Below are 67,467 nucleotides of genomic sequence, written 5' to 3' on the forward strand. Positions count from 1 at the left end.
GCATGCACAGTATGCCTGATGACTCGAACTTCTTGCAGCTGCAGCTCACCGTGGTGTTTGCTGGGTTGAACTCCACAATGCCGGAGCACTGTTTCTGAGGAATAGGGGAGACTCTGAACTTGTGTGTGGCATCATCAGTTGGAACTCGTTCGCAGATGCAGGCAAGGTGGCTTATGTACTCGTGCTCAAAATCTACATAGATTGTTCTTGTGTATGTCTTGGCAGCTTCAGCAAGCAAAGGTATGTCAACAAGTAGAATGGGTCTGTCTTGTCATGATTCATGATCTTGAGCAAGCTCCTCCTGACGAAGATTGGTAATCACATTGAAATACTGAACAATGAACTTAGAGAGTGGCAGCTTCCTGTAGAATCGAAATTTGAAAAGATTTTCCATGATCTCGCTCCATTTTTTGGTGCCTGTGAGGCCACAGAATGCATTACCACAGTGGACCAGTGACCATCTTTCCCGTGCAGCGAACAATTCAGAAAACCATGGAACATCGGCAAGTCCATGCTTACTCAAGCTATCCCATTCCCTGTGGAAGTCGTCTTCTGGATAGATACCATATATCAAATTTTCAAAATCTTCATGGAAATTCAGCTCCTGAGCAACTCCCTGGACAAGTTTGGATGCAATAGTAAGTATATGCCACAGACATAGCCGGTGGCATGAGCCAGGCATTACTGTAGAAACTGCTTTGGATATTGCAGCAGAGAGATCTGAAGATTGTTTTTGGTTGTCGGCCAGACATGGCAGCTAGAAATGTTCTCAATAACCAGGTGAAAGACTCCACACTCTCATCCAGCAGTAATGCCGTGCCAAATATAATAACCTGTTTATGATGGTTCACACCAAGGAATGCAACAAAAAGCAAGTCAAATCCACTAGATCTGCAGGTTGTCTCTAAGGTGACTGCATCGCCAAGACTTTGTGCTGTATGGTACGGTTTGGACCGAGCATGCAGTACGGCGGGCTGTATGGTACGGCCCAACTAAGTCAGGGTACAGATGGGCACGATCTGGTTCGATATATCTGGATCTGGCTATTTTGTATTTTTTATATATATATTTAATTTTGCAGTTATTTTTAATCTATTTTCTACATTTTTTAAAAATTTGTAGCTATTTTTATTTTTATTTTTTTGTCGCCCGTGACATCGTGCCCGTTATATACACCGAGCTGGCCGTATCGTCGGGTCACAATCGTGCTCGGACCAGCTCAGCACGGCACGATGCATGACAAGTCGTACCATGGACTGAGGGCGCAGCACGCGGGCTAGCACGACACGACCCGTTACACTAGCCGGGCCTATCGGTCCATACCTAACCGGGCCAGTGCCGGGCTGACCCGACTGGCACATTTGACCATTTCTACTTTTACATACATATCTAATCTTATTTATTTATTTTTCTCATCCAATATTTATTAATCTATTAATTCTTTTATCTATTTAAGATTTTTTTTATCAATCTAACACAAATGAACGGTAATACTAAACCACGCGTGAAACGCTTGGCATGGGCGTGGGCCAACGTCCACATAGGGTTCACCAATTATACAGATGATAAGTTAGTTTTCCTTTGTTTTCCGGTCGTACCCAAGTTTAGGAAAAGAAAAACTCTAATACTTATTTCCCTTATCATTTCTCCATCGAAATACTACACGAACATTTTAATACGTATGACACTTACAACCATGAAGTTAGGCACCACGATTCATGTGCGAGAACTCCCATTCAAGTGCTTTTGAGCTCTCCTATCCTCAAACTCCCATTTTCAAGCTGCATTTGGCAATAGACAATGTTCTGACCCTAGGCTGTCGAGCTGCAATTGGCAGCTGAAAAAGCTCTGATCCTAGACCGTCGAGCTGCATTTGGCAGTTGAATATGTTCGAGGGCACGCACGACTGGTAAAGTTTGTACTAGGGCCATTGCAGAACATGTTCATAGTCCACTTACAGCGGTTGCAGACTCGATGCTTTCACGTCGCTACATCTCCTGAGGCATCTCCAGCGGAGGAGGCATTTTTGCAGATTCGGCTGGTACAGTGATTTGCGGCGAAACTGTTCACGTACTGTTGCTACAGCACTGCGGAGAGAGAAAACGAACATAGCAACACTGCTCATAGAGACTGACAGGGGCCTAGCAATACTGCTCATAGAGACTGACAGGGGCCAAAGGTAGAAAACAATGTCTGCTACGGTAGTAGTACTGTAGCAAACATTGTAGTTGTACTGTTTACAGAGGCTGACAGCGGGCCCGGAGAGAGAGAAAAAGGAGTAGAAGGTAGAAAATAAGATAGCTGCTGGAGATGAAAAAATAAGGGATGTGTAATAGTATTTTTGAGGATAAAAATTTAAGTTAGCTGCTGGAGATGGCCTGATGATGCATCGCGGCATCTTGAACGACTAAACAAATCCGTTTGATTAGCATCTCCAAGTGTGGCACATGTGGTCATAAGAAATCGAGTTAAAATATGTTTTGATTTTCTTGTGATGAGTAATTGGTATTAGCTTAGATGTGATTTGAATTGATTTGAGATTTTATTTGAGCATAATAACTATGGATTAATTGGAATTGGAGTTATAGATATGTGTTTGTTTATCTCATGGTGTGCAGGTGATGGATATAACTTAGCGGTCGATGGCGGGATGAACGGGGCCAAGCGGAGTGCTTGGTGCCAGACGATCAATGAGATCGGGCTGAGTCAAAGGTAATCCTAGCTGAACACGTGGAGGTCAAGCAAAACATTGAAGGCGGATGGAGACGGTGTGTTGACAAAGTCAAGTAAAGGGGATGTCGGTGCAAGTAACAAGGCGGCCCGAGTGATCTTGAGTGGGAGAGACTTGCCAGCGGTCAGGATCACATGACGGAGTACACGCGTCGACATCTAAGGTGTAAGAAAGGCGGCGAGTCACGCTTTGAGAAGCGTGCAGACGATTTCGCGGTTTGGTCTCAAAACCGTGGGAGGATTGGAGGAGTATGTGGCACCATCGCGAAGCTTGCGTCGAGGCGAAGCTAAGTCGTGAAGGCGCCGCGGTCGTCCAATGAATTGAGAAGAAAATAGACCAAAATACCCTCGGTGGTAGGTAGGAGTGTACTACAAGAGAGGAGTATTTTGGGGAAAAACTAGAAAACTTAAGTGCCAAGTTTTCTAGACCTATAAACAGAGGAGTAGGACTAGAGAGAGCTTTGAACTAACCACTTAAACCCCCTTGTGCCACTCATTTGAGAGTCTTAGAACTAGATTTTTAGAGAAGAGAAGAATGAGTGCTTAGCCTATGTAATATGTGAGAGTTTTGAGAGAAATCTTTGTAATCCGTTTAAAATAGGGCTGATCTCTTTGAGTAATTAAGTTTATATTTTTTTATATGCTTGAATTCCACTCTTTCTAGTTTCCCTATATTGTTTCCCTTGCAAGTTTGCAAGTTTTTTGATTTTTGGTTTTGATTTTCGTTTTGGTTTTTGGACTGAAATTTTAGCACCTTGTGAGATTATTTTTCTTGTTACTAGAGGCATAAAAACTCACATACGAGTGTATGCTCATGGGTCTTGAGTACCCTTGCCTCTAGATCATCAACTTGGAGAGGTTTTTTGCCCGATGATCTTTTTCTTTGAGTTGCAATATTTCACCTTTGCAGGGTTGTTTTTCTTGATGCTAGTGGTTTAAATACTCACATACTCATGTATTTGAGCAGGTCTTGAGTCCCATTACCACTAGACTATCATCTTGGAGGATAACCTTGTCCGATATACATCTTATCTAGTTTCTTTGGAAGTTGTGAGTTTTTATGCACAAAGACACATGGAATAGTTCTGAATGTAATATATGGTTCATATTCCATCTGTAGAGTCATGTTGCCATAAAAGTAATCTTCTTGCTTTGTCTATCTAATTCTTTTACTTTCATTTAAACATTTTGAAGTACGTTGAGTGAGAAATAAGAAAATACCACATATTTCAAAAAAAATTTATTAAAATATCTATTCACCTTCTCTAATCGTCATTCTCGTTCCTATAAATCCTAAGTCATCTACACGCATCCCTACCTCCAACCAGCGGAATCGAGAAACTCTTGATCAAATACTCTTTTGAGTCATCCGTGCAGCACAGCGGTGCTGCAAATAGCATTAGGCCCCAGAGTGTGAGTGACTTTTGAGTCATGTTGACGCCAAGATGAAGATAAGCTTAATTGCTTTTTGTTTAGAACGTGTGGCTTCAGCACCAGCTGCAAAAATAGGTCCCATGTGAAATAAAATATAGTAGTCTTTATCTCAACCACCGCTCATTTCGCGAGAGAAAAAATTCCCACTCTTATTCTCTCCATCAACTTGTGTTACAGTTAAAAAATACTATTTTAATCAATTAGAGCTGACACACCACTCCACAATTTTTTGGTATCAGCTAGCTGTGACGGATCGGGATCCTCTGCAGTTGCTACTAGCAACTGCAGAGAGGCTACTGTAGCTACAGTGAAGTGCATTTAGGTCTGTTCTGATCCGTTGATTTCATGGTGGATGCATCAGATTCGTATGCTACAGTGCCTCTACAGTAGCGTGCTACAGTACCGAAACGACTGTACGTAGAGCCAGATTACTCTTGCTACAGTAATGTATGATTGACTAATGCACATCACTGTAGCACCAGACTCATTTTACTGTATAAACAGTGATCCTCTGCATTAATGATGTATTAATGCAGAGAATCCGGGTCCAGCTGTGACATGGATGCTTGAGATTTCAAGCACACACTGTGAAGGGCCTTACTCACCTCCTTAGCTACAACCAGAAAGAGTCGCAACGATCAACAAATAAAAAAGATGACAGAAAAATGCTTCTATTGATTGCTTCTCATGCTGCACTTTCCATTGATTTCTGAATTATGATCACAGCAAGTAACGGACACAAGTAATTACAAAGTCAATGTACATGCCACTTGAACTCGCGGTGCGTCATCTGAAGAACTTCAGCAACCCAGAAAAGAAAATTATCATATCAGAATAGCCATTACACTACAAACGAATCATCATGAGGGTGCAGCTAAGCTTCAGTAACTTCTAACAAGCTGTCGGGAATCTCTAACGACTGCTGCCGCAGGATATACAATGCAGCATCAGAGTTCAGACAAATAACTACAGAAGGGCCTGGTAACCTAGCAGAGAACTCAGAACGCGTTGTTTGGTTCCACTGTGTTCAGTCTCACACCACGCGCAGAGCCACCGGCGTCACCTGCTGGTCCAGGGATGGAGGGGTTATGATGCAACAGGCCCTCCATTTGCTCGATGAAACTGTCGAACCTCCTCTCGAGGTATCCAAGCGAGTCCTTCAACAGCATGACTTTAGCTGCGAGGCCGACCGCCTTGTGGCACATACGGCTGTACCTTGTGGACAGGGTTTCAGTGCCCGAAACAGGCTGATGCGTGCCACCAGGGGGTACACACGGCAGTTCATCCTTTGCGCACTTTGTCCATCTCCTCAGGATGTACTGTGAGGAGAGGTGGAGGATGTTGTTGTAGTTGAGGACATTCAGCGCGTGCATGCACAGTATGCCTGATGACTCGAACTTCTTGCAGCTGCAGCTCACCGTGGTGTTTGCTGGGTTGAACTCCACAATGCCGGAGCACTGTTTCTGAGGAATAGGGGAGACTCTGAACTTGTGTGTGGCATCATCAGTTGGAACTCGTTCGCAGATGCAGGCAAGGTGGCTTATGTACTCGTGCTCAAAATCTACATAGATTGTTCTTGTGTATGTCTTGGCAGCTTCAGCAAGCAAAGGTATGTCAACAAGTAGAATGGGTCTGTCTTGTCATGATTCATGATCTTGAGCAAGCTCCTCCTGACGAAGATTGGTAATCACATTGAAATACTGAACAATGAACTTACAGAGTGGCAGCTTCCTGTAGAATCGAAATTTGAAAAGATTTTCCATGATCTCGCTCCATTTTTTGGTGCCTGTGAGGCCACAGAATGCATTACCACAGTGGACCAGTGACCATCTTTCCCGTGCAGCGAACAATTCAGAAAACCATGGAACATCGGCAAGTCCATGCTTACTCAAGCTATCCCATTCCCTGTGGAAGTCATCTTCTGGATAGATACCATATATCAAATTTTCAAAATCTTCATGGAAATTCAGCTCCTGAGCAACTCCCTGGACAAGTTTGGATGCAATAGTAAGTATATGCCACAGACATAGCTGGTGGCATGAGCCAGGCATTACTGTAGAAACTGCTTTGGATATTGCAGCAGAGAGATCTGAAGATTGTTTTTGGTTGTCGTCCAGACATGGCAGCTAGAAATGTTCTCAATAACCAGGTGAAAGACTCCACACTCTCATCCAGCAGTAATGCCGCGCCAAATATAATAACCTGTTTATGATGGTTCACACCAAGGAATGCAACAAAAAGCAAGTCAAATCCACTAGATCTGTAGGTTGTCTCTAAGGTGACTGCATAGCCAAAATAGGAATAATCCACAACAGATCTAGCATCAGTACAAAAGCAGTTAGTCAGTCTCTCCTTCTCATCTAATTGTATGGCATAAACAAAAGATGGATCCTCAGACTGCTTAACTGTAAGAGCATCCAGCAGGATCTGTGTGTTTCCCTTGTCAAATTCTTTTGATCGCAGAGTACTTAGGCAGCTAACTTGATCCTTCGCAACGACAGGAGCATCTCTAACACGAGCTGGCTCTTCTGACCACAATTGCTGAACAGGGGCAGGCTTCACTCCGTAGTAAAAGTCAGATTCCGTAAGTACATCTGGAGCAGACTTTTTCCTGTTAGACCTTAACATAAATGTTTTGTTCGGGCTAGCGAGTGGGTGATTATGCTCATCATTAAATCGCTTAATAATCCATCTCTTATCAGCAGGATTTTCCATCAATTCAAGACGAGCCAAACAGTTTGATTTCTGAACAGAGCGATGCTTCCTAATCATATGTGTGTGATGCGGCGGTGGTTTACCTTCAAAGCTACACACGAAATGCCTATCACATACAGTTCCACATTTCCTTCGAGAAAGGTGACCTTTTCTGACACTGAAACCCTTCCACCTTGCACAAGCGTTGTAGAAATTGAATGCTTCGTCCTCTGTTGGAAAAGTCATTCCAACTGTAGGATCCTTCTGCGATTTCTCAGCATCCTGTGCAGCACCAGCTCCACTCTCATTTTCTCCTGACCCATCCGCCTCCAGACTCCCGTCAACACTCTGCTGAAACATGGACAATGCTACCTCCATTGTTTCGACTATCCGTCGAATTAGGATTGTCAGTGGACTTGCCCAACTCATTGTTAACTTTTAAAGCAACACAACTGTTCAGATCATCCGTCGAATTGGGATTGCCAGAGGACTTGCCTAAGTCATTAGCATCTTTTGAAGCGACACAATTGTTCAGATCATCCGTCGAATTGGGATAGCCAATGGACTTGCCCGACTCATTGTCATCTTTTGAAGCGGCACTGTTGTTCAGATTGTCCGTTGAATTGGGATTACCAGTGGACCTGCCCGACTCATTGCCAGCAAACTTGCCCAACTCATTGGCATCTTTTGAAGCGACACTGTTGTTCAGATTATCTGTCGAATTTGGATTATCAGTGGACTTGCCCGACTCATCAGCATCTTTTGAGGCGGCAGGTGCTGAATCAGATATGCATTTACTCAGGGATGCAGATGCACTCTGATTACCAGCTTCTTCAGGTGCTTGCTCCGTAAGAATGGACGGACATCTTTCTGGCCCGCTCATCGGTACAGAAACATCTATGGCAATCCCAGATGCAACTTGGGCTAAAATCTTGGAACTGAATAAGCCTCCAGCCCGTGAAATTGATTTTATCCACTGGTTTACTTGTCTAGCCCTGCAATATGGCCAAACCAAATCATGCAAGCAGTGTTAGCAACAAAATCATGGCTACCCTACTCTTCAAGTTACAAGCTTCAGATATTTTATAGTAGGACAGGCAAGAAATGCACAGAGATTACAGAACGCGGAAATGGATTGCCACAGAAAGAGACAACAAGACCAAGGTACACATGGGTTTAAGGATAAAAAAAGTCACAACTAACTGAATGGAGATGGAGAGGGAGAAATATTTGGATTGATTGCTCAGTGACAGCAAAGACTGTCATCTACAACAAAACGAACTCCTAGAACAATCCGAGCTAGGGTTACTCACTAACAAATGTAGAAATTGATCCAAGTCCGGATGGATCGATCTCCACTCGCGTCAGTGCAGTGAGGCACCAGTAGAGGGCGGGCAGGCGGAGTCGACGAGAGAAGTCCCCGGTGAATGAGTTCCCGTTTGTTGTGTCCCGTCGGCCGTCGCCGGCGGTGAGTTGCAACAAATTGGCGGCGGTAGGATAGGGTGGGAGAGAGTCGAGTGTCATGTACAGGGAGATGTGGGCCAATAGGCTGAGGGCTCTGGGCTACTACAACGTTCAGTGAGGGAGCACTACAAGAGAAACGCAGGCAACAGAAGAAGGGGATTCTGAACAGACCAGAACAGACACGACTCCCCGTTCTTCTTCCCGAACCCTTCCTCCTCTTCTTCTTCTGGAACCTTCTAGTCTCTTCTAGATTTGTATTCCAAGATTGAGTACTTTCCATTTGTGAGGTTAATTCCACCCGGTGCTAAGTGATTGAGTGATTAGAGACGGAGGTTTGTAACATCGAGTCTCCTCCCCTCGTCAGTTCTGAAGCTTTTCAGTTTTGCCCCTGTATCACCGGCAGCTTACAAGAGCCCTTGGATTGTCAGTGGATGGCTCGATCTCATCAGTTCTGTAGTGTCGGCCAGTCGATTCGATCATCTGTTTGTTTTGAAATTCACGCATGCTGAATTTCATATGTTTGAAATTTAAGAGCCTGATCAGACGATGGGATTGGTGGTGGCCGCTTACTTGCGAACGACATGTATAGAGGGAGGTAGAGAGAAGGTAGGCAGGTCTGGAGGAGGATGTGTGCATAGGGGAGGAGCGCGCCAGGCACCGGCGGTCGCGAGCTAGGGAGGACCGTTGGTTGGGTTGATGTTGAGACGGAAGAGCTTTAAAACGGAGATGTTAGTGCGCAAGAGCGGTGGGCGCAGATCCGACAGTGGGAACGTCGTTAAAAATAATTAAAAATGGGTGGGAGGCGAGGGAGCGAACTGGCATAGAGAGGAAGAAGAAGGCAGCGTTTCTGTTGGGCAAAAGAAGAAAGAGATGGTTTGTCTAATGATTCGATACCTTGATGGTTGAGATTGTCAACTGATGAGTAATTACTTTTTTACCACCCTCCCAGATGACACGTTCTGAAACACCATCTTACTGGATGTTCTCCCCTGTTTACTATCTGGACTCACACGAATACACCGTTAGCGTTATAAACAGTACATGAGAGCTAAAAATATGTAAAAAAAAATGTGTCGATTTTTGTACATGCTCTATAATTCATAAATAACCTATTTTAATTGGATTCACTAAAAATCTTGTGTATAATTTAAACTAAAATTTTCTAAACAACCCATTTTAACTCGATGTTTCAGAGTGTGAGGGTGGTAAAAAAGTAATTGCACCGTCAATCGAGATTTATTTCGTTTTCAGACACTCCATATATAGCAACAGGTTTCAAATTTGCCGTTGTAATAAGATCGTATTTCGAAGCACGCCAGATGGGATTGGTGGGATGCCGGAGTCCTAACTGCCGTCGCTGCAGGTAGCAAAGATGTAACCTGGGCCTGGACTCCGCCCCCTCAAGAACCGGATTCGAGTTCGTTTTCTTATTGCGATATGTCCAGGAACTCCCAAAAAAATAAATCTTAGCGCTTTCCTGGAGGCACACACTGAGCCGCAGAGGAATTAGCAACACGACGGCCATGCTGCATTGCCGCCGGTTTGTGAATTTGGTGGTGGACACCGTTGTCGGTGCCCGCCCAGCCTACGCGCAGGAGCAGGAGCAGGAGCACCAGATGCAGAGGAGGAGGAGGAGGACGCTCGGCTGCCTCCTCCTGCAATGACCTTCTACCCCACTGCATCGATCGCGCTTGGTAACGTGGATTTCTTTCCCCTCGGCGGCAGCAAGGACGACGACGTGGTGGCCCTCGACCACGACGGCAGCGCCCTGCTCGGCTGCTCTACCGCGCCACCTTTCCGCGCTGTCCGCATCCTGCCCGCGCTGGAGCCTCACAGGCCCAAGGGGAGGATCAGCCCCATGTCCCTCACCGCCGGCGACAGCCTCTACATCGTCGAGATGCACCCCTTCTACACCAAGCCAGGCTGCTTCGAGGTTCTCACCCAGTCACCCACGGGATCCGTCGACGATATTCCGCGTCAGGGGGGCCGGAGCCCGTGCTGGTACTGGCGCTCTCTCCTGCCGCCTCCCTTCGCGTACGCTTGCTACCACGACTGCGTCACCACCTGCGGCCCAGACCGAGCCAGAGACTACGGCATCGCCGCCTGCGCGGTGGTCGGCAGCGACTCCAAGCTCTGGATGACGGCGGCGGGACGTACTCGTTCGACACGGTGAGCGGCGCGTCGAGCAAGGTCGGCGACCGGCAGGGGCGGATCCAGCCCAATGCCAAGGGGGGTGCTGGCCTCTTGTTATTGGACCAAATTCATAGTTTATGGGCTAAAATGATGTATTTTTTCTGGATTTTTCATTTCTTTCTCTGGGCTTGTGGGCTAAAATGATGCATTTTTTTCTGAATTTTCCTCTACTTCCTCTGGGCTTCCTGGGCTGGGCCCGTGCTGCAGCCCCCCCCCCCCAGCACGGGCCCTGGATCCGCCCCTGGCGACCGGGCGCTGCCGTTCCATGGCCGTGCCAAGTACGTTCCCGAGCACGGGCTCTGGTTCGGCCTCGGCTCGTCCGGCTGGGACAACAGGGTGCACTGCCTCTGCGCGTCCGACCTCGCCGCCGCCGGCGCGTGCAGCGTGTGGAAGTGGTACGGCATGGAACCTCCTTCGGATCAGTGGTCCCCGGCGCAGGAATCCTGCCTCGTGCCCCTGGGATCCGGCAAGTTTTGCGTCGCCAGGTTCTTCGAAGAAGACTTAGAGGTATTTCAAAGGAGGCTACAGCTACCACAGTTGCGCCGTGTTCACCGGCGTGGAGGTGGTCAGCAAGGAGGATGGCAGATCTGGCCTACGCATGCTCAAACACCGATCCAAACGCTGCACCTTCCTCGACAACGTTTTTCTTAAAAGTTACTCTGGTATTTTAGACAATCAATAACCAATCTTAAATTTTAACCGCTTTAGAGCATGTACAATAGGATGTGCTTATCGGATGTATAGAGAACCTTTACAGTACAATATGATACTAAATGATAGAAAGTATTATTGTTATGATCTAATTGTCTATTTTAGTAAGTATTATTGTAATTATTTTGATATACTTAAAGGTAATTACATTATTGACTAATCGGACTTCAGACTTTCGCCACCCATCATCGACCGACCGACGGATGATGGAAACCCTAATAAATGAAATGAACAGAATAAGTGAAAGCTTATCCAAAGAATAAACTAACATTTTGATTTTCTCTAATTAAACATATAATTTACAAGTTTATCATAATTTTTTTCAAATCCTACCCTTATAATACCCATAATACTCTTTAATGATACTCATGATACTGATAGGTGATAGAGTATAATTAGACCAATCTAAACCACCAGATGAAGAAAATGGACAGTATACACTCATTTAGATATACTGTAAAAGTCCTCGATGTATATGCAAAAAACCCCGAAATTTTTTCAACTACACTAGCATATATGCTTAAACAGAAAACAATAGGCTTAACTAAACACCACTGCTTATATTAATGTTAACTAAATAGTTAACTATCTTTAAGCACATATAGTCTTTGTTTGTATTGAAAATTATATTTTTTATATAGATATTTAACACTCTTTTCTTAAACACCTAAGCATAAGCACTAGCATTATTAACGCCTTTAAGGTTAGAGAACTTTTCAGAAGAGAACACCGGAGCAAACCCCAAGCTTATAAACTATGATCTGTTTTCTCGAGGAGCTTACAAAGCATTGCTGATGCACCTGAAACTAAACTATGAAAAAATATACAGTAACTTCGCCGCATGAACCTTTTCTTTCTCGACTACTAAAGAAACTCATTCGCATTTTTGGGCTCTTGTGATCTCCCAGACAGGAGCTTCATCATTCGCAGCACATGCATCGACCCGCTTACTGGTATTTGCGATAGCGACCATGAAACTGTCATTCTGGAGAGTGTAGAGATACATTGCCCGTTCATCCTGATTATTTATATCAAAAAACTTGAGTCAGAATGGAGTAAAGCACTTGCTTTATGCAACTGTACCCATGCTACATGATGTACAAAATAGAAGCTTGTGTGCAATGGCAAGTTCAAAAGCGATATTTTTTGTGATGTGGTGTGAAGGGCGCATTTTCGTAGTTCATACCTCAGGGAGTTCCAGATATTCATCAGGAGATATCTGAAGGAACTCCACAGCCGTTTGGCCAACGCACCAAGCAAAGGCCTTTTCACTGTCGTCTGCAATGGTCAAGTGCAACTGAAAGCCATGTGCACATCCACTCTGACAGGCACACTTACAAAAGGAACACTGGAGTCCATCTGACTGTTCATTCACAACACAGCCACAAATACTGTGGAATAATAACACCTTTAAACTGCCGCAATCAATGTGGTCTAGTCGAACATGGCATATCTGTACATGAAGACATCAAACAAATACAGGATGTTAGAAATTCAAAAGAATTTGGTCACAATTGAAGAATGCAATGGAGTTCTTAGAAATATAATTAAAAACAGTGTCCAATACTGTTTTTAGCCTTTTACTGTACTTCTGACATATCAGAGCATGTTAAATGTGATCTGGTAGTCATTTTCTAAAATGTTACAGTTTTATATAAATGTCAACTCAATAACTTGAAATGTTTTAGGAGACGCTTCACAACAGTAATGAAGAAGGCTTACATGTGTTCTGTTTGTCGAATGGGGAAGATCTGACAAGAGTGACAAATTATGCAGGCATGTTGAATTCAGCAGCGCTGGCAGCAAGCTTAAATTAACAAACAGAGACCCTGGCTCCTTTTCACACCATGAGACTTCAAGGCTGTTAACCAAAGGTTAGACACCAACCAGAACTTTGCGCACATCATGGCTACAGATAATAGATGTAATATAAAGGAGGATGCTGCTTACATGTTTGTTGAACTCGAAGTGCAAGTCAAACCAGAGATGTACACCATATGACCTACTCCCACTCTACCTAATGACCTGCAGAGATATTTATACAATGTATTGAATTCAAGTGTGTGGTGCATATAAACAATTCAACTGGCATAGGAAACAACAATATGTCGAAATAACATATATTTGAAGAATGGTGAACAGGAATGATGGAATCTAGAATACGGATGACACGATACAATGCTTACTGATGTACAAAGCCTAAAATTTCACTAAAAGAACGACAGCAACAGCCTGTCAGGCCGATCTAGCAAAATATGGCATCAGATATCAAGTTATCAGCTGCTAATTATTTCAAAAACACATATTTACGGAAGATCTTAGAAGTACCAGAGTTCAGACTTTAGGTATCACATGAAATTTCTAATCAGAGCAATCAGCTCCAACAACAGCTCCAGTGAGAAACAATTTAGTGTGTTATGCCTTCGAAATATCAGTGGCAACACAGAAAGGAATCACTTGATTTATTGTAATGTGTCATGAATATCAAAATTGATTTGACATGGAAAACCCTTAAACAATCAATTTCCAGATGGGAAAGACCAGTAAGTTCCTTTTCAATCATGATATCATACTGATGCATAAGCAGTTTTGATACTGTCAGTATTCCTAAGTGTATTGAATTCGATATGTTGACCAGCTTTGAACCTCAGTCAATGAAAAGGTGGGGACCCCCACCCCTACAATAATTTTTTTTTTAAAAAAAAACATTGACCAGCCTCAAGACTCTAAGACATCGCATTTATACTCATCCGAACTGCTAAGCATGTTTGGCTAACCATAGAGAAAAACATCATTCTCTTGCAGATATGGCAATATGTACTACCATGAGAAACATAAATAAGGATACAGTTGATATTATCAGTCAAATAGGCATACAATATCAGAGATAAAAGGATGGACGGGAAAAAAATAGGCCATTGCTTATGTATAGAAAGTGGTACCAGGGTCCAATAAAGATAACCTTCATCAGAACAACTCCTGTTATGTCTTCTAACTCCAAATAAAATGTAGTCCCTGATGCGCTTGCTTTACAAACACTTGTTACGGTGCCAACCAGACTAACTCCCATCATTTTATCATGGAGGTCACTTACATATGCCTAAAAATTAGGAAAGTTATACAACAACATGAAGAAAGAAGCTTACTACATGCAAAATATCAACCAGTGCTGCCCACTAGATGATCATGAAAAGGTTCGTAAAAAAGCAATGACAGAAAGTATGAAAGATCAGGTATTGTTCTCTGGAAGTATGTTTCTACTTTCTACCAAGGACATAAAAAACCACACCTATATTAATGGTAGTGAAAATATTGCATGTGCATTCTGAAGAGCTCATGGAATCAATGTTCTAAAAAGCGGTAAGCAGTGAGAGCGGACACCCACCGCGTAATGCTTAAGCGGTGAGCGAGTGACTACCCTGCCACTTAGGGAGTGCTTAAGCAGATAGTGACTCCATGGTGGAATAAAAGTAAGAGATATATTTAGAAAGAACTATCCCAAACTATTCATATTGTGAGATGTAATAGCTAATAAGAGATTAAATGCTTTTTGCTTTTACGGTGGTAAACTCAACAGTACATTAAGCTAAACATGATAGTATCACAAGTGGACCAATATAAATCAGTAATCAATACAGATTCAAGCATCAGAATAATCAGTTGTTGGAAGCTAAATTGGTGAGCCTTCAGGTTCCGAGCAACATAATGATTGGCAAAATCTATCTTCTAAAACTAACTCAAATAAATGAAGGTCAAGTTACATACTCGAAATGGATATTTACTGAAGTCAAGTGAACCATGCAAATCACGTGGTAATGTCACTTGTGAAGCCACATTATCAGTCGGAAGACATGACAGCCGAGGTCCTTGGCTCCTTACTTGAGTAGGTGTAAGAAGCACCTAGCACACACTTTATGTATTGGTCAACTGGAGTAATGCAGAAAGAACTATCAAGACATTCCTACCAACCTGTTCCTCTTGTTGAGCAATTGGCACCATGTAGACCTGTGTTGCACTACCATATTCAAGGCACAGTTCCTGAGACTCCTCATGGCTATTGTCTACAAAATTTGCAATAAAAGGTCTATCCAGTGCAAGCATGCTCCCTACACTGAAATAAAATGCTTAGCTTACTGTAGTCTGAATGAAACATTTGGTACTTCTTATGCGGAGTGAAATGAACCTGAAAAGATTTGCAAGCAAAACCTGTTCTCCCCATAGAATAAATTTCATTTTTGCATCATCATTGTCTACAAGTATAGTCTGTTTTCTTTCTGTACATCTAAAAGGTTCCAAGGACTCAATCTTCTCAATCCTGCAAGACAAAGAGAGTGGGGTGTTCTGAAACTTTATCTGACAAAGTAGTTGTTTATACAGTTTATAGACTAGTAAACCCCAAATCCCCACATGTTTTCATCAGCAAATCATTAGCATTTGATGTGTGAGTGATCGTATATTTTACCACAACCAAATATTTGGGGAAAAAAACAAAAAAAAAAATGATTGTGTACATCTTAAAGGTTCCAAGGACTCAATCTATAAACTGGAATATCACAATCCATAAATATCACTTTACCTGGCATAAAATGAGTATGGAACATCGATTCTATTTTCCTCAAGAATCATAGATGAGAATGAATAGGTGCAAAACTGTGCAGCAAGTAACATGGCATCTTCATCTTGGTCCTGCAGAAATACTTATGTACGTGAGCGAAAACAAAGTTTACTGACCAGTACAGATGCCAAAATTGATTTCTAACAGTGAAAGCTGAAATTACTTGTCTAGAGACAAGTACAATATTGCAAGCCTGAATTCTTTTTATAACAAGAGTTTTACAATTTACAGTGATAGTATGAATAGACATGAAGTGGTTTTGACATTTATATTAAATTATTAAGGTTCGCAGTCAGTTATCATTGTATAAAGAGTCATTGTGGCCTTGCGGGGGTTGAAAATGCAATTAAGACAAAGGAGCTTTACCTAAGAAGTAATAAATTGCAAGTAAATAATGTGTTCTGGGCAGCGCTGCCTTATACACCTAAATGCATTGAAAGTATACCTCATCGAGTAATATCACCATGTATTCTGTTGGCAAAATGCGAGCATGGCCAGATCCCTCCATAGCTGTACGAAGACAACATCCTGTGAGCATAACTTCTCGACCCTTCTTCAATATACCATGTTGTCCTATGTAGTCGTAGTACCTGACACAAAATTTATGTCAGTACAAGAACTTGTATAAGTATTCCAAGTACCAAGAGTGGCATAAAAAATAAAATAAACACAATGTCCTATCCATGAATTGTACTCCAAAAGATACATTACAGAAATTACTGATTGATCATTCAGAGGGGGGTTATAACAATCAAACATTATTTGGGGTGAAGAATCAATAATCTAGCTTTAGTAGATCACAAAGATCCTTACTATCCTATAACTGGAAAAGTTACATCTTACACTCATTTGAGGGCAATGAACAATTCGCAGAATGCTCGAAGTTCAAAAGAGAATTCTAATAGCAGTGTTGCAGACTTCCTTGCCTGAATATTCCATCCAAAGTGCTGACACATTCACTTCTAACATGATAGCAAACAAACAAATATGAACTTTAACTAAGCGATATGTAGTCAGATCTACCTTCGGTGTAAATATAGGTCGATAGTGGATGCACTCCACATGTCTCCCAAGGTAAGCATGTATATGTTTGTACCTAGAAGAATGACACAGAACTAAGGATGCAGTCAACAAAATGCAAGTTGCTAGTCATGTACCAAAAGCAATTTAAAATTGTAAGCAAGTTTAATCCAGAATTCTGTTGGACAGATTGATGATACCAATGAATTGAAATTTGGAAGAAAAGAGCCCTGCAATGCTTCATAGTTCATAGTCAACTAACCAATAGAGCTACTAATAACTATAGCTTGTGCATAGCATAGAAGTATAGTATAAGCGTATAAGCATACCAGGAAGGACAAACACATCGATGATGACAGCTTCAAGGACACTCTTGGGAGAAAGGAAATTCTTCTCATGGATAGAATCGATTGTAACAGTATTAGGAAGCCTCCTCCTCTTATTCCGCGTGTTTAGAAGTTTGGTCAGCTCGACCTTCCTCTTTGAGGTCAGAGATTTACGCTGTTCTGTCCAAGACTACCAAGAGAAGCCAAAATTTAACCCCTATAGCATCTTTCTATTACAGGAAAACACAAAAGTAGCATGGCAAAAGACTCAAGATAGGTGTAAAAGAGTTCTATACTTGTTGAACTGCAAACGAGCACTTTTGATTAGAAGTTCAGAACCAAAGCTAATTGTTTCAGCAGTACCAAACGCTATCGAACTGAACAAATAGTTTAGCTTTGTCCTTGTAGGGTTCTATGCAGAAACCACATTGGTTCAAAAGTCCATCCTTGAATTGCCATTTGCTTTGAAAATCAAGCTGAGCACAAAGCATAAACAAATAACGCAACAGCTTACGGGTAGAGTTGTGCTGTTGTGCACTGAAACTGTGGCCCGAATTAGGTAGAACAAAGTGCAATCCAGCGATTCAGACATTCAGTTAACAATCGTTCAGTAGAACAAGTAGCCTGACTAAGCAGACTTGAGCGACGAACTTATAGAATGGCTAGTTCGCGCAGCGCAGCGCCGCGCCGCAGCGAATCTGATCGAACTAACCTGGAAGAGGTCTGAGAGGAGGATGGCCGCTGTGACGCCGCTGGAGTAGGCGCAGCACGACTTGAGCACCTGCGCCACCACCCACCCCCAGGGTGGCCGAGCCGGCGCCGGCTCGTTCCCTGGGGACTCGTAGCCGTCGCCGTCGCCGCCGGAGGAGGAGAGGACGGAGATGGCGTGGTCGACGAACTCGAGGAAGGCGCCCCCGTCGGCGGAGGCGGAGGCGCCGGCGGCCGCCGGGTCCATGGAACCCTAGGGCGGGAGGAGAGGAGAAGGGAGGGGGAGTGGAGACGATCAGACGAGCGCGGCGTATGAGCGGGAATGGTTTTTGCTTCGCGCGCGGTGGCCACCTGATATTGGTAGGCGTCGTCGCTCGCAGACCCGACTTTCCAAGCCAAATTCACACGAGCGTGACTCGCGTGACACACGCACACACACAACCTGAGCATGGCTCGCACGATTACACCATGTCAAGAGAATTCTTTAGAGCTTCTCCCGAACAAGCTCGTACCAGCGGTCTAAAATCTAAATTTTTACTATATAAAACACGAATTAGTTTTTACATCACCTCCTATTCTATTTTTCTCTCATTTAATAAAAATCTAAAACTTAAATAATTTATTTACTCTCATCATCCACACTTGTCATCCAACATTTTCATCTCATTACCGACTACTCTTTTTACTAATAAAAATAAATTAAAAAATAAAAAATTAATAGATAATCTCCTCTGTCTTTTTAACGATTCCACATCTCTATAATTTGAATTTATTTTTTATATTACCGTATCTAATATTTGTTTTCGTTGTAATGTACGGATACTTACCTAGTTAAATTCTAATTGCCAGTTTAGAACATGGGAATTTCAGGGTTTTCAAGCGTAAAGATTATCAGATAAACCATAATTCATACATAATATCTGGTGAATCATCGACCTGGCAACTACTGGAGGCCCAGATCACAGATTAGTTGAAGGGATTGTGCATATAAGCTTTGCACTTGTACCAACTCCGAAGCATGGGTCAAACAATTTCTGCACATGATGGCTGTGGAGTACTAAAATGGGGTCTCAGTCAGAACCGTCAGAAGCTGTGGTTACACAGGCTGATAATTCTTACGTACAAAATGAACTAGCTTGTAAGCAAGGAAATGAATCAATCAGATGTTACAGAATCCTTATTGACCTTCCCTCAAACTCGAGGCATATATCTCCAAAACTGAAGAATTCCCACATTTATCCGACACCATTTCAGTAGGGAAAACTGGCAATTTAGCGAGTTGTCAATTTTATGTGCAAAACAAAAAACGAAAAGCGAAAGAAAGCTGCTGCCGGAGGTTGTGCACTTTTCACAACCGGTTGATCATGTCATCTGAGTGGAGATTGCTGCTGATAGGAGCTGAACACCAGTGGATGAACTAGCTCACTGTCAATAATCTAGGGCGCATCTGATGGAGAGGGGTTGTACTTGCGCAGCACCTTTCACTAAGAGGTCATAATTTATAAATAAGACGATGACTGTAATGTCATCGTGGAAATGCCTGCGGACCTTCTTGTCGATCTTTGTAAGGTCTGAGTAACGCATCTCACGCTTCCGTGCCGCTTCTTGGAGAGCTGCTTTTATGAGTCTTCTTGCACTTCCCTGAATAAGAAAATAGTGTCAAACATAATAATAGCAACTCTAGTTCAAGAAAATAATAAAAGCAGTTCGCTGTATATTTAAGCAGATTTGAACTGTTTAACCAACAGCCAAGAAAGCCAACTCAATCCTTGCATCTATGACAAGTGAACCAAAATTCTAGGATGCAAATTACGACTAGCACAGTAAACTAGCATGTCAAAATTGTCAACTGTATGCTACAGATTTACTTAATAGTTTGGTATATGCAGCAATAACATGTCCAGCCATGGCAGCAAATTGAAATCATGCGAGTCATCAAGAGTAAGCAGACTAAACATTTACACACAACAAATAACATGAGAAAGTGACCAAATGGACCTCAGTCATGCTGCCACATCCCCAGTACTTGAAATTAGCTGATATTCCTTCCATGCAAGCTACTGTAGACCTAAATAACCCAATACACCATTTGCATCATCATACACTAAATGTCATGACCTCAATTCTCCTTACAGCTACTGGAGGGCAGTACGCCGTTGACACAGCTAACCTCCCCCCCCCCCCCTCCCGAAGGAGATACCAAATGACTAATTTATATAAGTGGGAAAAAATACGCTTGAGATGCTTCAAGCTCTTTACAGTAATAGGATGATCCTAACTGCAAAGCAATCAAGGGTATAATGTTGCCAGCATGTGACCCTATGGGGATCATAACAGGTGCAGAACTGTGGGCACCGGAGACAGGTTACGTGCCAGCAACATGTCCAGAATGAATTAATTGCTAGTCTTGTAGCAACAATGCTGGCCAAAGTGAACTATTCATGCTGATGCTGACAAAATAGTGCAGTCTGGATTTCGATAGAGCAAAGTTGTATTCTCCTTTGCTTATAAGTGAATGCAATGCTATAAGAGTTGTCAATCACAAACATATGAAATTATTATTGCATACCGAATCGATAACATCAGCTGATAATCTTAATCCACAGTTAGTCCCATGGGTAGAATAAATAGGTTAGGCAGGGGTTTAACAACAATTCCCTGGTACTACTGAACTGCAAACCAACAATCTTGGTACAAATAAAGTAGTATTACCGTGTGAAAAAGGTTGCGTAGAGAGGTTGAAGGATTTTAGTGTTAACATACATATGTGATGTTAGATGTTCTGGCCATTAATATTTTTGCGAACTGTTTGTTTTAAATCATCATACTAGACAGCAGAAAGCCAAATAAAACGAGAATTACAAAAACACGTTGAACGAGGGAAAGTTAAAGATGTGGAAGCTTACAGCTCGTTGATGGTTGTGAACAATCTCAACAGCTTCCTGATTACTCAGGTGTTCCCATAAACCATCTGACGCGAAAATGACGAAACAATCATTTGGTTGAAGATTGTGGGAGATGATAGATGGGTTGGCACTCAATATAGGTTTGCTGAATGATTCAGAGACTCTGAACTTCGGTTTGATCCTCTCTGTGTTATACCGCGCATGTTTCAGGTATACATCACCTATTGATCTCGACACCTGCACCACCCGTTATATAAGCACTGGACAGTCAAGTCTCCAATTTCAGCAACATGAAACCAGGGATTCAGATAAGACCAACCTGTATGATGCCCTTCACTCTCCAGACCCCATGCTTGACCGCAACAATCTGCGGATCATTGGGGTGCTGAACCATGAGCTCATTCCTGACAGCCTCCTCACTGGCATTGTGCTCACTGGACAACTGCTCCGCGGCAATCTGCCCTGTGCGACCCACCTTCCTCCCGAGAACAGCCCGGGAATCACCAAGATTGGCGACGAACAAGGTCCTGTGGTGCACGACGCCGACGAGGCAGCACGTCCCGACCGTGGCAATGTCCGGCTGGGCCTCCCACAGGTGCGACACGAGCGCAACAAAGCCTTCCTCCGTGGCCAGGAACGCCTCCCTGATGGCCTCCGCCGTCACGCCCTGCGGGCCGGAGGACGCCTCTGCGCGCAGATCAAAGCCTCAACCCGCATCACGCCATCCGCTACTTGCGGCTACCGAAGATAAAGACATGAATCGCATTCGGGTTTTGATTACCTCGGAGGTTGGGGAAGAGGTGGTCGCAGGCGAAGCGGGCGGCGTCGGGGCCGGCGTGGCCGTCGAATACGCCGACGACGGTGCCGAGGGGAGGGGCGGACTCGAGGCGGCACTGGTCCTCGAGCACCTGGTTGGCCTGGGCGACGGCGACGGAGACGTCGCCCGCGTGGCAGCGCGCGAGGTCGCGCCACCAGAGGAGGCCGTCACGGCCCTCAGAGTTGGAGGAGGCGTCCCCCGAGACGGCGGTGCCGCCGGGGGCCGGCGAGGTGGGCCAGACCCCGCCGCACGCCGAGAGGAGTCTGAGGAGCGGGCCCAGCATGCTCCCGCCACATCGCCGACCGGGGCGTCCCCGAGGCGGTGCAGGAAGGACGAACGGGCGCAGGGGGCGGGGGCAGGGGGGCGCGCCGGGTTCGGTGGACAGGAGGTCGCAATCGGCCGCGTACGAGAAGAATAGGAGCGGAATGGAACGGGGAAGGCGAGGCCGTGTCGGGTTCGGTGCGCTCCTGCCCCCGACCTGCTCGGTGGAGTGACGTTTTTTTAATTCACACGTCCTAAATCCCATGTGCCTGAATTTTAGAAGCTACGACAGTGTGAACGCGCGACGGCGATCGTTAAGAGTTTTAGGGTTGGCGACGATAGCTTTCTGACGGCGATTTATCAGCTGCCGGTTTAAAAGGAGGTCACCGGGTGGCTCAGGGAGGAGGTGGGTGTAGGGACATCGTTGGCCACAGAAGATGGAGGATGATTGAATAGATAGGATAAATCAAGACAATTTGATTGAGTTGGATTAATGTGATGGCGGATAGCGTCGGCGGATTCGGTAATGAGAGTGTTGTGTAGAGACGAGTGGAGAAGGACAGGAGGGAGATATGATGAGAGTAGGCGCGCAAGAGAGAAGTAGTACGAAGAAAAGCATAACTCCATCAAATGCCCATCACATGGCTGAGGAAGTCGTAAAAAAACATACACTTAAAAATATAGTATCGGACTATTTTTTTTTTAATTTTTTTCGTGCTTTAAATAAGTCGCCTCGCTGCCGAGGCATATCGTGCGGTCAACTAGGCGTGCCATTGATGCACATACGGTCTCACAGGTGTCCCCATTGCATGTGTTTGCACTCTACAAATACGCTCGAAGCCTGCTGTTGAACACTTCCTCGGTTTTCACTTTTCTCTGTTAGCGATGAGTGCTATCCAGATACTTTTGATTTCTAAATACTTCATTTTGTAGGAACGAGATTAGCAAATAGATAAGGTGAATAGGTGTCTCAATAAATTTCTTGTGAAATTGATGAGCTTCTCCTATTTGGATCACTCAACGCACCTCAAAACTCAAGAAAAATAAAAATAGAGAAAAGTTTTAATAAAAAAAAATCGATACAACACGACTTCACGAATGATATATAAACCATATGTTACATTTAAGATCAATTCATGTATCTTAGCACTCGAAAGATCATAACTTGTAAATAAGCCAGAAAAGATAAACTTCAAGCAACAAAACTCTTCAAATTGATTATCTAAAGGCAAGAGAATTTAAGATCTCATCATATAAATATATGATGCCTTTAGTAACAGGAAGAATGACCTCACAATGTGCTAAAATTTTAGCCCAAAAATCAAAACAAAAATCAAATTTAAAAACCGAAAAACTTATAAGGAAACCAATAAAGTAAAACTAAAAGAATGTGAGTATAATAACATGAAGAAAATAAACTTTATTGCAGCAGAGATTGTCACTATTTTAGGCAAATTAAAAGATTTTTTTTCACAAAACTCTCACATAATACATAGGCTAAGCATTCATCTTAATCTCATCTTAAAACCCTAGCACAAAGCTCTCACATGGATGGCACAAAGAGGCTCAAATTAGCTGGTTCATCTTCTCTCATAGTCATACCTCTCTATTTATAAGTTTCCTAACATTTTTCCAAAATACTACTCTTTTGTAGTGTACTACTACCTACTATTTAAGGTATTTTGGTGCATTTTCTTTTTAATTCATTGGACGGTCACGACGCCTTCACGACTTAACTTCGTCTCGACGCAAGCTTCACGGTGGTACCACGTATTCCTTCAATTCTCCTACGATTTTGAGACCAAACCGTAAATTAATAGCACGCTTCTCAAAGCGTGACTCTTCACTTACTTACACCTTAAGCAAGCGCTTTGATGTCGATGTGTATACTCCGTCTTGCGATCATGAACGTCGGCAAGTCTCTCACACTTCTGATCCTTTGGGTCGCCTTGTCACTTGCACCGGCATCCCCTTCGCTTGACTTTGTCAACATGCTGTATTCATCCATCTCTCATATTTTGCTTGACCTCCACGTGTTCAACTAGGATCACTCTTGACTTCGTTTGATCTCCTTACTCATTCGACACCAAGTATTCCATTTGGCCCCGATCATCCCACCATCAATCACCAAATTGCATCCATCACATACACATCATAAAACAAATAAACATATATCTCTAAATATAATTCCAGTTAGTCCATAATCAATATGCTCAGATGAAATCCCAAATCAATTCAAATCACATCAAAACTCATGCAAAATCAAAGATTATCAAACCAAAGAAATACCAATATCAATCACTCATCACAAATAAACCAATGCACATTTCAACTTGGTTTCTCAATCTTTCCTTTAACGAATTCATTGATAACCCTAAAAGCACAAAGATTTTGGTTTAAAAAAATTAAAAAAAGATAAGCTTATCCAAGTGACAAAAAGTTGAGAAATAGAAAAATATATCACTGGTATAATAAATATTGCAAAAACCCTAAGAGAGGCAAAGACGAGCCAAAATTTTAAAAAGAGCAAGAAAGCTTAAAAACCCAAACATGTCGTATTCATCCGTCTTCTATGCTTTGCTTGACCTACACGTGTTCAGCTACGGTCACCCTTGACTCCGCCTGATCTATTTGATCGTCCGGTACCAAGTACTTCGCTTGGTCCCGATCATCTCATGGTCGACCATCAAGTTGTATACATCACATGCATATTATGAGACAAGCAAAAACATATCTCCAACTCTATTTTCAGTTAGTCCATAATCAATATACTCAAATAAAATCCTAAATCAATTTAAATCACATCAAAGTTCATGCAAACAGAAAATTATCAAACCAAATAAATATCAATATCAATCACTCATCACAAGTAAACTAAGACACATTTTAACTTAATTTATCACATTTTCACAGATGCATTTGTGCATCAGAAGTCTGATGTGGATAATTCGGTGCATCATACTTAAAAGATTAAAAGGGTGGACCAGATTATTCTGTTTTTTTTTCTCATAGTATCATTTTATTTGTTGATATACTTTTTAACTCAACTTGAAAATTTTGTTTGTTGGTACTTAGTATATATCAATAACGCCAATAGCCTCGATGCTTATTATCTGAGAACCACTTGCTACCATATACCAACGAACCAATGGTAGACTAACAAATATTTCCACACCTCCTCAATTCCTCGAGTTGTCTTGCTTTTTTTGCTTCTTCTGAAAACCTCCAACTGCATGGCCCTTATTTAATTTGCGGGCCAATCCTCGATAAAATGCATGCTAGAACACTACATTAAGGTACGCTAGCTTCTTATTTGATTTTATGCTCGGTACTAGAAGGATGACCAGAGAGAAAACAATTTGCTTTTGAATAAGAAATGGCATTCACATTATTTTTATGTGAAGACCAACGGCCAAGAAGGTACATTGTCGTACTTACAAGTTAGAATCATAGTTGACCAGTCTAACACATCGATTAGCCACAAATTGTATCACGGAAAACTTTTCCAGATGTCCCGTACAAAAATATAGATCCTATTTGGTAAAGCTTATCAAAATTTGATATTGTTGATCAAAATAAAGTGGTTTAAGTCTATATTTTTAGTTTAGAATAGAATTAAAATAGCTCATCTAAATATTTTTGATATACCTATAATTCGAGCTTCATAAAATTTTAAAGTTAAGAATATTAAATTCTAAGAATTCTTAGAACCATAGTTAAGGTAGAGTGGGATTTAAGATATTTAGATGAGATATTTTATTTCTATTTTAACTTAAAAAATAGGGGTTCAAACCTTTTAATTTTAAGGTACAAACTCCGTACTTTGTAAAAATCTAGGAGCCAGAACCTCCCGAACATATCCATAATTTCAAAAACCTGTCGTGAAGTAGCAAAAGAAACCTTGCACGGTTGAACGTTCAGACCAGGAAGCACACAGTTCTCTCGCACGCCAGGCCATCCCAGCCCAGGCAGTGACACGAATCTATAGGCCCCGTCTGCGCGCAACAAACGCACAAACCAGCTCGTCAGTTGGACACATCCACGGAGAGAGAGGGATCCCGGGCTAGGGTTTAGGCAGCGCGAGAGAGGTCGGCATACGCGATGGGTGCGGCGGGAGACGAGAAGGCGGCCGCGGCGGCTGGGGGCGGAGCCGCCGAGGGCGAGGCGGCGGTGGACTCCAAGGACCTGCAGCAGCAGAGCAAGGCGCTGGACAAGCTCACCGACCGCGTCGAGGACCGGCAGCTCGACTCCTCCCGAGTCCAATCCGTAAGTCCTGGTTAACTCCAACACCCCCCCCCCCCTATCGATCCGCCCTCTTCGTTGTATCACTATTAAGGAACAGGCGTGGATTGGTAATCAGTTCGTTATTAAGCAATTGGAGCGACTGGCTGAGAGGATTTGGACTTTTCGTAGATCCATCATGCGTAAGTAGTTGTAGAATATTGCTCACAGGGCTTGATTTTGTGCCATTTGCCTACTTTTCTGAGGTGACGTTCTTCAGCATAAGTTCTCATAGAAAGATTACCTGAATCCTGATAAATCAACTAAGGTGACTCCTATGTAACTAAACTTATCTGATACCGATACATCAACTAAACACCCCTTCATGCTGTTCAGTGAAAAATATCTTATTAGTATTTTTGCTGTTGTACACTTGTAGTCCCGAGTCCACCATAATCAGAAGATATCACATCAGTAGGACGCCTAACTTCTGAGTTTACATTTTCTACATATGAAAGCATATCTCATGATTTTGGAAGGTTGATTGTACCAGGATGTTACTGAGGAAGTTCTGTTTGCATGTCTGTCTATGCTAACTTTCATAAAAAAGTTTTTGAAGATACTGCATTAGTGTATATCCGTTTATCTTTCACATGATAAGTTAGAAAGACTGTGCCAGTTTAGTTCTGTTAGTTGCTACTAATATCTGAGTAATGTCTACCTTAAGCACTAAGATATTTGTAATATTGACAATCTGACTGTAATTTTCCAGAAGTTTTCTCCAAAATACATGAAATTCAGTATTCTCAGTTCTGGCGATGTATAGAAGGCCTTTTGTAGTCACACTATACTTACACAATCTTTCCCAACATACTGTCTTAGAAAGCCTCTTGTAGACTGTACTGTGTCCAAAATGATATGTATATGCACTTTATAAAAAAGTATTGAATGAAAAATCGAAGTGGCATCCGAGATCTCTCTCTCTCTCTCTCTCTCTCTCTCTCTCTCTCTCTCTCTCTCTCTCTCTCTCTCTCTTTGTTTTTGACAACCCGTTGATTGACATTCATCTTCTAGTCTCATCTATCCATTGTAATGGTCTTGAAGGGATCATGTAGACAAACCCCTTGAGGGAAACTTCCTAGCACAATTGGAGGGATTTGTTATATGGAAACTCAACGCTAAAATCATTGATACCGGGAAAGCAGAAGTAAAATGTAGAGTCACTGAGAAACGTTATGTGTGATTGAGTTGTGTTTAAAAATATGTTGGTGTAGTTGACATGTTTTTCTGTATTTTGCAGGCCATGGCAGCTCTTGCTTCATCTAAAGAAGCCGATTGGAATGCCATGAGACTGAGGTTAGCATATACAATATCCACAACTGTTATTGGGTTATTAATAGAAGTTCTAACACCTTCACTCATGGTAGTTTCTATAGCGTTGCACTTTTGTGGGAGTTAATTACTGATTATATTACAGTACAGAATGAAAACACACTCTCCAAGATCTTAATTGAGCTGGATAACCACAAATGATGCATATTAAAGTGTAATTTGAATATATCTTTGCTCTATGATTTTCATCTTCAGTAGGAAGCCCAAATGTGAAAGCCTAGGGAAAAGGGTCAATGACTTGGCCTTAATTTTTTCCCTCTTTTTGGTAGTTTGTGCATTAGGGTTTGCAGCACTTCGATTTTCTTGCAGTTTGTGGATATGCCATAATTTTATTCTTTTGAGCTATATGAACTCCTATGTGAAACAAAAACACTGGCTGTAGAAATAATCGATCATTTTCATTGCAAGATAAATGAGTATATTCTTCTTTCCTGAAGGTTTAATTTACAAGCCATATGACAATTACAACATAAATGGCATGTGTTTGCTCTTTCAACAGGGAGAAAGAATTAGCTTCTGTCAAGATCAATCCTACTGATGTTGAAATTATTGCTAATGAGCTTGAGGTGCCCACCCTATATTCTCATTGACAGATAATTTTTTTGTTGTTGTAAAATCCTGTTAACAAGTATATCTGTTTGTGCAGTTGGACAAGAAGATTGCAGAGAGAACACTCCGAGAGCACAAAGGTGATGCTGTAGCTGCGATCAGGTTCTTGCTTCGCTAATTCTGACACGAATCGCCAGCATTCAGATGATTTCCTTCAGTCCGTACAATGTGAAGCAGCTCTACTTTCCTATACCTGTTTCGGGAATCTTTTTGTACCGCAATGAAACGATCATACTTGTCATCCATGCAAAACCTCTCTTTCCAACATGTTTGTGAACTGGTCCCTGCTATTCTCCTCTAAAAAACTGAAGGTTTACCCAGGAGTCCGTTGTTATTTATTCGAGATTTTCCCGTGCCTGCTTTAGATGTCTTGTTCTGTTGGCGATCCAGAATTCCAGATGTTCTTTGTCCACGGATATCCGGAAATGTGTATGAAGTGAGCAGGAAAATATCTGAGAATCACAAAAGCTTTTTTCCCTGAAAAACAATCATAAAGACTTGCGGATGGGTTTTCCAAGACAGGAAGTCTGCATTGGTTGAAGAAAATTTGTTTCCTGCCGAATTATAACAAGGTGAAGTGTCTTCAAAGGTAAGAAACATGGCAAATTGCGTCCGGACCTACTGACTTGCACAGTTGTTACTTGTACTAGTGGCATCGTCTTGGTCAAGGAGCTGCGACCTGCATTAGACTTCTGTGTGGCTGTTTGAAACATGTTATACTTCTGGAACCAGGGAGAGGGTGTCAAAGTCTATGCTCTCACTGTGGAACTGACTTGCATACAGTTTGCGCATTACATTTTTGCATAGACCGACGAATTAATATGTAATTGATCGAGAAATTTTGCTAAGAGCAATTAAACTGATGTGCGGAATTTTTTTTGTTTGAGAGGCCAAAAATAGTTTTTTTAGAGGCAGAAATAGTTTTTTGCTCTTACCGTAAATGCGTAATGAGGAAGATCCGACGTACGGTGCTGCCTGACATGTGGGTCCGACTCGTAGCGGGACCCAACCGCAGGGAGACCTTCCCTTATTATTATCACTGGGGAGCGATAACTCGCTCATGGTGGCAGGGAAACACGTCGCTTTTGCCACGCGACGCCTTTCCACTGGCCCAGCCGGTTCCAGGGGAGCAGTATTGGCAGCCGTGGTGGGCCACACAAGCACACGTGTATACCGCGAGTCTCGTCACCAACCCTGGCCCCAGCCGTCAGCCAAACGACTCGCCCGCCGGTAAACTCACCGGAGGTGACGGCAGCCCACCGTCCCGCTCTTTATTAAGCGCGGTGCATTTCGCGCTCGCTATCCACCACCAGGAGGTTTTCGGTCAGGAGAATCAGCGGAAGGTTCTAGAAGCTTCCGGGTATAGTGGTGGGTACACGCTCGCCGTCGCAGTTGATGGCGGTCCTCGAGAGGTCGTCGTCCTCCGCCGCGGCCGCCGTCGCGGCCCTGATCGCTCTCGCGTCCGTCGCCGCCGTTGCCGGCGAGGTCTTCTTCCAGGAGAAGTTTGACGGTAAACACCCGGATCTCGCCCGTCTAGCAGTCTTCCCTAGATTTAGTGGACCAATGCGTTTCAATTGTTCGTTGGTTAGTGGAGCAATGCGGCCGTTTCAGTTTTGGAGGTCTCGGTGTTCCTCGTTGTTTTGGAGGCGCGTCGGCGACTCGGCGTTCTTGGAGTCTAGCGCGCGCCCTTTGTTTTGACGAGAGGAATCTCGAGTCGAACTCGTCGATCCGCCCATGTTTTCTCTCGTGATCTCGCGGTTTCGACTGTGTTCCTTGTGCATTCTGTTTGTATATATTCCACAGTGTTTTTTAGTTGCCATGCATGGATCAGCCCGTGCCCGTGCCGGTTTAGGGTTTATGAGTTCAATTTTTCACCCTTTGTGGTCGACTTGTTACGATCTGCTAGCTGTCTTCCGAGAATTTTGGCTGAATTGCGTGTAACTTGCAACAGATGGGTGGGAGGATCGGTGGGTCAAGTCTGAATGGAAGAAGGAAGACAACACGGCCGGCGAGTGGAACCACACGTCCGGCAAATGGAACGGAGATGCCGACGACAAAGGTGATGAGGCATATCCACAGCCTCACTGCTGATTTCTGTTTGCTCTGTTCGGCTCGTGCTAATTTACAACGATTTTTTTTATTGGGGGAGCAGGCATCCAGACCTCTGAAGACTACAGGTTTTATGCCATCTCGGCGCAGTACACCGAGTTTAGCAACAAGGACAAAACCCTGGTGCTGCAGTTCTCGGTGAAGCACGAGCAGAAGCTCGACTGCGGCGGTGGGTACGTGAAACTGCTCGGTGGTGATGTCGACCAGAAGAAGTTTGGTGGCGAGACCCCGTACAGGTGATGATTAGTCACCATCTCTCTCTATAATATCTTGGACTGCTTGACTGATCACAACTTGTCTGTAATTTTGACTTGCAGCATCATGTTCGGGCCGGATATCTGTGGGTATGCCACCAAGAAGGTCCACGCTATCCTTACGAAGAGCGGCAAGAACCATTTGATCAAGAAGGAGGTGCCATGCGAGACCGATCAACTGACACATGTGTACACTCTGATCATCCGTCCTGATGCCACGTACAACATTCTTATTGATAATACTGAGAAGCAATCTGGCAGTATCTATGATGATTGGGATATTCTTCCTCCAAAGAAGATCAAAGACCCTGAAGCCAAGAAGGTAATGTTTTGAGAATGATTCCTGTCTCTGCTGAATAAAACTGGTTGTGCTCTTTAAACAAAAGTGCTAATGTAGCACGCTAATGGTTGCAGCCAGAAGACTGGGATGACAAGGAATACATTCCTGATCCTGTGGACAAGAAGCCAGAGGTATCTTTTCCTTTACTGCTACACCTTTAGATGCTTTGTCAGTATTTTTTTTTGACAAATTTCTCTTTAATGAGCTTTTGGCATGAAAGTTTGCGTTATATTTGCTCCATTACATTTTGTAACCCACGAAGCTTTAATGTAAAATTACCATTTACTAATAGGACAGTGTAAGTCTACATTGTAATATTATGAACTGCCTTTTGTCAGTGATCTTTATCACTGGTGGTGTCTGACTTAGATTGTTCTTTGCAGGGTTATGATGATATTCCCAAGGAAATTCCTGACCCTGATGCAAAGAAGGTGCATATTTTGCTCATTCCATACTATACCCTTCACCTGTTATCAAATCATCAATCAATATTCAGTTTCACATTCGTTAAAACCTGTTGCAGCCAGAGGATTGGGATGATGAGGAAGATGGTGAATGGACAGCCCCAACCATTCCAAACCCCGAGTACAAAGGACCATGGAAGCAAAAGGTCTGAACATGACTAGGTGGCTTAATTATGCTAGACAAGCTGCAATGCATCACGATACAATTGCTGACATGAGTTAATTTTGCGTGATTCAGAAAATTAAGAACCCTGACTACAAGGGCAAGTGGAAGGCACCTTTGATTGACAACCCAGGTATATTTACCTTTTACTTTTGAGCAGCAGCTCAGTTGGTTAGTGCTTCCAATAGAGGGGATGACCGCCCGGGTTCGAACCGGACGCACCAATTTCACCTGAGGCTAACCCTGCTGTCCGTTTCACATTTTTCTTCTTAATATGAAAGCTCATGTGAATTTATTTCTTGATGTGTACAACTACAGACTACAAGGACGATCCTTACATCTATGCTTTTGACAGTTTAAAGCACATTGGCATTGAGCTGTGGCAGGTCAGTGCTGTACTCCATGAATATAATGAGTTCATAAGTTATCTTTTCTGATTGCCTCAAAATTTCATTTTCTCTCTCACTAGGTTAAATCGGGAACTTTGTTCGACAACATTCTGATCACTGATGACCCTGAGTATGCCAAGAAGTTTGCAGAGGAGACTTGGGGCAAGCACAAAGATGTATGTTGTCTTCACTATATAGGGTTACTATTTTGTTTTGTTCTATTGTCTGGTTGCACAGAATTAAGTCATGATTTGTTGCAGGCTGAGAAGTCTGCCTTCGACGAGGCTGAGAAAAAGAGGCTTGAGGAGGTATGTAGAATTATGCACTCAATTTTCTGTGCAACGCCATCATTGTTCTGGTTAGAGGCAGTGCTAGTTTGCTGATGCATAGCCCTCTCTGATGCAACAAGATCAACTGTATTTAGTTCGGCACTAACTTGTCAAGGCATCTCCTTGCCAGGAATCTGCAAACACTAAAGACGACGAAGACGACGCAGATGTAACTTCCGGCCTGATTTGTTTGTACTCAAGTGTTTCATCTAGGTACCTGCCGATAATTTCTAAACGCCAAACGGCATTTTCTTATGCATGGCAGGAGGATGAGGATGATGCCGACGATGACAAGGCTGATAAGACCGCTGAGGCCGCCAAGGACTCTGCTGATGAGAAACCAGAGGACGGCAAGGTCGATGCTGATGAGAAACCGGAAGACAGCAAGGATGCTTCTGCTGAGGAGAAGAAACATGTGCGCTAGCTTCCAACTAACGTTACCGTCTCTGATTAACCGATTTCTCTCCACTGCATTTTCTTTCGCTTTTAACGTTCCCACCCTGTTTACGCGTGTGCAGGATGAGCTCTAGAGGGCGCGGATGAAGAGGCAGAGGCAGGCTGTTTTTTCTTCTGTTGGTTTCAGTTGGAGCTAGCACTTACAGAGTCAGTTACCAATCACATCGCATTAGAAGAAGGCCATGCGTTTCGACATGGTATGGCATGTACAACATTGCCGAAAGAAAAACATAGTAATGCAGATTCGGCCATTGTAGCGTCCTTTTCCCCTGATGGGAGGAATATCTCGCATCGGCATATGGCATCCTTTGCTCATCATCTTATATTCTTATTCGCATCGTGGTAGAAATCGTCGCCGTTTTTGTTGGGTACCGCCGGTGATTGGGTCTTGTTTATCCTGGCCACTACCATGTAGCCCCATATGCTTTGTTTCATTCCTCGAGCGTTGAATATCTTGCCAGACGGGCGCCGGTTGGTTGTGTCGTTCTGTTCTAGACTGACTCGTAATGTTATGCAACGGCTAGAGAGAACAATCGCTAGAATTTGCAGGCCTGCAGAGCTCTCTTGTTTCGGCCTGATCGGCTACGTATCTCCTCGATAAAATACCGCCAAACTCGTCTTGATAGATTATGTTAACTAATATTCTAGAAACATCAATACAATTTATATATGTATTATACAAATAGCATCACTATACGTACGTGCTTACACCATACTTATTAAAGATTAGATATACGGAGCTTGAAGATTGACGAAGTTAACATATACGTTTTTCTGTATCTAACACTGAAAGAAAATTTCATTTTAATGAGACAACAAAATAAATAAAACTAAGATTTAATTCCTAATAAATAGAGATACAATTACCTCCACTACAACACTAGGTCACTACCCATCTAAGGGCCTGTTTGTTTCAGCTACGGATTGTGGCTTTCAGCTTTTACAATCCGAAGCTGAAACAAACAGACAGCTTTTGGTTATAGTTTTTTAAAATCTGCTGGTTGGATTGTGGGAATCTGAGAAGCTAATTTTTCTTAGTTTTTGATAGATTGTGAAAGTCCATTTTACTAAACTGTCCATCAAAGTTTTTTTAGAATCTACAATCTAAAAGCTTTTCACAATCCAGCCTTTTACAATCCAGCTTTTTACAATCCAGCTTCTATAAACTACTTTTTAGAATCTCCAGCTAAAACAAACAGGTTCTAAGCCGATGCTTGGTTCTCAAGCTGTGTTAACTAATTAGACAGCAGCACAAGTCCATCAACCAGAAACATTTTCTCTTTCAGCATGCAACGTGACAAAATCCCACGAGCTTTATTTAAATTTTGACAAATTAACAGTCCGGTAACCTGCAGGATTACGTACCAGTAACATGATTTTTACTAATAAACTTTTCCAATTAAGAACATGTGTTGATCTAGGTTAACTTACTAGATTAAGTAAAAGGGCCAGGGCCAATGGCGCCTCAAACTGGGCCCTGGCTATGCAACAGCCCAAACAGCACGAATCGATAAGCCCATTCATCAGTCGCAGCGCAGTAGCCAAGCCAGTCGTCAGTCAGGAAATCGTTTGCTTCCCCGTCACCTCCGCCTTCTCGACTTCTCCACCAACTCGCAAGCCGCGACTCTGCCGGCCATGGCGGCGGCGGCAGCGCAGAGGCTCCTCGCGGCGAGCACGAAGATCGTGGGCGTCGGGCGAAACTACATCGCCCACGCCAAGGAGCTCGGCAACCCTGTCCCCAAGGTCTGCGCCCGCCCTTCGATCCGCGTCTCCGATCCCAAAACACTGCCGAGCTCCGACTCCCGTCGCGCCCGCCCTCTGCACGCTTCTTCCAGAGCGGCCTCTGATCGTATCTTGCGGCGTTGCCCGTGTTGTTCTGTTGCTCGCAGGAGCCCGTGCTGTTCCTGAAGCCGACCTCGTCGTTCCTCCACGCCGGCGTGGCCACCGCCGCCGTCGAGGTGCCCGAGCCGCTCGAGTCGCTGCACCACGAGGTCGAGCTCGCTGTCGTCATCTCCCGGCGCGCGCGCGACGTCCCCGAGGCATCCGCCATGGACTTCGTCGGAGGTAATTGAGGAATGCGTCACAACAAGTGATCCGAGACAATTTCCAGTTGAATACTGGTGCGATAAGAAGGCTTTACATTCTCATGGAGGAAAATAATGTAATTGCATACAACAGCAACAGCAGCCTTTGTCCCAATCAAATTAGGGTAGGCTAGAGATGAAACCCACAAGATTCAACTAAAAAGATAATGTGAAAACAATAATGATCATGGTTGTTAATATAGAGCACGCATCAATGTTACGAGTCATTAAAAAGTTTTATGTTCTTTTTCAGCAGTGAGAAACTAAATATGAGATAACTGCTTACATCGTTGGATTTTCCAGGTTATGCACTTGCTTTGGACATGACAGCAAGGGATCTTCAATCCGCTGCTAAGGTGAGGGCTACTATCTGTAGTTTTTCTGAGTCTTGTACTACTTGTTCTATTATTGTTGTTGTACTATCATCTGCCATCCCTGGTGGTTGTTAAAACTTAAAAGATAATACAAGCATCACATCTTAGTCTCATGTGTTGCTCTTTTTTTTTCCAAAAAAAATTATAGTTGAGCTACTTAGTATCTTCATTTGTCCAATATATTTCATGTCACATAAGGTTTTTTCAAAATATTTCTGTGTACAAAATTTAGAACTTTTGTTCTTATGAAGTAAACTCACAATCTCTACCTTTTACTTTCTTGTACTCATTAACCGTCAGAATTTGCAGTCTGCAGGTCTTCCATGGACTTTGGCTAAAGGACAGGACACTTTCACTCCAATTAGTGCAGTGGTAAGCAATGGTTTTTCTTTGTGTGCTCTATGAATTCAGTTGTAATTGGTGGCTCAGGACATTTTTTTATTTGTGTTCGCCTTTTGCAAATGCATTGGTGGATAGAGACACCTCATGTTTGTTGCGTGATTGTGGTTTCCATGTTCTTTACAGTCATGACATTCTAGTAACATGAAATATGTAATCCCTTCAGTATGATAGGCTATGTCTTGACTTCCATTGACAACAATTTCTCGATCAAACAGGTTCCAAAATCGGCTGTCACTAATCCCGATGATCTAGAGCTCTGGCTAAAGGTAATTGTGCAAATATATAGTGAATCTATTTATTGCTGCCTGAAGTGACAGAGCATATGGTGTATGATTGACAACCAATCATATCCAGGTAGATGATGAACTAAGGCAGAAGGGATCAACAAGTGACATGATATTCAAGATTCCTTTTCTAATCAGTTATATCAGTTCCATCATGACATTAATGGAGGGTGATGTGATACTAACAGGTAGTGACATTTTTTCTATGCTCAGCTTGTTTTCACGCATCAGAGATCTTTTTGTGGGTTATTCATTTGTTCCTCTTCAGGCACCCCTGAGGGTGTAGGTCCTGTCCGAGTAGGTCAGAAGATCAAAGCTGGTATAACTGACCTTATTGATGTCGAGTTTGATGTTCAGAGGCGCAGCCGGTCATTTTCTACCTGATGCAAGAATCAAGAGACTGAAGGTAAGCAACATCTATTAGGAGCATATCAGTTATGTGTGTGTGTGTGTGTGGTGCTGGACTTGATTTTTTTTATACAATATCATAAGATATCAAGGTTGCATGCTTTTATTTTGGTGTGACTAAAAAATATTTCAGACTATTGATTTCATAAAAGTGAACTTTATTTGGCATAGAACTCTTGTTCCACCTGTAGCAAGGTTGATACATACGGTACACATAAGGGCATCACATTCATGTTTGAGGAATATCTCAAAATGTATTCCAATCTGACCCAATGGGCTAAACTGTGCCAAAACTCAGTTGTCCTATTGCATATTTTCACATATACATTAACAATCAAAACCTGAATTATTTGAAGTACTGTTTCCATCTGTGTGACTAAAAGATGTGCTTGTTGGTTGACTTATCATGGTCTTAACAATCTCAATAGTAAGTATTGATGCCTATCAGGTATTTGGCGCTTTATTACTTTTGACTCGTGCTGTCTGCAGGTGAATACAGAGCGCAGTCCTCAACAATGAATCGCTTTCCTGGAGCAACTGCAGATCGTTCTTGAGCCTTCTTGTTTCTATGATATGGTTTATTTATGTTGGGATTGGGCAGACTAGCTATGACTCTGTGAACTTGTTGCCTCGTGTATTTTTCTCCCCGTTGATGGAGTTGTAAGCTCTCTCTTTCTGCAATAAATAATATTTTTTAACCAAAGGTGTGCTACGTTTTCGTAGCCAGATCCTCTGTTTCTATTCTGCTCTGCTGTGAGAAAACTGCAGCGGCACTAAAACAAACAGCTTCCAAGTGTACTGCCGATGTATACAAATAAAACGAGCTCAAGGCTTCGAGCGCATGATGGAGCTGATCGGTCGGAGCTCCTCGCCGATCTTTAGGATGTACGCAGTAGCTACATCGCACGCCCGATGTACGCAGTAGCACGGCGAGCATATCTGCGGCCGCATTCGTCCACCCGGGGGCCGGTGGCCTCCGAGCCGCCTGCCAATTGGAAGTTCTCGTACCACGAGAGGACGGCGTCAGGGTTCGTCAAGCCAGGCTGCCTGATGGTCGAGTACGGCATCTCAGAAGAGAACTGCGGCGGCAACACCGTCCTCTGCAAGGTGTACAAGTCGCCTTGGGGGCCTGGCTCGGACGTGCCGTTTCCCTTCACCTCGGCGTCGTCGGGCCGCAAGAGGAAGGCAGACGTCGTCGAACACCTCGAGGCACCAGGCGCCAGCGACCTCAGCGGGCTGCCGTGCTTGCGGGAGTTCATGGAGTCCGGCAATTACCGCCAATGCATTCGGCCGGGTTTTCCGCCAATGCGTTCGGCCTCTATTATCCCGCAGTCCTGTTGCAAGTACAAGGTGGAGTGAAGTCAATTCTGCTTCTCTGCGGCCACGGCTCGCCTGAGCTCAACACATCGCCGAGGGGAACGGCGGTCCGGAGAGGAAGGGGAGAAGGACATGGCTCTGTAATTTTCGACGCCAATCTTGGCCGCGCATGTCCTGCAACGCTACGCCTACACTGGTACGCGAAAACTGTTTAATTCTTCTCGTCGCTCGTGGAGGCGAACAACAGCCACAGCAAATGATGAGCAGTACTGCGCACAATATATGTTGTTGGCCGCACAATGAATTCGTGTGTCCAACTACATAGATTGATAACGAAAGGGCAAAATGTTCAGAGTTCTGAACATATTCAGTTTGGCTTTTCTTGTTTTGGGTGATTTGGCGATTGCACAACGATATGTGTTTTCAGCAGACATGTCGTGCTGCAGTACGCAGCTGCTTTTGTTGAGGATGGTCAAGGCTCAAGACTTGAAGGAAACGGAGAACCTTGCGGCTGGAAGCTCATCAGGAGCCGCATGCCGCGAGCTCCTCTCCTCTCCTCGGCGAGGCCGATGCAGCCGCGCGCCGCTGAAACTGATCAGCGCTGTCTTGGACCTGGGTCCGTTGCAGACGGATGCAGAGAGACCAGGATCCTGCTCGGCCGGCGTCGACCACGACGTGCAGAGTTGCAGACTCACCTGGTTGGAAGGCCACGGTCGCGCCCCTCCAGCCTTAGGTACACGCATATCTATACAACCTTAGAGCATAGCATGGGTGTTAATTAGACAATTGCTTGGTTGAATCATGTATCCAGTGCTTTTCACTTTCCGGCCGCACCGTGTTAAGCCATAGATGAAATTTTACAAAATCTATGCATTCTCCGATAAAATCCGATAAAATTTTTACACAATGTACGCATTATCCGATAAACTTTTTACAAAATGCGACAGTTGAACAAAGATCCCCCCCCCCCCCCTCACACACACACACACACAACTTTCTCAAAAAAAAAAAACTATCTTCATGTTATGATTATGCTACGTGCGTCAGAAATCGACAACCGTGCTCTGCAACACTGCAAAAGTACAGTCTTTTTTACTTCTGTACAGAAAGCAACGACCTCACAGTTTCGAAACTTTTGGTGTCGAAGCACCGGTTTGGAACTTCTTGATATAGTCATAGATGTGATCGCTGATTTCTTGCGCTCTTTCCTGCTGGATGAAGTGCCCGGCGCCCTTGATTACCACCACCTCCTCAAGCATAGGCACATCCCTCTTGAGCCCACCCTTGTGTATGTAGCTCTTCACTCCCGGGTGATGGTATGCCAGGTCACCGTCCCCGACAATAAATTTAGTTGGCACTGTCACTTGTGCTCCTGTCCATGGCGCCATCAGTTCCCAGTTCCTGTCCACGCGTGTCAGTCAGAGGTTACTATTTTCTGACACATGCATATGATGTAGCGTGCAGCCGATGATGATGCGATTATCAAGCCTTTGAAAATGTATGACTGTGAGGATAAAATATACCTTAATGGCTGAAATCTAATCAACTTAGGGAAATCACTAATAGTTCAGACAAAAGTTGCTTTTATGGCTAATGCTATTCAAACCAGAGTTTCATATTTTTGGTAACAATATTCAAAACCTAATTTAGGAAAAAATGAAGAGAAAGTTCCAGCACCTTGCAAACAATGATGTTGGTTTCCAACAACTTGCAAAAATTTCGTACTAAACTGCAGTTCATGTAGGCTGTTAGAAAGTTCCAGCATCTTGCAAACATGGATGTGGTAATTCTACAATTTGTGATTACAGCGCTGTGACAGGAGCAGGATGATAGGGGAGAGTGATTAATCCAAGCAATGATCTATACAAACAGTCCGTTGAACACATCCAAAACACACAGCACAATGTTTAATTCAATAGTATTACAATTTTAGTATCAGTATTTCACAATCAGAAGCTCTATGCATCTCTCTAGTGTGGCCAGTGAGTTGAGTTGCATACAAAACTATAGTACATATGGAAACAGGTGACACAGATGTGGTTTAGGAGTTCGCCATGTGCAGCAAGTTTTTAGGATAAATGTGACATGCTTTAATTCTGGAGATTATGATTGGCTTCACACTAATGAAATTTAAAATAGTTGCAAACTTACAGGTCTAAGCAGCGGTAGTAATTTACTCCTCCACCAAATCCAGTTTTTGCATACACACTTGCAACGTAACTGACATCTTCCTCGGAGAGCCAAGAAGGGAGTGCTATTTGCTTATTGTTTGCTCGCATTTTCTGAAGGGACATAGCAGAAGAACCTGTGGTTTGGACAGTCAATGCCATTTTGAAGAACCTCTTCAAGTCAAAACCAGTGAATTCTGCTTCAACTCCAGGTTCCTGCCAATCAATGTGACACCAAGGTGAGCTTTAGAAATCAGTATCTCTTCTTTGAAACTTGAGAACTGCTTGCAACTGAAGAACAGACCAAAGAAGCAAATTTAAATAGGTACAAACTAAAGTAAACCTCTGGAAAATCAGTTAACAGGTAACTCCAACGCACCGACTCAGCACATGAGAAAAAATGAGCAGCTTATCTGTGCCAGTAATGCATTAAGACGAAGCATACATGTCAGCAACACCTTTGACCTTTTGTTTGGACTCTTTGGAGAACTACTCTAGTATAGATCCATCCAACTCACTTTCACAATGAAACCAATCGAACTCAACAGTCCCATGCCCTTGTGATACACTGATACTCTGACAGTTGTGAGTTTGGATCACAACTGAGGAATCTTATCGATGTTCCTCTTTGCACAAGTAACCATATTGCAAAAACAAATGGCGGCCGAATGGCCGATGTCATCACATCCCTAATTGGGGAGACATAAGCAGCAAGCATGCCAACTGCAGAAATGCTAATCACGTCCAAAACTATGCTCCAACTGAAAAATTGCTAATTAATCTGCTGACGCCTTCCATCTGCAGCAGCGAACAAGATTTGATACCTCGATTGTACTGATTAGGTGGCACAGCAATAGGAGAAGCAACTGCTCACCTGGAATCGGCAGACGTAGTAGTCGTCGCCGTACACGCTGCGGAAGTACTCGACGGGCTTCACGCCGGGGCGCCTGGGCATGAAGGCGACGCTGAGGTTGACGAGCGCGCGCACCCGATCCGGCCGCAGCAGGCACAGGTTCCACGACACGATGGCGCCCCAGTCGTGCCCCACCACGAACACCTTGGCAGCAAAACCAACACATCAATCACGGCCGAGCAATCGCACGAGCCCAACAAATCTCACAAAATCCGGGGGTTGCGAAGGGAAATCAAGCCGCGTGGCGCCCGCGTGGGTACCTGCGGGAGCTGGAGGGCGTCGAGGAGGGCGACGAGGTCCCCGACGATGTGGAAGACGGTGTAGGAGGACGGGAGCGGCGGCGCGGTGGTGCCCCCGTAGCCGCGGAGGTCGGGCGCGACGCAGCGGTAGCCCCGCGCCGCCAGGTACCCCATCTGGTGGCGCCACGAGTACCACAGCTCCGGGAAGCCGTGCACGAACAGCACCGCGGGGGCGGTGGGGCCCGCCGGGCCGGACTCCGCGACGTGCATCGAGATGCCGTTGGCCTCAACCTGCCGGTGCCTCACCGCCGCCATGGCGTCGCTGGAACGTCGGTGTCGTGGCCGTGCTGCAGTTGACGGGGAGAGCGGCGACCGGTGCGTGAGATTGAGCTGAGGTGGGCAACTTCAACTGGGCTAGCAGATGATACATGGGCTCAAATGGATCGTTGGGCCAAGCTGAAACCATCCTGGGCTCATCAGACGGCCCATGTCTACGCGGCTAATCAGTTTCAGTCTGATACTAATGGCTTGAGGAGCTAGCAACTACTCGCTCGCATCTAAAATAAATGTCGTTTTAGTTACGTATAATTAATTATTTAATTTTTTTACTATAAATTGTTTTATATATTAAGTTTACATATTTAAAAATGATATAGGTAGATTTGTTTTGAAATATATTTTTTAATAATATATTATTACTATGTTTTATTAATATATTACAATAAAAATTAGTAAATAAAGTTATATTTTAGAGACCGTATCAATATCTAAAATTACACTTATTTTAGACAGGAGAGAGTAGTACACACGTCAATCTTAACTGCAAATCTCCTATCCAATAGCTACGGGTATATAGGGTATTAGGGTGTCGATATTTCATTTAAAGTCCTGGCGGTCGTTATTTCATTTACTGACCCCACCCAGAGTCCATGTCTTGTCGGAACATCACCGCGCCCGGGCTGCTCTTCCCTCTCGTTCGTCCTACCTGAGGTTGTCGCACGCCCGATGTACGCCTCTCTGGCCGCATTCGTCCACTCGGTGTGTTGGCACAAAAATATGGATCATTGCGCCAACACATGAGCACCTCTTATGCAATCCGCAACAGCGTGCGCAGGGCGTACAATAGCGGGGGTAACTATTGCACTTTTGCGGCAATGAGTGACCGATTTACAAGCAAAGCGACAAAGGATAACTAACCTGGTGAGCAGCACCTGGGAAACAGCAAATCGCACCCGGGAGGGACCTCGTCAGGGCATGGTTAGCCGGCGGCTTGTCCTTGGTCGTTGAGATCAAGAACAAGTAGCAGCAGGAGGAGGAAAAAGGAGGAACAAGACTACAAGATCTAGGCAAAAGAAGAAATATATTGTAAATTGTGTTTGATCGATTGGTTGATATTCTCAATCGGCCACAAGCCTCTCATATTTAAAGGGCAGCAGGTCTTAGCCGTAAGAGATCATGACTCCTAATTTGAACCGGACAAGAGTTGCAGATATAATTCGGTTATGCCTACCTGATCTCCAAATTTTCTATAACAAACATATATTTTCTATTTGAACAGGTAAAACTCCCACATATCTACCTAAATACGATTTAATGTAGTTCTACCTTCTTAAATTCGACCAACTCTTCCATCTGTCCAGAGACCAACTGCAGTAATAAACCATGATCATTGGTCACCTTGTCATTGTTTGTGATCACTGATCGTGTTCACTGGTCTGAAATTACTATTTAATAGTCTGAAATCATTGTTCAATGGTCGGAGGTTACTGTTCATATGGTCACGGCTACTGTTTATCGGATCGTGATTACTATTCATTAGTCGGAGGTTACTGTTCACTGGTTGGAGTACTGTGCATTGGTCAGAGTATTGCGCACTGATAGCAAGACATGCGATCTCTGAAGGTTTTGTCACCGTTCGGAAGACCACAGAGGAGGTTCACGACCTTGCAAGCTCATTCATTTTGTAGCTCAATCTCTGCTTTGGTCCGTCCGGCTTGACCTGCTGAGGGGTATCTTTGAATCCTAGAGACACTTGGATCAAACTCATAAGAACCAGCCCTCGGGTATAACTTGAGTGGTTATTTTGTAATAAAAGGACCTGCCTTTAAGTAAATATTCCCTGTGTTCATGTGGTGAGCAGGTTCTGAGTGCTCGCTACATTTAAGGTGTACCACAGCTTTCTGTGCCACTCGCTAGTTAGGTTTGTGGCAAATAGGACAATCATTAGCACGACGAGCCCTTCGGTGGGAGCCACTGCTTGATTCGAGCTAGGACTTGTGGCTTCGTTGTTGTCTAGTTAGGTTTATGGCGACTAGGACAACCCTTAGCACGACAACCCCTTCAGTGGCAACCAACACTCGACTCGAGCTAGGACTTGTGACTTTATGGTCGTTTTTTCCCTTGCCACCCATATCTTTGAAATTGTGCGAGCAACTGCCTAAATCCCCCAACAATTTATTGCTTGCCATATGAGCAAAAAGGTCACAAATACTAAAAGCTTTTTAAAAGGAATCATAACTTGTACTATCCCCCGATTGTCTGGTCGGTAGAAAAGCTACCGGCTAGGAGATCAAGCTTTTGAATCGGAAAAACTCATAATCCATCAGAAATACCGTTCTTATCTAGGAAATCATGCAAAAAAAAAAGAGAGTCTGGTTTTTGAATCGGAAAAATTTACAAGCTATGTTCTACGCTCGTCCAGAAGATCCTACAAAATAGAGAAACAGGCTCATCTTCGAGCAACCCTACATATTGAACTTGCGTAACTGGGCTATGTTTCAGGAATTTTGCAGTTGTGAGGATCGGTGACGTTCTAAGAGGGGGTGAACTTGGACACTTAAAACGTAAACCAAATCAGCTCCAAAAACTTCACAAGATAAATCTATCTCAATTTCTATCTAAATGTATTATAAATTTATCTAGTGTGTCTAATCTACCGCTCAAGAGGATTGCAATCTACTCTATCAAGGTAAATTACAAGTATGTAAATATGAAAATGTAAATAAGGTAGAGATACAAGCTCGGCACAAGAGATTTTTATCTCGTGGTATCGATGACATGAATACCACTCCTAATCCACGTTGGAGATCCATAAAGTATATGCTCCAAATCGCCAAGCCTCTTCCAATCACGGTATTTGAGCTACCAAGTCACCAAGACAATATCTCAAGCACAATAAATCACCAAGCCACCAAGGTAAGGTCTCACCACTAGCATCTCTTCCAGTCACTTGCGGTCATGATCATTTCGGAGGTTGAGCCACCAAGGCAAGGGTCTCTACATCCCCGTAAACGTCTTGCCGCTGCTCCACACCAAGTCAGAAGGTCAACAACCTTGAGCCACCAACGCCCAAGATGCCGGGGAGTCATCAAGACTCCAAGATGCTGATGTACCACTTGGTACAAGTTAGGATCACTCATTGACCCCTCCTTCGAGCTGCAACACCTAGCTACAACTTACTCTAGGCCTATAAGCACTAAACACTCTCTAATTATATGCTTAATTTCATAGGATAATCACTTTAAGCACTTTGGTGGCTTGAATATCGTTTCAATTATATATTAGCTTCCTCTAGACTACAGCAACATGCCACACGTTCAAATGATTGAGTGGAGGGGTATTTATAGCCTCAAACCCGCCAACTAGCTATTTTCACAACAGCTCAGAAAAGCTGTTAACATGGATGATCCGGTGAGAACAGTAGTACTAACACCGAATCATCCGGTGAGTACAAACTTAGAAACTAGTCGTTAGACTTCCACTCAAAGCCTCTGTGAACACCATACACTCCAATGTGCCTTCAAATCTATCACCGGACCTTTCAGTGAGTTATCTTTAGTCATCCAAGCCTTTGTAGCCTCTCCATGTAAAATATTTTGGTGCATTCATCCGATGTTCATTCCATTCATATCAGACCTTCTAGTGAGTTAAACTTTCTCTTTTGTTTCCTTGAAAATGCTATGGTGCAACTATCTCTGTGATTACCAGACTATCTAGTGAGTTGATCTTCATTCTTCAGCACTTGTAGTCGCCTCTACAAGAAATGCTCCAGCGCTATACTTCGATTTGCAGAAACCAAACATCGGACCTTCCATTGGGTTTATCTTTAGTCTTCTTCACTCGCATTCTTCTTTGCAAGAAATGCTCTGATGTTACCTTGTGTAAATCACCGGACTATCCGTTAAGGTCCTCAGCCTTCTACCCCTTTGTCAGAAATATTCCAATGAGTTCAACACATAGAGCACCAGACTATTCGGTGAGGCTACCAGTCTCTGTGCACAATGCTCTGGTGACTGCAAACTCCTATGCATCGAACTTCCGGGGAGATCAATTCTCCTGGAGTTTCTCCACTTCAATCAAACTTTGTCTCGATTGTGGTGGTTTCTTGATATATTGCATTTATGAGACCTACTAACATATATTCTTCACAAAATGTTAGTCCTAATGACTATATTATTATTAATCATCAAAATCACAATCATGACCTAATAGAGCCATTTTCGCTATAGCAGTTTATGACTGTCCTCCATGGCTAGCTTGACTGCACCAGGTCGGGTAATATAGACAAATTTGTAGGGCCCCTCCCACTTGAGGGAGCTTATTCCATCATGCCTTATTTTGGATTTGTTTAAGGACGAGGCTGCCTACGACCAGTGTCTGCTCCTGCACCTTGCGGTCATGATAGCATCTCAGACTTTGCTGATATCGGACTGCTTGAATTAGAGCACAATCGTGGAACTCTTCGATTAGATTTATGTCATCATCCCTACTGGGGGTCGTTCGCAACGACCAGAGTACTGTGGGGAGCTCGTCCACCAAGCATGTTGAATAGCTCCTAAGCCAATCGAAGACCCGGGTTTTTATCCCTTGTAGTATCATCATTTGCTATTTCGACCTGTCCATTGCTTTGGGGGTGCGCTACCAACACATAGCAAACATTTGTCCCGATCTCTTCGTGGTATTCTCAGAAAGTGCTACTGGCGAATTGAGTCTCATTGTCTGTAATTATGCAGTTTGGACGCGATATTCTCAGAAAGTGCTACTAGCGAATTGAGTCTCGTTGTCTGTAATTATGCAGTTTGGACTGCCAAACCACACTACAAACCCACGTGTGAATTTGATTGTTGTTGCAGTGGTGATCTTCTTGATGAGCTCAGCTTCAATCGACTTAGTGAATTTGTTGACTACCGTGAACAAGAATTCAAAACCACTAGGGGATTTAGGGAAATGGTCCCACAATATCGAGCCCCCAGACAACAGAAGGCCAAGAGAGAGGTATGGTTTGCAGTGCTTGGGCTGGTAGGTTGGTATGTCGGCCATGGTACTAACATGACTCAAACCGTTTCACCAATTCGCAAGCATCCTAGAGGGTCATGGGCCAATATAATTCTTTTTGGAATGTTTTTTCAACCAGAGTGTGGTATAAAACGTGGCTACCACATATGCCTCCATGGATATCAAAGAGCATTGTGATCATATCTTCCTGAGTTATGCATTTTAGTAAAAGACAGTTGCTCCCTCTGCGGTAAAGGCATTCCTCTATCAGGGAGTATCCGCGAGCCTACCGCATGGCCCTTTCGACTGACGCATTCTCATCAGGTACTGCTCAATTCTAAAGGTATGTCAAGATTTGATCCATCCAGGTTGTACCCGAATCAAGCAGTGTGACCACATGATGGCCACCCGAGGTCGACTTCATCGAAGGAGGCGTTATCTGCAAAGGTGTTGCCTCTGGTGCTCCTTTTTTAAGTAGAGCATCCCCTTCACCTTGGTCTAAGACCGTAGTGGATGGTCGTGTGAGTCTTTCTTCAAAGACTATGACTAGGACATGTTCATGAGAAGAAGCTAAACGGGTCAACTCATCAGCTAGGAAGTTGTCCTTATGAGGGACATGATTGACCTCAAAATTGATAAAGTGACGCTCCAGCCTTCTCACTTTAGCGAGGTATGCTGCCATTGTCAGATCATAGCAATGAAATTCCTTTTGCACTTGGTCTATGACTAGTAGTGAGTCCCCTATCGCTAGCAGGTATTTTATCCCAAGCACGAAGGTTACTTGCATTCCACACATGAGGCCCTCGTATTCCGTGATATTGTTAGTGGCTAGAAAACATAATTGAACTATGCACCTGAGGATGTCGCCGGTCGGTGGGGTTAAGACCACTCCAGCCCATGCTTCCTTCAGTGTGAATGACCCATCGAAGTGCATGGTTCAGTGCTAGTCCGCCTCTAGTCGTTGTTCCTTCTCAGGCTCAAAGGACGACCATTCGGCCACGAAATCGACCAGCGCTTGGGACTTAATAGCTGTTTGGGGGATGAAAAGAATACCGAACTCCTTGAGCTCTATTGCCCACTTTGTTGTTCTTTCTATTGCATCCCTATTGTGTAGAACTTATCTAATCGAGAGGGAGGAGATTACCTTAATTTTATGGGCCTTGAAGTAGTGTCTGAGCTTGCAAGAGCCCATCAACATGTTGTATAGTAGCTTTTGAGCCTGCGGATACCGAGCCGTCACGTCATGTAAGACCTCACTGACGTAGTACACTGGTCGCTGAAGACTATCTCGTTCGACGACCAGGACTACGCTCGCGACATGTGGGGTAGCTGCAATATAGAGCAAGATATTCTTATTTGGTTAAGGAGCGGTCAGTACAAGAGAGGAAGAGAGGTACCTTTTTAGATCCCAGAAGGCCATTTTTGCTTCTATCGTTCACAAGAAGTGGTCGCTTTTCTTTAGGAGCTTGAAGAGTGACAGGCCATTCTCTCCCAGCCTCGAGATGAACATGCTTAAAGCCGTCACACACCTTGTTAGTTTCTAGATTTTCCTTTAACCTAGTCGGAGATCTCATCTGGTTGATGGCTCTGATCTTGTCAGAGTTTGCCTCTATTCCTCAGTTAATCACGAGAAAGATGAGTAACTTCCCTATTGAGACTCCAAATGTGCATTTCTTTGGGTTCAGCTTCATACGGTATTTTCGAAGGTTGTCAAACGTTTCCTTGAGGTCCACGATCAGCTCGTCATTGGTCCTACTTTTCACAACCACATCAACAACATATACCTCAACATTCCTACCGAGTTATGATCGTAGAACAAGCTGAATACGATGCTGGTAAGTGGCACCGAAACTTTTCAAACTAAAAGGTATTTTCACATAGCAAAATACCCCAAAGGGTGTTACAAAAGCCATCTTCTCATCATCTTTCGTATATATGCTAATCTGATGATATCTTGAATATGCATTTAAGAAGCTTAACAGATCATTGCCAGCAGTTGAGTCAACAAGCTGGTCGATCTGAGGTAGATGATAGAGATCTTTTGTGTATGCCTTGTTGAGGTTGGTGAAGTTGATGCACATCCTCCACTAACTATTGGGTTTTCATACCATGACTAGGTTAGCTAGCCACTCCAACTAATGCACCTCTCGAATGAAGCATGCTTCCAAGAGTTTGTCGATCTCCTCATGAAGTGCTTCTTTTTGGTCGTGTGTGAACCGACGTGCCTTTTGCTTTATTGGTTGCACGTCAGGTTGCACTGGTAACTTGTGTTTGATCATGTCCCTAGTGACTTTGGGTATATCATACGGACTCCACGAAAAGACGCCCACGTTTGTTCGGAGGAAAGTGATGAGTACGAGTTCCTATTTAGGGTCTAGGGTGGCCCCTATTTAGACCATCCTGGATGGGTCAAAGTCATATAGGCAAACTGCCTTGAGTCAATTATCTAGACTGGTGATGACATAGACATTAACCAAGCGATCACTAGGCCTGGCGTTCTTGGGTTGCGACCCAGGAGTCAATTCGACCATGTCGAAGCTCCTCTTGTTGCAGTGTAAGGCCGTCTTTGCGTTGCCAAAGATAGTGATAGCCTCCGTCAGACCAAGGATCTTGATTGCCTGGTATGCGTAGTAGGCGAGGACCATGAATTGGGCCATCGTTGGTCGCCCCAGGATCGCATTATAAGCGGTCCCAAAGTCCACCACATAGAACAGGACCCTTTCAGTCATGAAGTTACTCAGTGAGATGAAGATGATGAGTAGCTTGATTTGCTCCAATGGTTTCGCCGAGGAGCCAGGTGTAATTCCGAAGAAGGGAGGAGATGGTTTCAATGCGTTCCTCAGAATCTGCAGGGCGTCCAGCACGTCGGCGAAGAGGAAGTTGATGGAGCTCCCTCCATCGACCAGTATGCGACCCAGTCGGATGTTCTATACCGTAGGTTCGACCATGATAGGGTAGTGACCATGGCATCTGACACACGCGGGGTTGTCAGCTTGGCTGAAGGTGAGGGGCACTTCCGACCACTTCAAACGTGGGCTCAATCCCAGCGTGGTTGCCCATACCTCACGGACAATCGACTTGTATTCCATGTGTGAGGAATATGTTGTGGTGCCCACGAAGATATGGTGGATCATGTGATCGGCCTGTTGGAATCCTAGCACCGATTAGTCAGGGTTGACCTCATTCTCCCCATTGTCATCAGGCCTGAGTTTATGCTCCCAAAGCTTCTTGCTGATGATGCCTCGCATGACCTTGCAATCGGTCAGGTCACGGGCATCTATGCGGTGGATCGTGCAGTAGCCTCGACCCTTATTTTCGTCCTTTTACTCGAAGCATCAGGGCAATTGGCCGGTCTACTCGACCACCATGACATCGGACGGTCATACCTTGCATTTGCTCCTTTTCTCCTTCGGGCCAATCCCTTTGAAAGTGGCGAGCTGGTCAGAGGTCAGCTACAGCATTGGGCCACTCTGGCACTCTCGAGCCTCTGCGGCCTGCGCACACTTGTCTGCGAGTTCGAAGAGCTAGGTAGTATTCTGGACTTCCTTGGTGGCTAGCTTTTCAACCATATTCTCGTCTCTAACCTCCTCCAGAATGCTATGACAATGAACTCACTCGTGATCCTTGGAATGGTATTATGACGTTTGGTGAAATGTCAGATGTAGTCTCGCAGCGACTCGTCCTGTCACTGCCTGACCTAGTACAAATCATCCTCGACCTCTGGTCGGGTGTAGGCCCCTTGAAAGTTGATGACAAACTGGTCGCACAAGTCCTCCTAGGAGTGAACCAACCCGCAGGGGAGGTTTATAAGCCAGGACCAAGCTGAACCGGCTAAACAGAACTGATACCACAAATTTGAACTTCGCACATACAAGCTCCACTTTTGATTCGGCTCGGGCTCCAAATGGTGTTCCCTTTCTTCATAGAAGTGAAATCTGCTCGTTTTCTGAAGTTGGGGCGATGTTCAGTCCACTGCACGCTCTTGGAATCGGCAGAACGTGCTAGTCGTCTAGCGAATAAATTGATCATTTGCTATTTAAAAGATTAACTTTTGATTATAATATTACTCGTGTTAATAAAATATAAGATCATTTAAATTAATAACTGTGAATTGGCAAATAAGCGAAGCCACCTCCTACCTCGAAGTGCTTGTGCTTGCTTGCAAATACAGCAACTGTGCTACTACGTAACATAACAAACTTACCGGTCAGTTACAGTCCGACTCCGACAGTCCGACCTCGCTTCTCTCTGCATGCAGCCCTAGCGACGTCCCTCCGTCCATAAAAGGATGGGGCAGTGCAGTGCCGCCCTCCTCGCAACCATCCAGTCGAGTGGACAACTCCGCCGAGATCGATCGATCATCCTTCCCCAGTCGATCCCGCCGAGATGGTGAACCCACAAGACTACGCCTTCTGCCCTAGCGAAGAGAGGCTCATCAACGCCTACCTCTGCCCCAAGATCGCCGGCCAGGCCGTCCACGGCCACGCCAGCAGCGTCTTTCACGACGCCGACGTCTGCTCCAACTACCCGTACGAGCTGGTGCGCGAGTACGCGCCCGCGCTTGGGCAGCCTGCCACCGGCCATGGAGACGGCAGGGTCTGGTACTTCTTCAGCCCCGTGCGCTACGCCGTGGGCACGAAACGGTGGCGGAAGGTCGGCCCCGACGGCAAGGGGGTCTGGCACTCCGAGGGAGCCCCGAAGAAGGTGAAAGGAAGCGCCGTCGGGACCTTCCAGAAGTTCACATACCACGAGAAGACGTCGTCGGCGATCGTCAAGCCAGGATGGTTGATGACCGAGTACGTCGTCTCCCAAGAAGACGGCGACGGCGACACGGTCCTCTGCAAGATCTACAAGTCGCATCGAGGGCCTGGATCCGACATGCCGTTGCGCGCCTCGGCGTCGTCGGGGCGCAAGAGGAAGGCAGACGTCGTCGAACACCTCGAGGCACCACCACCACGCACACCCAGCTTGCGGCCGCGGAAGCGAACGCACGAGGACCACGACGACGACATGCTGTTCGCGGACAGCCTAGAACGCATCCTGTCAGACGACCATGCGGCGCCGGCGTACCAAGAATCAGAACACATGTCGGGAGGCGAGCTCGCGGCGCCGGCGTACCAAGTCCAAGAGACAGACCACATGTCGGGAGGCGGCGAGCCCGTGGCATCGGCGTTCCAGGAGACAGAGCACGCCCCGGGAGGCGAGGCGCAGGCGCAGCTCGAACCAGGTGCCAGCGACCTCAGCGTTCTACCGTGGTTGCGGGAGTTCATGGAGTCCGATGACGACAAGATGGCCGTCCAACTCCCCCACGGCTTCAGCTACGAGCGATATCTGTTGGGAGACGATCAACTGGCCCGTGCCGAGCTGCCCAGCGCTGCTCAGCCGGAGGATGCCACCGTCGCGTGCGTCCAGATGTCACAACATGGTACCCCAGAGGAGGAGGAGTTGATCGAGTTCAGCCTTGACGAGTTGATGGGTTCTTCGCCCCCCGGCGAGTGCAGCGACTTGCCAGGTCAGCTTACCCACGACGACGACGAGGACGTGAAGGTGTGCGGCTTGGCGTGTCCGCCGATGGATGATGCCTACGTGGAGCAGATCCTCTCAGCGCCCCCTCAGCTGTCTGATCCCGCCTACGTCAAGGAGTTCTTCTCCGATCTGTAGCTTAGATTTAGCCCAAGGCAGCAAGTTGTACAAATCCATTCTTTGCTCGATTGTATATCGATTCTTTGCTTGCTTGTAAGTTGTAATTCATGATCGTGAGAATATACGATCTAATAAAGCAGGCATTGTTGCTGTTGTTAACAACCGCCTCGATTGTTGGCAATTATTTGCTTGTTTGCAATCGATCATGAGATTGATCAGCTGGTTTCGCTATGGTTCTCTCCGCAAAACACTCGACGATGGTGTGTAGGAACCGAAATAGCTAACGCACGATCGGACAATATAACCATGATGACAAACAGGATGGAGAATATCATTTAACAGTGTAGACAGTTAAGTACGTGGCCAGTGCATAAACAACCTAACCAGACACGAGCTTCTGAACAAGCTGCTCGGAACCAACCATTGATCCAAGTGCTGTGGCTGAAGCCCAGCAGGGTATGCCCGCTCGATGGTCGCAGGCGAGGCGAAGGCCAAGCTCATATGGAGGAGCCCAAGTAACAAAGTTCATTGAGGACTTGTGGTTGGCCAACACATGATGAGCCTGAGATGGCCAGATGGCTGTCTAGCCATAGGATGCAAGGATCAACCCGTACTTGGATGGACCACACAGGACAGGAGGAATGATCAGCTGCTGGTTCTTCTGTTAAGATTGCTAAAAACTACAAGCGCCTCATGTCAGAGTCAAGTGATTTCAGAAGACGAAAATGGTCCAGTTCAATGTTCAGTACTGTCGATGCAACGCAGCAATGCCAAGTCAACCAAAAGATAAGGCCTTCTCACTACTGAGGTAAGTACAGCTGAACATAGAAGCTGGATCATGAGAAAGAACAGTTTCACTATCGATCCACTTCACGGAGAACACATCTTTCATACAGTTAGAGATACCTTGAACCCCTGAACATACATTCATAACCATGGACCGCAAAGTTGGCATATGTTGCCATTTTTCTGCACCAAGACAACTCATAGGCGACTGCTAATACATTGACAGTACCTACCCAAAATGAACCAGATAGCTATTCCTCCATAATTGCTCCAATTGTCCGTAAAACAACAGGTCAAGAATGTTTTTTTCACTCATGACAGGCATCGATCAGCCATCGGATAATGGTATGTTAGCGACATTTCATCTTACAAACACTACACAGTTCCATGAGCAAACTACCAATATACAATGTAAGACACCACACGGAACAAAAACCTTTTGACTGTCAACTGGTATCGTTAGTGAGGGGATCAACATCTGCTACAAAAACGAGCCAGTCAGAAGATCAGCAACCACTTCATCAGTCAAGGAAGCTAACAACTCCGTCGCTATGTCTCCACCAGCTTGGTATGATTCCATCTTGAAATCAACCCAACTCCCCAGAGGACTACTCATTTCTCTGTACACAAGTTCTTCTACCATCCACTCCTCAGCAACCTTCAGACTGGTCATCTCTTGATGGATTTCTTCCGCTGACAAGTTCTGCAGAACCGCCATCCCCATAAACCATGAACCGTAGCCAGCGTTGAAGTAGTAAGCACATCTCACACTTAATAATTCATTTACACAGTCAAAGAGCAGCCTCCGCCTCAATCTATAAGCTTTGCCCTCTTCACCAACCAATGACCTAATATTGCCATTTAATTCTTCCAACAGATGCGGATCCAGAATATCCGAATTACCAAACCGCTCCAAACAAGAGAAAATGTGACCAATGGGTGAACTAGCATTCAATATTTCTCTTATAAACTCCACCTCCTGTCTATAATCCATATGGCATGAGCTGCTGCTTTCTGATCGCGGGATTTCTGCTGTAGTCACTATGATTGATGAGGCTGTGTCGGAATATTCTGGCAAGGCATCCACTTCTAGATATTTGTTGAAGTGTGCAGAATCAGAAGTTGTTGCTCCTTCTGTTGAACTAAATAATCTTGTTCCTGCAAAAGTAAAACAGGAAAAGATTTGAAGAAGGTCCAATGGTCCATGGCTAGTGTTATAGCAAACACCAAGCTACTCTATTTACCGTTTGCACTCCTCCAGCTCTCTGATGAGCTGAAGGTTTCGGTCGAAATAGAAGCTTCCCATGTCGAAAGGAGACTTAGGCGAAGATTCTCCAGATCCGCTTGATCCGTGACATCATTATCATACTTCGCAGATTGAAATGACTGATTAAAGGGAGCTATGTTAGCATAAAGACCATTTTTTAACCCACCGTTACTATATTAATATAGACACAGTCCTCTTTTCGTTGGTGTCAGTTTACAGCTTTAGTGCAGCAAATGAGAATGTATTACTGTTGAACTCTAAACCCAGTATGACAAAGTTGAATTTCCTTGAAATATATTGATCTATGACATTAAATTCAGTGCTTCTAACTTCGCTCCGATATGATTGTTTGCATCTTCAGTTAGAATAGATGAAAAAAGGGGGCCTAATTCTACCAAAAAATGGAAGATGTGCACCTAATTCTATTGAAAAATGAAAGATCATCATATAAACTATTCAACTGTACAAACATATACACTGTTGTACTTATACCAATAGCACCTTTATGGTGTTCAAGTAAAGACCGGCAGGAAAAGCCACCAGATAAAAGAGGTGCAGTTTTGGGGCTGGAGAATTGATTCACGAGCATTAATATTAATTATTCGGCATTATGAACACACAAGTCATGAGAGGAACAAACTATCACTCTAAAGCTCTTCTGTTGAACAACACAGATGTGCGTCTCCTTTAGTGCAGGAATAAAATATATGTATTATCAGATTCTGTACAGTCAAAGTCTTGCCAAACTTGAAATACCAGATAAACTAAGCACATGTGTTAACTCAGTTTCTAGAATATGAACTGTGTACTATAGCTATATGGAGAGAAGTTCCTATGCCTAACCAAACATGAAGTCATTCATTTTCAAGTTTACACCGATCTGATATACTGACAATTACCATATGCTCAGAACCAGGAAATTAATATGCATAAGACGGTGCTGACAAAAGGGCGTGACTGGAATAGGTGCATCTGAGTCTCGATATGCCATACCTGGCCACTTTTTGTAGCACGATCTGTCTGGGCGAGAGTAGTTTTTCCATCCTTGGAAGACTGTAAAGACTCCCTATCATAATCAGTAGAAGCAATGCTAGATGTTTCACATGCTGATGCTGTATCTTCCAAGACTGGTGAAGGGGCGTATACTCTAACACTTTTAGCTGGCTTCGAATAAGGTGATCTCACCCCTGATGTCAACTCTCTCAATTTCTGCTCCAACAGATGTCCCAAATAATCACCATCAATGACATCAAGTTTAGTGTTCAATGTATTGCTTGAAGTTGACACAGCGTTCAAATTCTCTCTGAACTGTTTTTCCACTGAATGATTGGGAAAGTGAGCACCATGTGATAATCTGTCAACTGGTGAGGTAAATGTGAATGAAACAATCTCAGTGCTGATTTTCTTTTTGTTTGTTGAAAAAGACGATTGCTCATCTATCACAATATTGTGCCGAATCCGCCTCTGACTTTTGTCAGAAGTAATGCCATCATTTGAGTGGCTTTTATCAGAGTACATCCTCCTGTCTTGTAACCTTCTTGGCTTGGGGATCACTTTGGCTGTAGAATTATTTCTTACATTTGCATGAGTGGTTGACTGCAAGTCCACCTTTCTTCTACCTTGAGTATTGTTTCCAGCAAATGTGTTAGCTGCCGCAACCTTTCTGGGAGAGGCATTTATTTGATGAATATTGCTTCGTTGCCGGCTGGGTGTTGCTGGGTTTGAATTCACCCTGTGTTTGATGACCATAGCGTTCTGCTTTCTGTTGTTTGGCACAAGCACACTGGACGAACTTGCTGTGCCCATTTGGTTATTATCCTTTTGTGTGTTCAACCCATTTCTCTCAACCATGCTATTCTCAGGGTTCCTGCGAGTTTCGAGCTTTCTACCGCCTTTTCTTGTGCCTTCTTTTCCTGGGGCATGCATAGCTCGAGCAACATTTGATGATCTATTGCCAACCTTGACTTTTGGACCAACTGGAGCACATCCATTTGACTGTGAGATCCTGGAAGACGAGGTGCTCTCTGAACTTCTCAACCTTCCATCCAAAGGTTTTCCATTTGGTGGCCTAAACAATGAAGGGCCATCACGTTTCCTCGGTGCTTCATTAAGCTTTTGTGACCTTTGTTGGACTCCTACGATCTCTCCTGGGTTGTAGGCACGCACAGTATTTGTGAGCCCAACATCATGAACTCTGTAAGAACTGATATTTTCGACTCCAGGCCCAATGATCCTAGATGCTGCCTCCATTATATCAGCTGCATTTCTGCTGGATATATGATTAGGGTTCTTCATGGGAGACAATAACTTATATTGTGCAACAGATAGTGTCCTCTTGGCAAGTCTTGGAGGCAGTGCTTCCATTTTAAACCGATCAATAGGACTACCTGGCATCTTATGGGGACTACCAACATAACTTCTGCTAATCAAATCTTCATGAGTAGTTGTATGTAAGGGTGGTTGCACAGTTAATGGCATGGGATTGGATTCGGATGAGCTTGCCGCAGGCATGGCATCCAAACCCATAAGCCTAGCCACTACAGTGGGACACCTCCTCGCCTGAGCTTCTTCATCAATTACTGAAGATGAGCAACTATGTTCACTGCTTTCCTTCAAGCTCAGCGCATCGTCAAGGATCTGCCATATACACACAGCTCTAGTAATTCAGGACATTAAGTGGTTAAGCAACAAACTGAACAGCACCCGAAAAAATAAGGGCAAGAGCACACACCGAATTGGACCGTGTACTTGGTGTGCTGCCATCAACTTCCTTCCCGTCTCCAGTATTCTCTGCAGAGAAAAATTAGGATATAAGCTTAGCCAATCCCTTTGTAAAAATGTACTCAGTATACAGCAATGAGCCAATGACTCTTCTCCTATTCCGAATTTGCGTACTTGGATTGGGGGAACCGCTTGCGCTCCCGATGAATAGCTGCTTCTTAGACTTTTTACCCCAATCAAACAGGCCAAAGAAGCCATGCCCCTTCGAAGCAACTTTCTCCACATCCATCTCTCCTCGCTATCTCAACCTGCAAATAAAGCTGCTCAAATAAACACAACAAATCAACAACTACAAGAGACCTAAGCACATTTAGCCCAAATGCAGCTAAAGTAACTAACCAAGAGGGCACCAGCACCGAGTTTGTCACCCCCAAAATCCAATCTTTATCCCAAATTTGACCCAGGAAAACTCTCAAAAAACCAAGAGAATCCAAACAAGAGCTGAACCCCGCATCCAAACCAACAAATTTCTACAGATTTAAGCAGAATGCTGGTAATCCGCCACCCAAACCACTCCAAGAAACCACGAGTCAGCCACACCCATAGCACAGAACGCCATAAAGATCCAGCCTTTCCCAGGCAGCGCGGGTCAACGGCGCGGGATTCACCGAGCCAGCGCCCAATACGAGCCGAATCGCCGCGCAGACTAATCCGGATCGAGCCGCATTGGGCCGTGCCTCGCCCGGGAGCTCCCAAAGCAGCGATTTTTTTTTCCCTACGAACACCTCGAGCAAACGGCGCCGCGGAGGAGGACCCGTGCGAGACGCGGGGGGCGTCACATTAGGGTTCTTGCCGAGGGGGAGAGGAGGCGGAGGTGGGAGGTGGCCGCGGCTGTGGAATCCATTAATGCCGCTGCGCGAGGAGAGAGAGAGAGATTGGAGGGAGGGAGAAAGAGGGCGCCTTTATCTCTCTTCCCTTCTCCTCTCACTCCTGTACTCTTCGTCTGGTCTTCGCAGTGTTTTCCTCTTAAAAAATGGGAGATTTAGGGGGGGGGGGGGGGGGATTCCGGTCGTTTTCGTGAGGTAACGAAATTTTGACGTTTGGGATTGGATGATTTGGCACCATGTTTTTTGAGTTTTGTAGGGCAGTTAGTACGGCAGTATTGAAAAATAGATAATATATGAAATCTATATTATAAAAATAGATAATATGTTGTTGTATTTGTAAATATGATATATGTATTTGATATTTTATTCATCGAAAATAAATTTTTATACATGTGCATTAAAAAAGAAGGATTCAAGTGTTTTTGGTAACTTATGTGTTGAATACAACACTATGCACTACATTCAGTATATGAGGTACTGAAAACCGACTGTATTCACTGTATAAGATATCGAATATGATGCACAATATAATATTCGACACTTATGTGCTATTGGACACCTTATGTGCTGTACGAGAAAAAGAATGATTTCTCTGTGTTATAGGGCACAGCATGTGAAACCCACTGGAATTCCAGAAAAAAAAAATATTAATGGCTGCTCTAGATCTTCTTCTCCAGGTATTATCTGTTGCACAGTCCAACAATGCAGCGCATTTGTTCTTTGTCTGATGAAATTTTAAAAAAAGTTTTGTTCGATGAAGTAACGATGGACGTTTGATTCCCACTAACCATACTCTGGCTGTGTATTTTCCACTGTGTTTTTCTTTTTCCGAAATCAAGCCTAAGACGATAGCATTGATATTAACTTTTATCTCCTACTTAAATGAAATAGGAGTGCTCCTGCTCATCGTTTAAAAAAAAGAGGGCTGCATTATCGAACTGCCGTCAATTTCTGGAAAAAAAATACATATGAGGTTATAGATTAAGTCTTGGCATTTGATGATTTCATAGAAGTCTTACATTAAAATCAAGATAGCTGCATAATTTTTACGGAATTCCAGCATTTCTTGGCAGGTTTCATTGGTCTTCTTGTTAGGATTATTAAGCTCGCAGAATAGAGAAGCATTCCTCTTACAAACAAATTTTACGTTGTTCGGATCTGATAGAAGGCACTCTTGGATAGTATTTTTCTTTTCTCTAAAGGTGCGATTGGCACAAGTTTGTGTTATTTATGGTTATTCAAATGCTAAGACTTGAGACAAACTTGGTGTGAATGTATGTATGCAATAAGTGAGATATGGAGCTAAGGAAAGCATAATAGTCCACACGTGGATTGTACGGTGCAGCTCAGGTGCAAATGGCCTAAGAGTTGGGAATGGTGCATATTCGTTAGACACCAATACACCATGAGTAAAAGCTTTAAAAAATTCTGAAAAAAATTGCCATATCCTGACATCACCAACAAGCCATGCACACTGCCTCGGCGGGTCACACGGCTCCTAACCCAACCCATTGGCGACGCTGCAGAGCAGGGCATGTATACAAACGAATTGATAAAAAAATCATAAGTTAAAGTAATAGAACCAATAGATAAATAAATATTATACGGAAGAAATGGTTGATCAAAATAGACAGTTTGTACTTAAAGAGGTGTGAAATTATATTTTACCATGGCACCGCGGTTAGCGCCGGTGCCATGGCGGACAAAATTGAAGGGGCATCATCGCCCTGCTATTCGCGCCAAATCCGTCTCGGTAACAGATGTGATGCCATGGTGGTACACCGAAGAATCTAGTTAAAAAAAATACTTTTTAAATAGTTGGACTTATTTTTACGATCTACTTTGAAGGTAAGGTTAAACGACACCGTTCCGTGCGTGTTCGCTCTGTACATACTCGTGTGAGCGCTTGAACGAGGACTGACTCACCGTACTTGCGAACCTGCAGTTAAGACGTATGCTTGAACCTGACTGACATCTCACCAACCGTCAGTGCACAAGCAGGACAGCGAGTGTGTCTGCAGAGGCTTATCTTGTCCACAAGGCACGCATGCATCTACGAGTCAGTGACGGTGAGCCCACCTGTATCTGTAGACAGCAGCCTGACCAGTGCATCGCAATTATACGTCGTTGACAACAGAGAGGAGATCATCATGCATTCAGTTCGATCGGTTTCTTCGCAGGCAGGGCACAATTAGTGTACAGAACACCATATAGCTTCGGCTTCGATTCGATAGGTAGGGTAGCGTGGTCTCGTCGATGGAAGACGGCAGCGCTGCAGACATGGCTGTCCTAAGCTCTTAGTAAGTTCTAACGGTAGTACGTGCAGCTGCTGATCCTGACAAATTAGGGAACAGATCGATTGGTCGCTCGCACACCACTGTCAGGCTCACAAGAGTCTACTTATCTAGTCCTCCTCCGACTCGGATTGACGGATCCTGGGTGCAACATGGCCATATATGAAAGAATCACTTCCTTTTTCTTTGGTCTCGTGACGATGATCGATCTCAAGTGTTGATTCTTTTCGTGATTCTTGTCTAACAGTCTAGAGAAGCACGTGCAGGTACGCTGTCACCATGACAGACGTTTTTCTCCGGGGTAAGCAAAGCTGCAAAGGTTTATGCTTGAGGTGGTCTGTCAGTCAGGTAAATGCAGTGCGCGGGAATCTCCCTTTTCCTTGTGTGATGCACTGCATTTGCATTCGCTGGTTTGCATCTTGAGCCGCAAGTTCAGTTGGAGTAGTGGGGAGGTTGGTGCAGCTAGCAGTAGCGCAGCAGACGACTGTCACGGTGAGTGCTTTTTTTTTTTCCACTCTTCCCCACGCTTTCTGAGAACAAAGGCTCACTCTTTTTCTGCTTTCTAGGATGGAGAACCTGTAAGGTTTATATATACCTTTTCATGTTAACGAAGCAGTTGCACAATGCAGTGCAGGTGCAGCACTCTGAAAAGGATGACACCACGCGCATACACACGCTACATGGAGTAATCTTCACAGGTTACTACAACAAACCAACCGCACTTAATTTGCGTGCAGATTGTATTCCTTCGTATTAATAAAGTCTAACTTTCTTGATTGTCTAAGAAAAAAGAGGAGAGAGAGAGAGAGAGGACCGTGAAACCCTAACTTCATCCTTTGCATTGTGCTGCCTTTTTCTTGTCGCACTGAACTGACGGTAGCCTCTTGAACCGGTGCAATGATGTACACCTTTCAGGTTCAGGGCAATTATTTTTCTGCTTCTGCTACCATTCTTAGGTTGAAGTACATCATGCAGTTTCATTTTTTTTATATAAAATGGACGAAACATCCGGCCTTTTGCATCCAAGATACATATAGTCAATAGTTTATTATTTCAATATCTCAGCATATATAGCTAACATCACACGGTTAAGAAACAAAGTAAAAAAAGTAAAATGTCATAAAGCATATATAGCAGTTTCATGCATGTAGTGCCTTGCCATTCCATATTGAGATGATGATAATGGTATCGTGTGACAAGCAGACTTGGATGTCAATATCTAATTTGCGGGGGTCCACCACTCCCTCTGGTGCTGCCGCCGTCGACAGACGATGGCAAGTGCCAGTTGTCGTTGTTCCCTTCCCCTCCCTCTCTTATTCTCCCTCTCCATTATTTTCCAACAGATGCCGTTAGGTTTGCAGGAGATCCACACACTGTTTGACTGGATTTGCGAGCGGTGGCTGGTTCCACTTCCATGTGGTGATGCTCGGATCTGGTCAGGCCTCGCGACAGCACGGTGGCCATCCATGGTTGTGCCTGGATGGACAGTGTGGACAGGGTTGGCGCAGCGCAATGCGGTGGCAGGGGTGTGGGGTGGCTATTGTTGGCCCCTTGGCCAGATCTGCGACGGCATAGTGCATGAGTGTCGTGAGGTGGTGTGGCCCCTGTTGCCCTCGCGTGGTGGAGTGTGATCGGCGCGGTGTGTGGCGTGTGCCCCCCCATGGGGGTGCTTGCTCGTCTTTCCGTTAAGGCCATGGTGGCACTCTACCATGCCAGCAGTCGTTGCGGTGCCTTGTCATGCCCTCGCGAGGTGTGGGTGCGATCCGGTCGCCCTGAGTCAAGTTCCCCACCATATCTTCTGGCCTCACGATGCTCGCCCCATCTCGGCCTCCCGGTGCCAGAGCCTAGTGGTTGGTGGTGGCCCTGTGGGCGGTGCGTGCATGACGTGTCGGTGGCTACTCTATCTATAGTGTGGCTTTGATGGTTGTGGCTGCGAGCGTGTGGTTCAATGCGTGATGGGTGAGGTTCGGGGCTCCGGGCGAAAGCCTATTCTAGCTTGCTGCCGGTGCCAATGACGACGACACCCTCAGGAGTTGCTCCCCTCCCTAGAGGTGTTGTCGTGATGCCTCCCCTTAGCCATGGGGACTCTTCGGGTGGAAACCAAGATCCAAGCTTCCGGATGGGCAGCGGTGATGTCTTCAACATCGCGTCTTGTTGGAGGCACCGCCTTAGAGGTCCCTTCCAATGTTTAGGCCATCAGCTTATGGGTAGCGAGGATTACCACATCAGATCTAGTTGAGCTAGCTAATTAATTAGGTGCTCAGATTTAGGGCGTTCCGATGATGCCTCAGACCTAATTTAGCTAATGTGTTCACTGGTAGTTCTAGTGCTTTTAGTCCGATTTTGCCTAATTATCCACACGTTGTACGGTATAGCCTCGTTTTCTTAATACGAGGCACATTCTTCTTATATGAAATGACAGTGCTACTGCCTCGTTTGAAAATCCACGACACAGCAGAGGCGACAACACTGCATGGGGCAAACATTGGCCGGATCAAAGGCAGGTGCCTTGCCTTCTTCTGCATGTTGCCAGACCTATTTCGTATCAAGAACAGAAGAAGTGGAAGAAAGGTTCCACACCCATCCATCCATTGAGGTGCGAAACTGCCGACCAAATACGCAATGCAGAATGAATGGATGCACAGGGTTCAGGACCCTGATCAGAGCGATTGGGCCAGCGTCGGTTGCTCCGCTTGTGCTTCCTTCTCGTTCATGTGGATGTGGAGCCCCGAACTGACCTGACGAGCTCAAAGCAACACAGGGCTGTAGCCCGCGTGCAGAGCAGCTCCGAAACCCCCCCGGACGGACTGATGGGATGGTCGGATGGATCGCACACGAGGCCGACGAATGAAATGCGCTGCGGGCACAAAGCTGAAGCTTCTTGCGTTTGAGACTGGGATCGACCAGCCCATTTCGGATATTGTGGATGGGTGCCGACTACAAGATTGTGTTCTTCTATGAGTTATCTCCAGATGTAGTTTTCATCTGAGTGAACGTAATCAAAACGCTGTGCGGTGTTCTTCTGAAGTGTATAAAGCACGAAATAAAGGACGAAGAAAAGAACATGTAATCAGCTGCTGGAACTATAGCCTATATGACCACCTCTTGACACAACGCACAGGCAGGCGTCCAAGTTATTGGGAGCATTACTGTCTATGTATTTCTTGTGCCGTAAGAACAACAAGTCTCCGGGTTCGAGCACGGAGCTCAATTGGAAAAGCCGCAGAGAGCGGCCGAGCCCACTCAGGTTCGATCCCCAGATGTCGCACACCCCGGCTAGCCTCCAAAGAAGGCTCAGGATAAGGGAGAACTGGTTCTAAAAATATAGAACAAAAAAAAAAAATCAAACGGTAACACACGAACATGCACATAACACAGGGAGAAAGAGAACGAAGAAAAGAGAAGAGAAGAAACTTTGCATGAACCTTTACAGAGGCCACGACGGCTAAAGCATCCTGACATGCCACGCCATGAAAGGTTAACGCGGCATGCAGCGCCTCAAAAAACGCGGTCAGTAGCGGCGGACGAGGCCGGTGCAGCGGTCCTTGATCCACCGTAGCCTCCGGCGGAGCGACGCCTTGACCCGGGCCTCCACGGTGTAGGCGTTGTACCCCGCGACCCTCCGCCGGCGCTTCGCCTCGAGGTCGCCCGGCCACCACGAGACACGCCCCCCTCGCTGCCGTGGGACGGCGGACCGCTGCTCCGGATCTCCTCCAGGTTCAGCCACGACGGGACGGAGAGGCTGATTGCGACCTGCGACAACAGCGAGACGTCGTCGTTGGTGCTTGGCATGGCATGCAGCGGCTAACTGGGAGCAAGCTAAGCTAGCATGCGATGCACGTTTTGGTCAATGCATTTGAGATCCAGAGAGAATGGCTACTGGCACCTGCGTTGAATCGCACAACACATCAGATAATCAATACATGCCTACACTGATACACATGATGCTTTCTAACTCTAGATGAAAATCTTTATTTCTTCTTTTGTTTCTTTGAGTTCTACAAGTCTCCAATTCTGCCTTTTCACCATCCATCTTTACTTCCCACACAAGATACCTACAACAGATAGCTTAATGGAGACAAGAAAGGTTAGCACGCAGGCTTTTAACTCATACGACCCCCGTACAAGAGGGCACTCGGTCTCTATGCGCCATAGATAGATGAGCTCAAGGCAGTTCAATTCAGACGGCGAACAGTCATACTAACAAGCATTTACAGTCACGAGTCATCTCCAGGTTGAACTGAAATGGGAGACGAAAAACCGGAAATCCGGATGGTCTACTTGTATTCTGCGGAGCCAGTTGTCAGCCTCCTGCATCAGTGAGGTGACACGCTCCCGCTCTTGGGTTCCATCAGATGCCCAAATGGAGGCGCGGAATTTGTATGGCGCCAGCCCAAAGACAGGCAACGATAGTTTGCCTGTTGCATTAGTGCAGCGGTTGATTCCCCCAAAACCAGGGCATGCTGGCATAGAGGGTTCACTATCTGCGAGAATAAAGAGAATGTAAGCGCTCTATGCAATCGATGGACGGCCAATGCAATCTAAGTTACAAATACAAAGGCAAATATCACACTGGTGCCATCAATAAAAAACCTATTCTAAATGGCACTACAAGGCACTAAGTATTTACCCTTCCAAGGTGTTGCTAGACAATGGAATGTCAAAAAACAGGCATCAAGATCCTTCAATGTTGGTCCTGTTGGAATTCTATATATGGGGTACCTGCAATTGGAAGCATGAGGATGAAACCAGTAACGTATAGAATCATAGCAACACCAGGTTAGCAGCGTTGCTCTTCTACACAGATTGTGTTTATGCTGAAATTCAGCACACTAGGCATTGCCATTGTTAGGCATTGCAACTGGTAGGCATCCTCTGCATGGGCCAGCACAGTTGGCAAATGTCATAACTCTGACCATGGCAACAGCATCATTCTAGTTTCTACAAACCAAAATGTAGTCTACATAAAAAGAAGGGCAACATTATGGCAGTGAAACTAGATGCTATCAGATAATAAATACATGACTGGACTTAGTGCACATATAGTCCGTAAATGATTTGCAGCTCACATATTACGAGTAAATCATAAGAAAACATTGACATTAAAAACTTAGATCAACACATATGAAGTAGAAATTAGAAGAGAACACTGACCTCAACTCCTCAAGAACTCGTAGCAATCTCAAAACTTATATTATAGTGCATATAGCAATAGAGAACCATATTGCATCAAGGGGATAAAAAACTAGCCCTACCGTTGGAAAAATGGAAGTAGAAACTGAGCAAACAAATATCAAAAGTCTTTGAAACCTACCATGCAACAGACATCCAACTAGATGGCAGCAGATCACAGCTTTTGAATGTCTTCAGAGCTGGATATCTACCCGCAAGAGTCAATACCTGAAGGCCATGCAGAGTAAGATCCTATACACAGGACGACTATAGTAAGCATTGGTTTATGAAAAACTTACCTTGTCTGTCAGAGGTTCTCTACTATATGGAGGATCCTTCTCCATATACTCAAATATTGGAGAACTTGAAGATGCGTATGCTTCACCATCATCACTTCGTAGACCACCATTTTCCAGCCGATGTGGAGCTTCCACAGATGAGGCTCTTAGCCGGTCAACATCATTTTCACTGCTGCTCTCACTGCTAGTATCCATAGATTCCCCATCACTTTCATCCCCAGGACGCCTTAAGTAAGCGAGAAAATTAACTAGGAAAAGTTATACGCTATCAAAGATGTCACCAAGGTAATAAAAGCAACCATACTGAACAACATGTTGGTTGTATCTATCTCTCCATAACTTTTCTTTCGTTCATTGCTTTAATCTATTTTTCTATATGTTCATAAGAGGTTAAAGTAAAACAGAGTATAAGCCATATCTTAGTAAAAATCAGGTCATACTAAAGCTATGAACTCTCAGGTCATCATCCATTCATCCTTGCAGGTTAACACAGAACAAGTATGTAAAATGTTACATCTAGGATTACTCCACAAAATCATGTTCATAAAACCTCAACATGCATGAGATAATTTGCTTTGATAGATCATAGGTAAAATAACTGGAAAAAAACACTTGGGAATGCCTAATCTGACCTAAGCTCTAGCCCAATAGTATTCGATCATTATTGTTTATTTTCATATAACTTGACAGATGTAAAAAAGAAGGAAAATTATGGAGTACATTTCTTACCATTCCATCAGTATTCAGTTTTCTGTTACCATATGAACACACAAAAGCTCAAATTAATCGAGGCATAAGAAAAGACACAGACAATTGAAGCTAATCTGCTAGAAAGGTTGACGGGGTTCTAATCCAATGGGAATTTCCTAGACATCATGAATTTGGTGTGACTTCGACAAGGTTGCTACCTGGTTCTCGAAGCAGGTCTCGATGGATCTGCATAGAGCTGGATAGCAGAAAGATATGGCACATAATACTGGATCGCAGAGTCACTGCCATTTAACACTAGTGGAACACCGGCCCCATAAGCACTCCATTCCCTGAAAGACTCCCAAAGATCTCCAAGACAGAAATAAGGTCGTGAATGCATAGCATCAACACTCCTCCACATCCTTAGGCTTGTCTGCAAGACAACGGAATTATTATAGCCAATCTATAGAACTCGTAATCAGCAGAAAAGCAAAATGGTTCTTTCAAGGAAAGCGATCTTTCAACCAAAAACTGAAATCATTGTGTATCAACAAACATTGTACAGATATCATTACATGATCTAGTGTAGTATGTTATTATGCCTCCCAAATTGCAGCATATATTTGTTAGATTTCAGAGTTGATACAAAATCAGAATATTGAGATAGCAGTGGATACGTACATGGATAACACACGCATTACATGGATGTGCAGATGAAACCACATCCACATGACCTAAGTGGCTGAATCGTATGCTAATTTTAAGTTACAACAAGCAGAAGTTACACTTACGGATCGAAGAAATAGCAAGTTTTAATTAACAAGTTGGAAGTTTGAGAGAGCAACACCTTTCCCGGTTCACCACTACAGTCACAAACAGTGTGAGAAGCATAAAAGTAAAACTAAGAGCTAAGCCAACCAGCACTGGATGAACATAATTCACAATTATCATTCATATCGACTAGAATTAGGGTCATCTCCTCGAATAATGATTGTTGTTTTAAATAAACAGCAACTACCATTAACTGCTGCATATGGTCCCAAACTGACAATCAAAGTTAAAAATAGAAGTACAGACTAAATTTCAAATACGAACCCTTCTCTGATCTTAAATGCATTTTTTTCCACATAATCATTTGCTTGCATCTGCAAATGCAGTACTAAACTGTTCCAGGAACCTATACCAATGAGCTGCACCGAGTATGAATCACAAATTACCTAGAACCACAAACAAAATGGGGAAACAACTAGATACCCATGGTGACACTATGCAATTTCATCGGATCCCCTTTCTATCAACCGCACTGTAACACTGCAATCTACTAAAGTAGCAAAGAGTAAGCCTCAGAATACCTTGGGCAGGTACTGCGCGGGCACCGAAGGCGTCGTGGAGGTAAGAAATCTCTCCAAATTCCCAGCCTCCTCCGCCGCCCCCGCGCCCGCTGCAGTCGCATTCACCTCAACCGCCGACACGGACGTCGTCGCCGTGGACGCCACCGACGGCTTCGACGACGTCGTCGACGAGGAGTCGTCGGAATCTACCCGACTGTCCACATCCGTCGACGCAGCCACCGCCCCCGGCGGCGGAGGCGCCGGCTTCTGCCTCGCGGACCGCGGAGACGGCGACGGGGACAGCGACGG

The 67,467-nt window shown here is 44.5% G+C and overlaps 10 protein-coding genes across 14 annotated transcripts in view; 4 read left to right on the forward strand and 6 right to left on the reverse strand.

Moving 5' to 3' along the window:
• Positions 1 to 4,950: 4,950 nt before the first annotated feature.
• Positions 4,951 to 8,504, reverse strand: LOC133913708 (protein FAR1-RELATED SEQUENCE 5-like). The gene is made up of 2 exons (XM_062356927.1): positions 8,172 to 8,504; positions 4,951 to 7,853 (listed from the first exon to the last, which is right to left on the reverse strand). Exon 2 carries the CDS (start codon positions 7,285 to 7,287, stop codon positions 6,121 to 6,123), a length of 1,167 nt encoding a protein of 388 aa, XP_062212911.1. The 5' UTR covers positions 7,288 to 7,853; positions 8,172 to 8,504; the 3' UTR covers positions 4,951 to 6,120.
• On the forward strand, positions 7,963 to 11,240 carry LOC133910828 (uncharacterized). Its single transcript, XM_062353075.1, has 3 exons — positions 7,963 to 8,022; positions 9,833 to 10,491; positions 10,737 to 11,240. The coding sequence occupies exons 1-3, from the start codon at positions 7,963 to 7,965 to the stop codon at positions 11,164 to 11,166; spliced, it is 1,149 nt and encodes a 382-aa protein (XP_062209059.1). The 3' UTR covers positions 11,167 to 11,240.
• A 708-nt stretch (positions 11,241 to 11,948) lies between these two features.
• Positions 11,949 to 18,258, reverse strand: LOC133913709 (uncharacterized). The gene is made up of 13 exons (XM_062356928.1): positions 17,900 to 18,258; positions 17,191 to 17,377; positions 16,865 to 16,937; positions 16,287 to 16,431; positions 15,803 to 15,912; positions 15,410 to 15,541; positions 15,196 to 15,337; positions 14,992 to 15,126; positions 14,169 to 14,326; positions 13,177 to 13,251; positions 12,949 to 13,087; positions 12,413 to 12,679; positions 11,949 to 12,244 (listed from the first exon to the last, which is right to left on the reverse strand). The coding sequence occupies exons 1-13, from the start codon at positions 18,140 to 18,142 to the stop codon at positions 12,101 to 12,103; spliced, it is 1,950 nt and encodes a 649-aa protein (XP_062212912.1). The 5' UTR covers positions 18,143 to 18,258; the 3' UTR covers positions 11,949 to 12,100.
• Positions 18,259 to 19,046: 788 nt separating this feature from the next.
• On the reverse strand, positions 19,047 to 22,108 carry LOC133913711 (probable protein phosphatase 2C 36). Its single transcript, XM_062356930.1, has 4 exons — positions 21,583 to 22,108; positions 21,121 to 21,488; positions 20,802 to 21,038; positions 19,047 to 19,536 (listed from the first exon to the last, which is right to left on the reverse strand). The coding sequence occupies exons 1-4, from the start codon at positions 21,899 to 21,901 to the stop codon at positions 19,324 to 19,326; spliced, it is 1,137 nt and encodes a 378-aa protein (XP_062212914.1). The 5' UTR covers positions 21,902 to 22,108; the 3' UTR covers positions 19,047 to 19,323.
• Positions 22,109 to 25,810: 3,702 nt separating this feature from the next.
• On the forward strand, positions 25,811 to 28,461 carry LOC133913712 (uncharacterized). The gene is made up of 4 exons (XM_062356931.1): positions 25,811 to 26,145; positions 27,401 to 27,456; positions 27,992 to 28,058; positions 28,139 to 28,461. The coding sequence occupies exons 1-4, from the start codon at positions 25,981 to 25,983 to the stop codon at positions 28,217 to 28,219; spliced, it is 369 nt and encodes a 122-aa protein (XP_062212915.1). The 5' UTR covers positions 25,811 to 25,980; the 3' UTR covers positions 28,220 to 28,461.
• A 932-nt stretch (positions 28,462 to 29,393) lies between these two features.
• LOC133913710 (calreticulin-like) lies at positions 29,394 to 32,909 on the forward strand. The gene is made up of 14 exons (XM_062356929.1): positions 29,394 to 29,611; positions 30,053 to 30,160; positions 30,254 to 30,446; positions 30,528 to 30,786; positions 30,879 to 30,935; positions 31,188 to 31,235; positions 31,328 to 31,414; positions 31,507 to 31,564; positions 31,750 to 31,817; positions 31,901 to 31,996; positions 32,081 to 32,128; positions 32,280 to 32,318; positions 32,415 to 32,564; positions 32,668 to 32,909. Exons 1-14 carry the CDS (start codon positions 29,497 to 29,499, stop codon positions 32,677 to 32,679), a joined length of 1,338 nt encoding a protein of 445 aa, XP_062212913.1. The 5' UTR covers positions 29,394 to 29,496; the 3' UTR covers positions 32,680 to 32,909.
• Positions 32,910 to 34,135: 1,226 nt separating this feature from the next.
• Positions 34,136 to 36,860, forward strand: LOC133913713 (probable acylpyruvase FAHD2, mitochondrial). Its single transcript, XM_062356932.1, has 8 exons — positions 34,136 to 34,348; positions 34,495 to 34,669; positions 34,993 to 35,045; positions 35,373 to 35,435; positions 35,681 to 35,731; positions 35,820 to 35,937; positions 36,018 to 36,155; positions 36,647 to 36,860. The coding sequence occupies exons 1-7, from the start codon at positions 34,241 to 34,243 to the stop codon at positions 36,131 to 36,133; spliced, it is 684 nt and encodes a 227-aa protein (XP_062212916.1). The 5' UTR covers positions 34,136 to 34,240; the 3' UTR covers positions 36,134 to 36,155; positions 36,647 to 36,860.
• A 1,404-nt stretch (positions 36,861 to 38,264) lies between these two features.
• LOC133913715 (uncharacterized) lies at positions 38,265 to 41,185 on the reverse strand. Its single transcript, XM_062356933.1, has 4 exons — positions 40,816 to 41,185; positions 40,517 to 40,699; positions 39,626 to 39,858; positions 38,265 to 38,875 (listed from the first exon to the last, which is right to left on the reverse strand). The coding sequence occupies exons 1-4, from the start codon at positions 41,107 to 41,109 to the stop codon at positions 38,593 to 38,595; spliced, it is 993 nt and encodes a 330-aa protein (XP_062212917.1). The 5' UTR covers positions 41,110 to 41,185; the 3' UTR covers positions 38,265 to 38,592.
• Positions 41,186 to 52,614: 11,429 nt separating this feature from the next.
• On the reverse strand, positions 52,615 to 57,485 carry LOC133913716 (uncharacterized). 3 transcript variants are annotated; one of them, XM_062356935.1, is made up of 6 exons: positions 56,885 to 57,485; positions 56,660 to 56,793; positions 56,496 to 56,554; positions 54,758 to 56,401; positions 53,742 to 53,883; positions 52,615 to 53,655 (listed from the first exon to the last, which is right to left on the reverse strand). In XM_062356935.1, the coding sequence occupies exons 2-6, from the start codon at positions 56,772 to 56,774 to the stop codon at positions 52,979 to 52,981; spliced, it is 2,637 nt and encodes an 878-aa protein (XP_062212919.1). In that variant the 5' UTR covers positions 56,775 to 56,793; positions 56,885 to 57,485; the 3' UTR covers positions 52,615 to 52,978. The 3 variants fall into 3 exon arrangements, with proteins under 3 accessions (XP_062212919.1, XP_062212920.1, XP_062212918.1); XM_062356936.1 differs by having other exon boundaries at positions 56,660 to 56,805; XM_062356934.1 differs by having other exon boundaries at positions 56,660 to 57,485.
• A 6,128-nt stretch (positions 57,486 to 63,613) lies between these two features.
• LOC133913717 (uncharacterized) overlaps positions 63,614 to 67,467 on the reverse strand; it is a 4,361-nt gene continuing 507 nt past the window's right edge. Inside the window, exons 1-6 of one of the 3 annotated variants that reach the window (XM_062356940.1) lie at positions 67,180 to 67,467; positions 66,046 to 66,260; positions 65,138 to 65,318; positions 64,981 to 65,066; positions 64,297 to 64,388; positions 63,614 to 64,150 (exon numbers count right to left, since the gene is read on the reverse strand). The exon at positions 67,180 to 67,467 is cut by the window's right edge and continues 507 nt beyond it. In XM_062356940.1, the coding sequence (XP_062212924.1) occupies positions 63,891 to 64,150; positions 64,297 to 64,388; positions 64,981 to 65,066; positions 65,138 to 65,318; positions 66,046 to 66,260; positions 67,180 to 67,467 (1,122 nt within the window). In that variant the 3' untranslated portion in view covers positions 63,614 to 63,890. Of the gene's footprint in view, positions 64,151 to 64,296; positions 64,389 to 64,980; positions 65,067 to 65,137; positions 65,364 to 66,045; positions 66,261 to 67,179 lie in introns of all 3 variants that reach the window. The other 2 variants (XM_062356939.1, XM_062356938.1) reach the window with 2 other exon arrangements.

This window comes from Phragmites australis, chromosome 3 (assembly GCF_958298935.1).
Source record: "Phragmites australis chromosome 3, lpPhrAust1.1, whole genome shotgun sequence".
Taxonomy (NCBI): domain Eukaryota; kingdom Viridiplantae; phylum Streptophyta; class Magnoliopsida; order Poales; family Poaceae; genus Phragmites; species Phragmites australis.

Excerpts from the sequence above, each read along its gene's own strand:
- LOC133913708 (XM_062356927.1), bottom strand. The coding sequence starts at position 7,287 with ATGAGTTGGGCAAGTCCACTGACAATCCTAATTCGACGGATAGTCGAA.
- LOC133910828 (XM_062353075.1), top strand. The coding sequence starts at position 7,963 with ATGCACAGAGATTACAGAACGCGGAAATGGATTGCCACAGAAAGAGAC. Across the intron at positions 8,023-9,832 it reads AAAGAGACAACAAGACCAAG|CAACACGACGGCCATGCTGC; the intron begins GTACACATGGGT and ends CAGAGGAATTAG. Across the intron at positions 10,492-10,736 it reads GGACGTACTCGTTCGACACG|CACGGGCCCTGGATCCGCCC; the intron begins GTGAGCGGCGCG and ends CCCCCCCCCCAG.
- LOC133913709 (XM_062356928.1), bottom strand. The coding sequence starts at position 18,142 with ATGGACCCGGCGGCCGCCGGCGCCTCCGCCTCCGCCGACGGGGGCGCC. Across the intron at positions 13,252-14,168 it reads GTTATCTTTATTGGACCCTG|GTCATTAGGTAGAGTGGGAG; the intron begins GTACCACTTTCT and ends ATATCTCTGCAG. Across the intron at positions 12,680-12,948 it reads ATTCGACAAACAGAACACAT|ATATGCCATGTTCGACTAGA; the intron begins GTAAGCCTTCTT and ends CTTCATGTACAG.
- LOC133913711 (XM_062356930.1), bottom strand. The coding sequence starts at position 21,901 with ATGCTGGGCCCGCTCCTCAGACTCCTCTCGGCGTGCGGCGGGGTCTGG. Across the intron at positions 21,489-21,582 it reads CCTCTTCCCCAACCTCCGAG|AGGCGTCCTCCGGCCCGCAG; the intron begins GTAATCAAAACC and ends ATCTGCGCGCAG. Across the intron at positions 19,537-20,801 it reads TTCACAACCATCAACGAGCT|GGAAGTGCAAGAAGACTCAT; the intron begins GTAAGCTTCCAC and ends TTTCTTATTCAG.
- LOC133913712 (XM_062356931.1), top strand. The coding sequence starts at position 25,981 with ATGGGTGCGGCGGGAGACGAGAAGGCGGCCGCGGCGGCTGGGGGCGGA. Across the intron at positions 26,146-27,400 it reads ACTCCTCCCGAGTCCAATCC|GCCATGGCAGCTCTTGCTTC; the intron begins GTAAGTCCTGGT and ends TGTATTTTGCAG. Across the intron at positions 27,457-27,991 it reads TGGAATGCCATGAGACTGAG|GGAGAAAGAATTAGCTTCTG; the intron begins GTTAGCATATAC and ends CTCTTTCAACAG.
- LOC133913710 (XM_062356929.1), top strand. The coding sequence starts at position 29,497 with ATGGCGGTCCTCGAGAGGTCGTCGTCCTCCGCCGCGGCCGCCGTCGCG. Across the intron at positions 31,236-31,327 it reads CTGACCCTGATGCAAAGAAG|CCAGAGGATTGGGATGATGA; the intron begins GTGCATATTTTG and ends AACCTGTTGCAG. Across the intron at positions 31,415-31,506 it reads AAGGACCATGGAAGCAAAAG|AAAATTAAGAACCCTGACTA; the intron begins GTCTGAACATGA and ends TGCGTGATTCAG.
- LOC133913713 (XM_062356932.1), top strand. The coding sequence starts at position 34,241 with ATGGCGGCGGCGGCAGCGCAGAGGCTCCTCGCGGCGAGCACGAAGATC. Across the intron at positions 34,670-34,992 it reads CGCCATGGACTTCGTCGGAG|GTTATGCACTTGCTTTGGAC; the intron begins GTAATTGAGGAA and ends TGGATTTTCCAG. Across the intron at positions 35,046-35,372 it reads ATCTTCAATCCGCTGCTAAG|TCTGCAGGTCTTCCATGGAC; the intron begins GTGAGGGCTACT and ends CAGAATTTGCAG.
- LOC133913715 (XM_062356933.1), bottom strand. The coding sequence starts at position 41,109 with ATGGCGGCGGTGAGGCACCGGCAGGTTGAGGCCAACGGCATCTCGATG. Across the intron at positions 40,700-40,815 it reads ACGCCCTCCAGCTCCCGCAG|GTGTTCGTGGTGGGGCACGA; the intron begins GTACCCACGCGG and ends TTTGCTGCCAAG. Across the intron at positions 39,859-40,516 it reads ACTACGTCTGCCGATTCCAG|GAACCTGGAGTTGAAGCAGA; the intron begins GTGAGCAGTTGC and ends ATTGATTGGCAG.
- LOC133913716 (XM_062356935.1), bottom strand. The coding sequence starts at position 56,774 with ATGGATGTGGAGAAAGTTGCTTCGAAGGGGCATGGCTTCTTTGGCCTG. Across the intron at positions 56,555-56,659 it reads AAGCGGTTCCCCCAATCCAA|AGAATACTGGAGACGGGAAG; the intron begins GTACGCAAATTC and ends TTTTCTCTGCAG. Across the intron at positions 53,884-54,757 it reads GTGCTACAAAAAGTGGCCAG|TCATTTCAATCTGCGAAGTA; the intron begins GTATGGCATATC and ends CCCTTTAATCAG.